This window comes from Haemaphysalis longicornis, unplaced genomic scaffold, assembly GCF_048455015.1.
Source record: "Haemaphysalis longicornis isolate Haplotype H1 unplaced genomic scaffold, Haemaphysalis longicornis Haplotype H1 scaffold_4, whole genome shotgun sequence".
NCBI classification, from domain to species: Eukaryota; Metazoa; Arthropoda; class Arachnida; order Ixodida; family Ixodidae; genus Haemaphysalis; species Haemaphysalis longicornis.
In genome coordinates this window covers 131412601-131484689 of record NW_027526361.1, presented here as the reverse complement: position 1 = coordinate 131484689, position 72089 = coordinate 131412601, and the positions used below count along the sequence as shown (strand labels likewise).

The 72089-nt window shown below is 47.0% G+C and overlaps 1 pseudogene; it reads right to left on the bottom strand.

The window, feature by feature from the left end:
• Window positions 1–42412: 42412 nt before the first annotated feature.
• On the bottom strand, window positions 42413–71772 carry LOC144180006 (uncharacterized; annotated as a pseudogene).
• Window positions 71773–72089: the final 317 nt, after the last annotated feature.

The window sequence follows — 72089 nt, the reverse complement described above, 5'->3', positions numbered from 1 at the left end:
TCAGCAAACAAGGAATCGTTGGCTGCCGGACAAAAGCTGATAGGGCTACGGAACGAGCGGTCTTTCGGTTGAAACAAAAACTTACTCAGCCTTAAGTGTCCCTTTGGGGCAAAAGCCTGATACGTTTCGCTGAAGGGGACCTTGAATGATCCCGGCAGGATGTAGATGGTGGCCATTCTAAGCAAAACGCTTGCACACACGCCGACACTTTTACTTTTACTCCACTGGTCTCGAAAGTGGTGCATATTGATAACGTACTCAGAAATGTGATGCGACGTATAAGCTTGAGGTCTAAGTCATGTTTTGAACGGCGTGCGACTTTTGTGGTGACGTCCTGATAATGGCACACACACACCGGGACGTTCCTATCAAGAGCGGCCCGGCACTGGCACAGTAATCGGGATCTACAATGACCCCAGACTTCACACGAAGACCGAAGAGTAAAAAATTCCTGACCCACTACTCCTGCCCTCCCGCGTTATAACACTCGGCCTGTGGATTTCTTTCTACCTATAAAGGTGGTACAGCAACAGCGTTTTCCAACGCCTTGAGCTACAGGACGCCTCGCGCTTAATGGGCACGCGGAGCTTCGGGAGATTTAGTTTGCGGACATAAAAAATAACGCAACCCTTGCGGTATAAAGTTCGCCTAAAACAGTTTGCTTCCGATTTTTTTCTCTTCGTTTTTTTAACTCACCAAATCAATATCAAGAGCACGAAACCAGTTTTGTTTCTTGCGTAGAACAAAGTGTGAGCAGCCTACAACGATCCACCATGCAGTACCCCGTTATAAATGGCCCGTGCGTACGTGGTCGTGCCAGCGTGTTTACAAGACTCGGATACAAGGTGTGCGCCCCCCGCCACGGTTAAACCAGCGTCGCACGTGTTTGCTCCCTTTGGGTTTCGCACGCGTGAACCCGGTCAGTTTGCTCGAGAGATAAATGAACTGTGCCTGAACCCGTCACGGACTGATTCTTCCGTTCTCTGCCGACGTGCCTAAACTTGCCTTCGCCCGTGGCGCCACTCACACCGTTACCGGCGCCGACCTTCCACCGGCTCGGTGACGGCTTAAATGCTCCAGCATTGAATGGCAACGTTAAAGAAAATTGCTCCGGCGCCCCCGTCTCGGAGGGCTAGATCAAAAACACCGCCATGGGGCTGGTCACACCCGAAACTGAAGTGTAGATGAAATTGTTTGGAAGCTTACCAGAAACCCCGCGGCTGCACTAATGCAAGCACAGGAAGATTTCTAGCGATTCTTCAAGTAGACAGACTGTTTTCCATTTGGTGTGGGAAACTAATCGACAAAAAACAAATAGAATTGAGCTTTACCAACTGAACTGGCGATGACGTTGTTTTCACGTTTCTGCACATACCGTTGGCTGTCTTTGCGCAGGTATGAACATATTTCTCGCGGTTCTTAAAACATACGTTGTAATAACCGCTCCTGATTTAGTGTAGGAAACAAATTGACAAAAGTTGCTCGTGTATCTGCACACTTTGCTGCAAATGTCGCCGAAACACGATATTCGTCGGCAGCCCCTATGACGTAAATGCACCTGTTCTCTACCCATCCACCTCTCACGTTCTTCCCCTCCCGCCTCACTCATCCGACGATAAACTTGGTGGAGGTTTGCTCAGGTCAATTTAATTGTTCAGGTCAATTGCTCAGGTCAATTTAAGTTGTTGCCCGCCATGTATTGGAATCTTTCTTTATGTTGAACTGGGGATGCCGCCATGAGGTGTTGGCGCGGGCACGAGGTGTTTTTGTATTTTTGGGTAAGAATATTGTTTTCAAAGCGTATTTCTTGCTTGGTATCGCGAATATGAAGGGAACATTTATTTTAAGTTAAAAGAACACTACCAAGTACCAGTTATGCATTGATGTTTTGCATTGAATATGCCTAATGTTTTCTTTTTGTTCAACAACGTTCACAATTACGAGGTATGGTGATGGTTTTAGTAATTTCGAAAGGTTTTGCCTGCATAAACATCTCGTTCCAGAATTCTTTTATCTTTTGGCTGGGTGGCGGAATCGATTGACGACAGACAGACTGACATGCATAGAGACCTTTCCCGTACCACCAAGGTATAACGGGTCTGACAGACAGACAGACAGACAGACAGACAGACAGACAGACAGACAGACAGACAGACAGACAGACAGACAGACAGACAGACAGACAGACAGACAGACAGACAGACAGACAGACAGACAGACAGGCAGACAGACAGACAAACCAGAATTTTCGGGTTTAAGTAGCTCGAGAATGGCCATCGTCTTTGTAAAGCGAACAAAAATTTTGCGCGTGAATAAAAAGAAAACGCTGCAGAGATGCCAGTACTTCGTTAAATTACGCATGTAGAGTCGTCCACTTTCGCTCTTTGCGATCAGTTACTTCGTGAGTGTATATAAGCTTCCTGCGTTACAGATAAAATAAACAATTACAGATAAAATCAACAATCATCAATCATAACGAAAATTGATTACATAAGCAAAACAGCTGCCCTTAGTCTAAACTTTGTTGCGACTAGATTTCGTCGGTAACCCTGCTAGAGCCTCTAGTCAAACTGACTTAGAAATTATGAGCTTCAGGAAGGTAGGTGTCGCAAATATTTAGGATTTGGTGAATGTTTTGTTCTCTGCTTGCCGTGTTTCTTCTCAATTTCCGTTCTGCGCTATCCTTGTGCTTCTGCGCGCACTTTGATGGAAACGTGGTTCACATTTTCAAATGGTGCAGCAAAACCTGAAAAAGCAAAACATGTGCCATTGGTATTGCCATATATACTTTTTTGTTATGCTCTTTCGCTGGATAGCCGTACCTATTCAGCAATGTCACTTTGTAACTGCATTATTTGATAATTCAGCAGTTTCGGCTTGTTTTACGCGTTTTCGGGTGACCGTGGGGGCTGCATCTTTCCTTGAGGTTTTCAAAAGCATAATTCATCACAAAGTTGCTTTTTTGTACAGTGCTGAACTTTTGACACAATATTCGAGTTCTCTTGTGGGCAATTTCTGGTCTGTCGTCTTTCAAAGCTTGCTTGCAAGATACACCTTATATCATGATGCAGTGTCTTAAATTGTAAGCAAACGAGGCCTTAGTTTCCTCGAAGAATTTTATGCAGCTTCACCAAAAGCGCCCAATTATTATTTCCACAACCCATTAAAGTATATTCTTCCTCAGGCTCGTTTACGCTTTCGTTTTTGCTCCATCAAAATTATTTATTTTCCAATTTTTATTTAGCAGCGTAGAATAATAAATTGTGTTTTTATGATACCTAGTTCACGTTTTATGAATTAAAATTTCATCATCATCATATTATCTACATTTACCGATATTTCGTAGTTCATTTCAATCTGCCACGTTCCCAGGTGCTTGGAGGGCTAGACGCACAGTTCCTCTCTGTATAAGTAGCAAAGGTGTTTACATGCACCTTTTACATAGTAAAGCTACTTTTCTTACTTTCACTGGTTACACAAGTGCAAGCAGGGCAGCATATATTCATTTTGTTACTATAATATAGCTACAGTAGCATTAACCCTACTACCGCCTATTTCGTTCTTCATGAAGCCCGTTATCGTATTGAGACCATTTTACTCTATACGTTATTACACGTTTCAACAAATACTTCTTCCCTAAGTGCATGGTTTACGTCTGGCTGTTCCACAAAATCTAATCTTGTTGCATGTATGCAAAGGGCCTCCTAAGCAGTTTGTTGTCGGATGCAGCTCGATACTGCGTACTCCGACATCAGCAAGGCCTTTTTATGCGTCACATCTTGCTAATTAGGAAACTGCCTCTGCTGAACATTGACATGTTTGCCTTGACATTCTAATAAGTTACTTGCATAGTCCGACCTTCTTCGTGTATGTTAACGGCCAGCAATGCTACCGTTACTTTGCATCAAGCGGCGTACCGCAAGGATCTGTTCTCGGCCCTGTCCTGTTTTATTATTGATTGCTGATCATTGCTGATATTGATCATATTGATTTTGATGACTGCATAAATTTTAAGGAAGTTTTACGTGCTAGCTATAGTAGGCACGTGCAACAGGACGTATATACAAAGAGCAACTGGTACAAACAACAAACTGGCAGTGCACCCGAAAAAGAACAATTATCATCCACGCACAACTCTGACCGATTGCTTTATCAATACTCAGTTCAATAGATTACTTTGCCTCATGGGCGACCACTGACATCGTGTGCTCTTTGCTGACAAGTTTTGATGGCGCCGCGTGTAATATCTATTCGGAACTGGAGTGCAGTTTGCAATATTCTAGAGATTCCTCGGGGTCATTCCCGAAACTGTAATTTTCTCTCTGTATTTTCTTTGTATTCTGGAATTTTCGCTGTTTATAATGACACATGAAAATCCAACAGCGCGGCTATGATAAGGTGAAAGAAGTGGTTGCCGATCTTTGGACATCACTCAACTCGCAAGCCTCCCCTTCCAGACTCATGTCTGCTGTGGCGTGCGGCCGTGAATGAAGGCTGGGAGCGATAATCGTGACCTTACATTTCTTTCTAACCGAATTAACGAACACGTTGCTGTGCTGAACTTCTTCCTAAGATTCTGTTAACAGTTGGACCAAAGGCGAAAAAAATATCCCGTTGTTTTGACACTTTCAACTCCTATAACTGCTGCTGCACCCTGATCAGGCTGCAGAACTTCTGTAACTAACTATTCTGCAAATGTTCATCTCTTCAACAGTTCACTCCAACTGGTAAGTTCACACACGTTCAGTGTATTTCACTCAATCCCGTCCCATCAAACCGTATACGGTATATGTCGGTTATTGGGCTGTTGGGCGGTGTTTTTATTTTTCAGTAGTAGCTGCTGGCCTGCTGTACTATTTGCAGCGTATATCGTCTTGCTGTTTACATAGTATAGCTATTTTTCTTTCTTTCACTGGTTGCGCAAGTGCAAGCAGTGCAGCATATATTCATTTTGTTACTATAATATAGCTACAGTAGCATTCTACTCTGGTCGGCACGACACTGCACTCGTCTGCCCCTGTTAAGGTAAAAAAATGTCTTCAGTTTGTGCGTTTTAAGGGCTTTCGTGGTCAGTTTTGTTACGCCGTCCATCTTAAGGATTGTAGTTCTAACGTTAGGTGCTCGTGTCAGTGATAAGACAGGCGAAATTGTTGGTCTGCTATATTGTGAAAGTTTTCTTCATGTTGAATTGTCGCTGTTAAAATTAATCATTTCTTAGTGTGTCAGTAGAACGGTCTACGGAGTGTCTCTGGGGCAGGTTAATTGTTTTATTAACTATTTAAGTTCTTGTTATTACTTATTACTACTATTACAATCGATATCAAAAACATTTGTATTCATACACGGGAGTAGGCACAAAATTTCTGGCGTATCCCATGTACTCCTGCATACGCACATTCACCGAAGACAGCCGGCTAAGCCTCGCGCACACAACGGGAGCAGTGGACCTGCATACGCTCGCGAGCTCACACCCGGGGGTCCCCCGGCCACAAAATGCGGTCAGGGGCAACGATCTGGGTTCACGCGGAGCTTCCGCCGCCGCTAAAGGGCTCCCCACCGTCTCGTCCTGCAGCGCCGATAAGACGGCGGCGCTGTGGCGGCACCCACCCGCGCACACGCACACCACGTACGTGCATCAAAATCGAATTGTCCGAGAGGGACTAGCCACATCCGATGACAGAGCCTTCGCGGCCGACCGGTTCCTCGGCTTTGATTTAGTAGATGACAGATAAGAGATAACAGCGGTAATGGCTGTATACACCTTGTTAACGACTCCAATTCGACGCCCGCCCTGGTGGGCCGTCCACGAAGTGGTGCGGCGAGCGAAGCGGCGGTGGCAGCCAACATGCAAAAATGACGGCGGTCTCAGCGCACGCAGCGGCGGTGGCGGAGCCCCCCGACCGCGCGGGATAACGATGCCCCACCACGGGAGTGCACCACCGTTCCGGAGGATGCTGCTGTCGAGGATGTGTCTTTCCGTGTTCGCACCACGTTAAAGAGAACGCGGAGGGTCGCCCAATATTGGCTCCAACAAGGGCCGTTTCGCCCAATGTCGGCCGTCACGCTTACAAGTTCGATTTCACGCCTCCCCGTGGTCGCCGTTCACGACAGCTGCAGTTGTCGTAGACTGCGATAAACACTGTCATTGATGGAACGAGTGGGAGTCTGAGTTCCTACTACTAATGCGACGCTAGTCGTTGCCCGCAGTGCGCGTAAGAAGCGATTCCTATTCGCCGTCTCGTGCATAGTCAGCCGCGTGGAGGCATCTGCACCTTCGCGAAACAGCCGCAGCTCTTGCGCCTCTCGTGAGTCCATCAATGGCAGCTGGAAAAGTTCATGACAAGGGAGCGCAACGGCGGTTGGCGACGACAAAGTGTGCTATACTTATTGTTGTGGATCCGGGTTCGGCAGTCCATTTTGGAAGCGTGACTGGTGTTTGAAAACGTTAATCAGGAGATCAAGGCCTGCCGATAAAGGAAAACACTTTATACACGTATTTACATGATGAATATTCATGTTTGGATTGCGAGTATCGACTCAAATCGCACAGCGAGAAACAGTTGGCAACGCACAGCACCGCCTTTTTGTTCACAGCAAAAGTCCCTAGAGTTCCCCTGCGGAATTCAACTCCAATAGTCTGGTCCAATCACTAACCCACAGTTCAAAACACGTATGTCCCGCCCACGCTCGAAACCGCCCCGGATGCTCGTCCAGGTAACCTCGAGGACGACGAGGTGTTGGCGCCGCCCCGACGTGAAGCCCTTTTGTCCGAGCACTGGGCACACCTGAGTGCTTGAGTCACATAGCTCGCCGATTACTGATTTCAAGTTCTGTGCTGGGGGGTTGCCTCTTTTGTCACACCGCTGTCATATATCATTCCAATAGTTGCAGGTGCGGGTCTGACGCAGAGTAGACGAACTGTTTTCAATAACGCGTCTTATCTCTTCGATAAAGAGTCGTTCGCGGCACAAAAACGCGCTAATTAGGAATAACGTGCCTTGTCAGCTTAGGTATTGCGGGTCATCAACCCGATCATGACATTATCCACCGTCAGCCACATCATCTTTGGCGTTGTTTGTTTGCTTGCGTTCGGAAAGATGACTAAATCTACCACAAGTCGAGGAGGATTTTTGACACCAAAAATTCGGGAACACTTCCCGTGCACGTGATGCGTTGACAGATGACTTAAACTGGTGGAAGGTGCACGCCGTTTTTTGCGTGTCTTTAAGCAATCTTCGGCAGCAGAGACAACCCCTAAAGTACCTCTGTAAAACTTCCTTCTAAAAACGTGCCCATCTGCGTAGCCCACACAAAACAAGATGTAGATAAAACAGTTGTTTTTGTTCTCTCAAGACCACCCGAGTGGGATACATTTTCGCCACCTCAGGCTAACTGTAATGTAGTTAATTAGTGTCAGAGAGTTCTACGCTCTGTAATTTATACGTTGGTTATCCTTGATGGTAGCATTAAGCTCTAAACCACTGCTCTCTGCGATGCACAACGTATTTCTCTGCGCCTCGTACCGCCGTAACACTCACGCACATATGTTACGCTACGCACCTGAGTATGTGTTCAATGTTATTCCGGCTGGCGGAAACCAGCCGTGAAGCAGCAGGAGCGGTGAAGAACGCGCTTGCCTGATTGTGATAATAACCGCCGTAGAAGGTTCGGGGGAACAGCTAAAAAGGTGGCTGGTAAAATTAGAGAGGAGAAGGGCGGGAGAGGGTATCACATGTAACCTAACCCCCCGGGCACATGCATACACGAAGATACGCACACATGCACGAACACTCATGACTCCGGTGTGTGCGTTTCGGCGCTGTTCGTAAGCCGTTTCCCGTACCGTGCACTCTCCTCTCCGGGGCATTTTCGGAGAAACCGGACGTCGGAGCAGCCGGCCATTAGCCGTCAATTTCAAGTCAGGAGCTCGCGGGAGAACTAACGGCGACCGCGTGCTGCAGTAGCAACCGTTGAAACTTGTCACGACTACAATCGAACCGGAATGAGTTGTTGGTAGCAGTGTTGGAAACCGCACAAACGGTGAGCAGGTGTCTGGCGCTACACGCTCTTACCTAGCTACCAGCGGCGCCGCTCTAGAGGTCGTTTCGCTTACCTCCCTGATCGCTCCCCGCTCTCTCTCTCTCTCTCTCTCTCTCTCTCTCTCTCTCTCTCTCTCTCTCTCTCTCTCTCTCTCAAGATATCTCCATTTCGCTCTATTCCCCGCGTGAGCAGAAAGAAACAACGCATCCCTTCTCTGGTGTCCGGAGTATGCTTACCCTCAGCACCATCATTGAATAACCGGTAGTGGCGATTTATATTTTAATCAAGGGGTCGTCAAAAAACTAAACTGAATGAGAGAACAATTAGAACATACAAGTTGCATTGTATCAAATCTTCAAAATCAGCAACATGTTTAGCGGGCGCTTCCAATAGTGTTGGAAGAGCTCGGTGGCTTCTGACACAATTACCTGCAAAAGCCCGGAGCGCGCGTCCTGACTAAGGCATCAACATTTGCCAAAATTTCTGTAATTTTATTGTGGCATAAGCGCTTGTGTGGCTGTGGAGCCACCCCGAAACAAGGCGAAGTTCGCCAGTTTTCAGGCGCTTAATTCTTCCTTCTCGTTCGGTTTGAAGATGGAAGCTATAGGGCGACGCGTTACGCTCGCCGGATGTCTCCTTCTGCAAAGCAACACGATTGACATCCCCTGGCATCTCTCTGTTGCATGTTCCAAGTTGTGGGGTGTTCCAGCCCTCCCTTGAATGCAGCTCTTGTTGGTGCCACCACCGTGGTCGCTACAGGGAAGCAGCGAAGAGCCATTTAGAAAATTCTATTTTTTTTTCTTTGGTTTTGTTCTTGCGTTGAACTCGCTTGGTTCTTTAGTGATGGGAGCGGGTGATTCCTGAGCGTTGTTGTATCCAATACGATGAATTAGCGGACGGACTCATAAAAGTGACATAGAAATACGGAACTCCGCTGCCGCGACTTGAGGTGGTACAAATTCCACGCCAAGTTTATATTCGCCGCCCTTCGAACCTCCTTGGCTGCTTTGCTAAGTATTGGCTTGCACAGCAATAATGAAGCCTACGTACCGCTATAGGCATGCATGCTCCGCTTATATTTGCTATTACATTGAACAATGGTTTATGGTAAGTGAAGTACAAAACGTATCCGTTTTGAAGACTGAACAGATTCAGGTGGATGTCGAGGCATATTCTTACAAATAAGCTGTGAGTGAACCTTCTGAAGATGGCATCTGCACAAGTCTCAGCGTTTCCTAGCCTTGCAGGCGCTGCAGGCTAAAATGTCAGCGAGGTTGACTGAAGTGCCCTGGCCGATTTCCTGCGGCCGATTGCTTTATCCATCAAGATCTGCAAGGGGGAGAAGCCGAAGCAATGCGCGTCTGAACTGATAGGCTAGAAGGTACAGCTGTAAAATGTGGTTCTTCGTCGAGCAACCTGTCGTTACCTGGTTATGCTAGCATCAGTAAATGGCCATTCTTAAGTTTTTATGTTTTACCAGAGTCTTCTGGATTTAATATTGGTGTGCTTAGCCTGAATTTGTTCTTTTGATGCCTTCAAATGTGTCAATCATGCCTTAAAGCTTCATAAAAAGCACCTACGGCTGCCTGTGCTGACGCCACTTTCCTCCTTTATTTTGTTTCAATTGTAGTAGCTGCAACATCATCACCTCTCTGCACCCACTATAATCAGCATAAGCCTCGTGCGCTTGTATTATAATCAGCTTCTCGTACATCTGGAGCCGGGCGAGCCACGCGCACCAAAACCAGCGTATCATTTCGCATAGTCGTCGCATGATATCTCCGCACCCTTTTTCCTCAGTACTCGGAATGAATTTAGGATCCTACAGCCCCGTCTGTGGCCCGTTCCGACGCCGTAATTTAAAAAAAAAATCAAAGCCCCTTTCTGAAGAGAAAGATGGTCAAAACGCAATTCCTCTAATTCAACCTAAGTCAAAGTCCCAAATTCTAACTACTCCGACCGAGTCGAAATGCCGCAATCGGATAGACGTCGGTTTGGCAACGGGCATGACCCAGATTCGATTCAAACGGTTTATTTCTAGAGGCACTTCTTACTTCACCATCATCATCATCGGCGGCGGCGGCGGCGGCGGCGGCGGCGTCGTCATGTGCTTTTTGTCGAAATCCATTGCGTAAAGTTGGCTCTCCTGCAGGGCGTTCTGGGGTTGAGAACTACGGCGCACGTGAGTCATAGAAAGGCTCTTTTTACAAGGACACTGTAACGAACCTCAGGGTTGGTGCAACCGTCATCAGAGGTACTCGCATGAGAAGGGTTATCTGGCAAGCGATTTAGGTTGAGGAGAAATAAAAGGAGAACTATTCGCGAACTGCACCAGAGCTCCAAAGAAACGCCAGAGCCGACAGAACCACTGCCGGCGCAGTTTTACTACGGAGCATTTTTTCCCGGTTTCAAATACCTGCTGGTCCGGCTGGCCGACCGAACAACCCACCGAGGGACAGGCCGGCGGGCGTCCAACTCAAGTTCGCTCAAATGCATTGTAACGGCGTAAGTATTGTCTATTTTTATTTCTGTGATAAATGTGCGTCTGCATCAGAGTTCCCAATCGTAAAATAACACGTTCACCCAAGAGAATGTCTGCAGAAGCCCTGTGGCCTGAGAACCATATCCAGCAAAAACTACTAGCTGGAGGAGCCATGGAACGCAGGTATATGTGTCATATTTCTGTCAGTTAGTGAGAAGACAGCATTAGTAAAGAATATTGCAGCTCAAACAAAGAGACAACCGTAATACTTGAAAGGGAGCACGGTCTGATTACATGAAGTACTTGGGTGAAGAACGAGGCACGGGCGCACGCATCGAGCTGCCCAGAGGGCGGCAAGTGGCTCCCTTCAGAACTGTGCGGGAACCCTGGCGGGAGCGAATGCAGGGAAGCAGACGCTCAGAATATTTGGGAGAATCGCGAACCTTTCTACTGTCAAATTTGTGGCTACGATGGCGATTATGGTGGTGGTGGCGGTGGTTACGATAATAACGATAATTATCACGCCAGATGCACAACATGCGATTTTTCCCGGTTCATTACAGCCACAATCGCATCAGAGTAAAGAAACTGTTTCACCCCTCATGACTTTGAAGGTAGTGCCAGACAGGACAGCATTGTAAGCATGGAGAAGTCGGTGCTAGGAGGGAAAGGTTGGGTTGAAATACAAAATGTGGATCGCGATTTCTATAACCGCATTCGGTGACCTAATCAGTGACGAAATCGCGCAATCGAGATAGGTCTGTATCAGGCATACGCCATGATCCAAACGGTAAAGAGGGGAGGAAGGGCTGCACGGTCTCGCCTCAAAACTCTCCAGATTTCGAATGATGCCTTCCTGTAGCGAACTGGCACAAAGCCGCCTTAATGCGCTTTCTCAGGAAAACAAGAGAAGTCTGTGTTGAACTTTACTCTGTTAGTTGTACTGCGAGCAAATATTTTGCGTTGATTACCAGATGAAACTTAATTGAGTCACGCTAGTTAAAAATGGAGTTGACAGCACTTCCAAGTGATTTTAAAGCTAAGTTTTCAGCCTCTCACTGATTTCGTATGTAGTTTACCCGAAACGCACCCGTAGTTTACCCGAAACTCGACTGCAGGAAAGCCAACTTTCTGACGACGATGATGATTGAGCGTGAAGTGAAAGAAAAAAAAAAACGTTACAAGTAGTAGGAATAGCACCTGGAACCTTCGCGTTATGAAGCCGTCGTCTATCCGATTCCGCCGGGCCGGAGCGGTCGAAGCACTCTGTATTTCGAGAGTGGTACATAAACGGGCGAAATTCGACAGCAACATCATTCACCCCTCCGTCCGACGATGACGGTGGTCGAACGCGAAGCTTTCTTAGTGCGAAATCAAGTGGTAAAACGCCGTAGCTATTAAAAACCGCTGCCATCAAAACTCCGAACTGAGTGCGAGCCAAAGTCCAAACCGCCTGCGAGTCAAAGTCCGAACTCGTACGACAGCCAAGGAATCCCTCACGAGAAAGCTTCGCATTTAATCATTATCATCGTTAGGCGGAAGTGAGCATGATTTTTCTGCAAAGTATGAACGCTGCCACTTTGCTTACGTGCATCTGTCTGCAACGCCGATATCGCACCGCCGAAGGGGCAGCAAAAACGAGTGAGGCTCCGCCTCCACCAAATCTCAAAGAAGAGCTTTGGGCCCAGTGCAGTTGGGGCGCGGACCAAGCCCTTGGCGGCCGCCTTTGAAGTTGATAACCAGCCCCCTCCGGGTTTCGGTTTATAGGCCTTGTTGGGAAGTTGCTATCCCACCGCTGCCACCACTGTTGGGAAATGACTATCCCACCGTTGTCTCCGAGGGTGGGAATGACGATCCCAGGGCGGTCGCCAAGGTTGTGACTCGCATCCAGCTCGTCACCGATGGTGGGAATCAGCCATCCCGCCGCTGTCACCGCTGTTGGGACTGGCCATCCGAGCGCAGTCAGAGGTGTAGCGACGTTGCCTTGCTCCGTCCGCTATCGACGCGGCGCAGAGCAGAGCGAAGAAGTTCTCGAGCCGTCGAAAACTTAAAGTAACATTTATATACAGTATGTACAGGGTAAGCAAAAGTTACATCATTCGCACAAAGGCGACAGCACCCTTTCACTCGGTGCTTCCGAAGAGACTGGTGCCGGAGAGAAGCCGCCGAGGAAAGCCGACGATGAGAGCCTCCGCGCTTCTTTTATAGCCCGGGAAGTTCGTTGTGGCCCCAAGAAGTTCGAAATGCTCCAATCAGGGCTCTCGCTGCCTGAAGTTTGAATTCCGACGAATTGTAGCGAAGCGGTGAGTCAGCTGCGCCGCCAATGGGGAAAAGGAGAGCGATGCCGCCGCCGTCTCCGTGACCTCGCCTCCGGGCGTAGCGACATGCCCTTGTTTGGGTCGTTCTCCGCTGAGGGATTCAGCCGCGCCGCAGCGTTTCGAGATGCAGGAGTCGGCCGCGCTGCAGCGTTTCGAGATGCAGGATTCGGCCGCGCCGCAGCGACAAAGGGAGAGGCGTGACTCAGCCTCGCTGTCGGCGCGTCGCCTCGTGCAACGCCTTTGGGCCAGGCGCTCTGGCACAACAGCACCCCCGCCGCCAGACAATGCGCCGTGAAGACGAGCTGCCTCCACGTGGCTCGGATGCTGGGCGCGCTCGTTCGCCAGGCTCATCCAGGTACACCTCCAGTGCCCCAGGAAAAGGGCGACTCCACCAGGTCCCTCTCCATGAACGGGTACCGCCTGCCAGGTCCGGATCGCAGGTACCTCGCCGTGCTGCCCAGGTGTCTCGACCAGCTTCGTCCGGCTCTTCCGGTCTGTCCTCAGCACCGGTTGCTCATCGTTCTGGAGCTTGCAAAGAACCGACCGACAACAGGCAACACCCAGCGCAAGCAAGCACCCTCTGTCCTCTGTCAGAACACCAGACTCTAAAACGTGACAAACTCTCCTAGCTAAGTGTCTATCCCCAATTTGGACCCTCTACACCAAGAGGCCCATGCGGGACGTAAAACTCTTAAAAGAAGAACTCACACTAAGTGTCGAACGTAACACACGACATTAAATGATAACTAAGGTTGATTACTTGAAATCACGCAGTGCGGAAATAATCAACTGAGGCAGCAAATGAGGGCAATAATTTTGCTCCCATCTACCTGCTACGCTAAAATCTGCTCACGAAGAGACAAAACGAAAGACACGGGGAGGACGAACGCAGCCTTACTTAGAACGCACGGCTTAGTGCGTCTGAGTTAGCGGTTCCGGCTACATAGCATGCAAACTTCTGCACTGCTCACACGACGCAGCCACATTCCTTTACGGAAGTACTGTAAGCCTCTTCCCGACAAGTTAGCTTGCGACTTACAAACTGGTCGTTCCCGGCCGTTCGCCTCCTCTTGGCATAGTACAACTTCCATGCCACGATCGCTCGATCGCACTGAATAACGAACCTTTCGAAAAGTCGGGGACCGTTAGAACTGGCTCCTCGCTCAAGGCTCGTCTCAGCGCTTAAACGCGTCCTCCTACTTTGTGTCCCATTCCACCCCAACTGGCTCAGTCTTTCTCAGAACGTCAGTAACGGACTAGCCAGTGCTGAGTAATCTCTCACATACGCTTAGCCATATCCAGTCAAACCCGAAAAAGTCGTTATCTCAGACTTAGTCGTTGGTCGGCGATAGCTTACGACTGCGGCTACTTCGATTTCGGACGGTCTGCGTCGGCCGCGCTACCACCGCCACATGCGCTAGATACGTCACTTCGGCGTATCCTATATGACACTGACTGTTTGACTAGTAGGCCTGCTTCTTTGAGCCTGCTCAGCACGACTCGTAAGTGATCTACATGCTCCTCACCATGTGCTAGAAAAGCTGGCGACATCGTCGAGGTAATGGAGCGCGTACTACGACAGGCCACGAAACATCGATCCATTAGTTTCGACTCAAGAGGCCACACGGCGCGCGTTTGAGGCCGAAGCTGAACATGACGGGACGGATTGTCCGAACGGGGAAACAAAGAACGCAGCGTTACAACTAGCTCTTCCCCACAGGCTAGTTCCGTTATTCGAAACGCGTTCTCTTTCCGCGGTCATATACAAGCCTCGCAAAGCTGACGCCCGTAATCTCGCGCGGAGCTGACTTCAAGGCCAACATAGCGGCCGGCACGCATGCCTCGCAACCGCGTTTCCGCTCATAGCAGAAAGCTCTGAACTTTCGCTTTCGCACTGAGCGTCTTCGCTCCACTGGCTTGAAATGCGGGTGAAAGTGCCCCACCTTGCTTTCAAGCAAGTCATCGAGAACTAGGGACAACGGAGAGTTCGCCTCGCAACGCGCGGCCACCTGGGTTTCCCCGCCGATGGGGATGGCGCAACCCGCTTCGGCCGACGGCGGCTCGATTAAGCTACTGCCAGAGCTTTCGGTCCGCTCGCCGCTCGGCCTTCGTTGCTCGCTCGTCTCTCGTGTCCTGCTCGCAGGCTTAGCCACAACATCGCCCGCGTTAGAGCTCACACCCGAAGGAACACCTTCTGTTTCCGGGGGCTCTAGCGGCTTCGTCTGGCTAGCCTCGCCGTCCAAACTTTCACGAGAAACCTCGCTAGCTCGCGCACTGTGCGCGATCCTGTTGGAAGCCGTCTCTGAGGCCTCCTCTGATTCTGAGCGTTCTGCCGAAATCGTTGAACCCGAGACCGTCACATGAACGCGATCAGCGGACCCGTACGGCCCTCTGTCGGTCGTCTCAGCAAGTGCTTTATCTCGCTTAGGCACCCCTTTGCTCTCCGTGACGGCGGTACGGTCTCTGTCAACGTCACTCGCGACGAGCTCACCGGATTTCTCTGTCGGCAGCGCTTCGACCTTGAGCTCGTCTTCGCGTAACGGCTGATCGGAAAACGGTGACAACGTACTCTCCGTGTCGCCCGGCTCCGTTTCTCCACCGAAGGGTTTCACGCAAACCGCCTCAGCCGCTGGCGGTTCGACTAACCTACCGCGACAGTTTTCCGTCGGCTCGCAGTTCGGGCTAAGCTGCTCGGCGTCCTTTCGCGTCTCGCTCGCTAGGGAAGAGTCAACATTCTCCGAGAGCTTCCCCGCTTGCGAACTCGTAAGTGCCTTGCACTGGCCACTGCTCGCGGACTCTGCGCGCGTTTCGAAATCTTTATTTCGAAGCGGCTTCTCTGCCTCCGCGCCGTTCTCGCTCTCTTGGCTCGCTTCTCTGTCCAAGAATACGAGTGCGGTCGCTTTGCGTTTGCCCTGGCACGCTCCGTCTTCCGGCCCGGACCTCTCAACAACGAACGGCGGCCGTTGGTCCTGACTTCTCGGACCGCTCGCCTGTACCGTTGGACAAGTCACGCTAGGCGCCGGCGAACCCTGCCGGAACTCCGACTCTAGCCTCCTCAACTCGAGCTGCCTTTCGGCTTCCCGTTTCTGCCTTTCAGCTTCCTCCCTCCGTTCCTGCCTTTCCGCTTCCTCGCGCTCGCGGCGCTCTTCTTCTTCGGCCTCCTCGCGCTCCCGGCGCTCTTTGATATCAGCCCTGGCCTCATTGACTTCCTCAGCCGTTACGTTCTCCTTCCGCATGATCTCAAGGATCGCATGCTTCCGTTTCGCACGGCCTAAGTCAAGGCCCAGCTCCTCGCAAATTTCGATGAGTTCCTTCACTTTAAGGTCCTCCATCGTTTGCACAGGCCTCTTGCTGCTTACCCGCTTTAGAATTCCCTTGCCGTTCCTGTACTATCGAACTACTAGTAAGGCACGCGCAAGTAATTCTCTACGCTCCTTTGTTTACCTCTCGGCACTAGCTTTGGTTTCGAAACACTTTCTCTAGGCTTGAAACACTCAAAGCTATACACAGTGCTTCACCCAGCCCTTCTCTAAACTACCATAACCTGTGCTAGAGAAGTCTGGTGAACTGAGAGAAAACGTCGAGCGCTTACCACACTAGGTAGTAGTCGTTGCCGGTAGATCCCGCAGCTGCCATCCCTGTTGGGAAGTTGCTATCCCACCGCTGCCACCACTGTTGGGAAATGACTATCCCACCGTTGTCTCCGAGGGTGGGAATGACGATCCCAGGGCGGTCGCCAAGGTTGTGACTCGCATCCAGCTCGTCACCGATGGTGGGAATCAGCCATCCCGCCGCTGTCACCGCTGTTGGGACTGGCCATCCGAGCGCAGTCAGAGGTGTAGCGACGTTGCCTTGCTCCGTCCGCTATCGACGCGGCGCAGAGCAGAGCGAAGAAGTTCTCGAGCCGTCGAAAACTTAAAGTAACATTTATATACAGTATGTACAGGGTAAGCAAAAGTTACATCATTCGCACAAAGGCGACAGCACCCTTTCACTCGGTGCTTCCGAAGAGACTGGTGCCGGAGAGAAGCCGCCGAGGAAAGCCGACGATGAGAGCCTCCGCGCTTCTTTTATAGCCCGGGAAGTTCGTTGTGGCCCCAAGAAGTTCGAAATGCTCCAATCAGGGCTCTCGCTGCCTGAAGTTTGAATTCCGACGAATTGTAGCGAAGCGGTGAGTCAGCTGCGCCGCCAATGGGGAAAAGGAGAGCGATGCCGCCGCCGTCTCCGTGACCTCGCCTCCGGGCGTAGCGACATGCCCTTGTTTGGGTCGTTCTCCGCTGAGGGATTCAGCCGCGCCGCAGCGTTTCGAGATGCAGGAGTCGGCCGCGCTGCAGCGTTTCGAGATGCAGGATTCGGCCGCGCCGCAGCGACAAAGGGAGAGGCGTGACTCAGCCTCGCTGTCGGCGCGTCGCCTCGTGCAACGCCTTTGGGCCAGGCGCTCTGGCACAACAGCCTCTGCTTTCTCGCACAGAGCACCGAAGGGTTTTACGACCCTGATAACGTTCGGCTGCTTTGGCGGCTGAGTCGCCCGCTGTTGTCACGTCTGCCCGGAGCCCCGCATGGAAGCCGGGCTGCTTACTGGCATCTTTCGCTGCTCTATCAACGACAGGTGTTGATGTCATCGGTGGGCTTCCTCGATTATCAGTCCCGGCTCGTCCGCGGACTGCCCGAGACGCGATCCGGTGCTCGGTTTTCCCATGTATTCCTATGGAACTTCCAGTCCGAGGGCAGTCCTCGGACTGCCCGCGAACCGTCTACGACTGGTAAATCGAGGAGGCCCCGTGATTCATGGAAGGCGATGGGAGCTGAGCATCCGGTATACGAGCGTCACTCACTGCACATGGAGAGAGAGAGAGAGAGAGATAGAGAGAGAGAGAGAGAGAGAGAGAGAGAGAGAGAGAGAGAGGGAGAGAGAGATAGGGAGGGAGGGAGGGAGGGAGGGAGGGAGGGAGGGAGAAAGAGAACAAACTTTGTTGTCCAGGTCCTAATTGCAGTCTTCAATATACCGGGTCCAGGCAGTGCTGAAGGATGTTCGTGCGCATCCGGTGCGCATGCTTCTTTTTTTCTTTTTTTTTTTGAACAAGCGCACAGCGCGAGACACACCCTTTTCGGTGATAATCTTGAGAAAAGTAATAAATCGTGTTCTATAACGAGTCTAGTTTCCAGTGGATTTTACAGTGAAAATGCATACACAAGAAATCGAAAGGGAAGCTAGTTTGTACGAGTTAGTAGTTCGGCCTCAGCGTCAACAACGAGAAACGCGGTAGTAGTGACACCTCGTCTGGATGAGCAACTGTCACGGCGATTTTTAACAGTGGAGCTGTTTAAGCTTGAGCTCTGGCCATGCAGAACGTTAACAGAAAACTGCGCTCGGTGAAGGGGAGAGGAGGAAAGTTCTAGGCTAAGAAGAGTGCGAAACAGTGGGAGGAGGCAAGGAGCTAGCCCACGAGCAGCTATTGTGAGTGAGCGCCCCAAGAAAAATTAAAGCAGTTACACTAAAGTTGAAAGTTGTCGGAAGTGCAGGGCAGTGATCCGCCAGACGGACTGTGGCTCCGTTCTCCGCTCTTTGCTACCAACCCACATGCTCTTCTCCTCCCTGTCTCACTCTCCTCTTGATGCATTGAACAGAGGTTTGTCCAAGGCGATTCAATTTTCCCGCCGTGCCAGTGCTCGCCCACCTTTTCTTGGAACAGCTCGCATCATTTACTTCATCTGTTGTTTCTTGTTGAGCTAGGGAAAGCACGAGCGGGAGCTCTGTTCTTTTTGTGCTTGCTTTCATCTCGCACGTGCTGGAGCCTTTCTGCGCCATTTTGAACACGTAGTATTTTTCATCGCGCCGCACTGTGTGTGAAGCAAACATCGACCACCTTGTTCTGCACAGCTCCGCTTTTGATATTTATAGGCTAAACCATAATGTTTTTCAAAATTCAGATATAGAAGCACTACATAGGGACATTCTCGAACATCCTCAACACCTGGTGACCTTAGCCTAGTTTGGCCTTGCCAGTTGCCTGGCGAGCGTGATTTAGTGGGCGTCTACCTCCCTCTTTATTCCCACTCTTTCCCCTCCAGCGACCTTCGGTCCTCCCCTTTCCAAGAAAAGAATTTATCATCATCATCATCTTCATCGTCGTCGTCATCGCGCCGGACATATTTATTTTGCTTACTAACGTAAAAGCCAACCCAATGAGCATTCCTGACTAAATGGACGCGGGGACGTCCAGTTAATTACGTACATTCTGCTTCAAATGTACCTGCAGTTTTCTCCGCGGTAAATAATGGGGACGTGTATGACAAGTGCCAGCGTTACAAGAGTTTCGAACGGTTCTGCGTATATAAACCTCTTGTTTAAGTATGCTCGCAACTTTTGGCCGGAAGGCTGAAATCAAGGAACAGAGGGTATCTTTTCGAATCCTCTATTTGTGTGCATGACGCCGCATGACTGCGGTGGCTAGACAGCGGTACCGTGGACGATATAAAATGACAAGCCGGGCTCGTAAAGGGCTCTGCACTTAAAAATGCTTCCCATGATTCGAACCGAACCTGGATCGCACGCGTTATGAAACCGGCTGTGATGTGAGGTTACGGAAGAACGATTTTTCACCATTCTTTCGGTGGATCGGCTGTCTCCCTTGACAGGTACCTCATAGCAATCACATCACTGCTCTCCGAACCAAGCCACAAGGCAATGACAAATAAAAAGTGGGTTCTTCCAAAGTCATCACGGCATGATTCAATCAGTCAGTATTTCAAAAGAGGCTGTTGCATAGAGAAAAAAAAACACATTTTGCCGGTAGACACGCGTGTAATATATCTAACGTACACTGCGCCCTGGCATTTCACTAAATGACCAAAACGTAACAAAACAAATACAAAAAGCATTATGCAAAAAAACAAATTCAAGCATGCCCTCTATTCGCAACTTCAAGTTCGCGGCGTATTCTGGTAACAATGTGCAAAAGAAGCAAGATGCCGGTGGCGCATGCAGGTTTGTGGTGCAACTTTCCCTTTATCCAGGCTGATTGTTCTTCGTTACAACCCCTAATCTCGACGTTTCACAGCGGCAGTGTTCATAGTTGCTAACGATAATGCACTCTGCCTCGATAAAAGTCTAAGTGGCCTATAGCGACCGCAAGAACCGCACCGGCGACAGTGCCGAAATCGTCGCTTGGTGGCAGCAGACTGCGTCAGTGCAGGTGAAGAATCGAATGGTGGATCGAAATGACAGGATTCACTGGTGAAGCTGAAATTGGTGAATCGACTGCTCTTGACCCAGAGGGATAGAAATACACTGCTTCCGTTAAATTAATGCGTTGTTTGGAAGTCTATTATGACTAAAAAACATTGGCCGCGTATCTGCTCCTTTCGTTGCAAATGTCGTCAAAAGACGATAGTCTTTATCGGCTATTGCGAAGTAAATGCCTCCCTTCGCTTTGCCGCTCACCTCTCATGTTGTTCCTCTTGTGTCGCGCTCCTCCCAAGGTAAAGACGCCAAAGGTTTGCTTAAATCATTTTACATTTCCCGCGTTCCACTGCTCCAAACCGGGTGTCTCGATGAGAACGCTGCTGTACGGCGGAGACGCGCGTTAATCGAGACGCCCTACTTCAACGTTTATAGAACCGCGTTTCCCTACTCCACGTGCGTTGCAAGCAGAACGTGGAACCTATCTAGTGGAACCTTGCGTAACTGTTGCCGGTTGATTTCTTAAAATGGCGCAAGAAGCTATAGTGCGCGGGCGACAGTAGGCGACGGCGAAGTGAATTCTTTTTCTGCAGTTGATGAAGTATTTAATTTCGCAAAAGCAAGCATGTTTTATTTTTTTTATAAAGGAACACTGCAAATATCACTTCTGTATTGATTTGCTGTCTCATATTTGCGTAATGTCTTGTTCTTCTTCAACAATGTTGACAAGTATGAACCTTACACCGGACATAGACGGGTAGATTTAGCTGTGACTATATAAGACTAATGGGCAGGCATTGTTTTGCTTTGGCCGGGTGGCTGAATCGAGTCACAGACAGACAGACGGACAGACATACAGACATACAGACAGACCAAAATTTCTGGGTTTAAGGAGCCCAAGAAAGACTATCGTCTTTAAAACGGGCTATGAAGAAGCTCCGTAGCGGGTGAAGGAACGACGATTCAGTGAGAATACACACTGCTTAAAATGAACTATACCTACACTCTGCGACGACTCTTGCACATTTTTTGCAAACTTACACCGCTACATACTCGAATAACAGATTTACAGCTATTCTCACGCATGTGGAATGCTAGCGTAGGTATGGCATCAGCATGCTCTCCAGTATTCACGTATCAGTGCGCAATTGTCTCCGAATAGCACCCTTGAGTACATTGCACAAGCATAGCAAAAACAGCGGACGTACTTCGGCATTGCCTATCACCTATCCGGAAGTGGGAGGGACAAAAAGTGTTTTGACAGTGCGCACTGATAACGTTGTGCATAAAAAAAAGAAAATTCTCCAGATATTTTCGCGTTAAGGCCACAGTTACATGGAGGGTGTTGTAGGATGTGCTTGCGGGAACAGTACCGCCCTGATAAGGCCGCATACCTTACGCTGTCTTTTCTTCCTTCCCAGCAACTATTGTACTCGCGCTTTATTTTAACATCCGCCCTGCGACACCTGATTACTTTATCGTCTTAAGTGCAGAGCACTTTAGGTGCTCGCCTTGTCGTCGTATACCTCGCTCGCTGGACACAAGTAGAGCCACACGGCGTTCCGTCTTAGCGGCTGTCGCCGCGGCGTAACCCAGGCGCTTCGAAAGCCAAGCGCTTTATATAGCCATAAGCGTTCGAAACTCGTGAACCGCTGGCGCTTGTCATACATCTCCCCGTTGTTTAGCGCAAATAAAACTGCAGGTACATTTGAGGCAAAATATACGTAATTAACCGGCACCGCCCGCGTTGATTTAGTTTGGAACGCTCGTTGGGTTGGTTTTCACGATAGTGAGCGAACACACGTGCCAGTGCAACGCCGGCAAGTGCGGGAAGAAAAGCAAGCACAAAAAGAACAGAACTCCCGCTGGCGCATTTTAAGGCAGGCGGCGCGCGAGCACTGCGAATGCGGGAAATTTGAATTGCTTTGGCTGGTAGCAGTGAGCGGATAACGGCGCTACACCCCATTATGGCGAATAGCTGCTCTGCACTTCCGACAGCTTTCACATTGAGTGGAACGGCTTTAATTTTTTGTTTAAACCTGGCCGCTCACTTGGTGGACCACAGGGTGAAAACCCTATCTGAGACGGTACTTTTTCTGGCGCAATAAGTTGCTTCACCCATTCGGTCGGGCCCTCTGGCGTAAATAGCCCCATCCTGCGTGCATTACTTCAAAACGCCAAGCAACTGTCATCCCCTGGGAGCCATACGGCGTCGTCCGGTTGGTGCGCTGCAAAAGACCGCTCATTTTCAGCGAGTGAATCCAGCGTAGTTATTCGTATTCCACACGCGCACGGGGCAAAGCTTGCTTCCTAGCCGCTTCGTCTAACGTCCTTTCTGCGAAAAGATTAGGCGGAACGGGGATACAGGCTTCGCTCGCCTCATGGTCGCAAGAGATCCCCCTGCAACGTGGTAGCAACAGGGGCAGCAATTTTCGCCTGAGTGGCAGGTTTCCGGCTCCTATCACAGTGCTGCCCGACTTGCGCGAAAATCCCTCCCGCTTATAGGGTGCAGCGTCGTAGAGGCGGCGTGCAATTTAGACGACCGACTAGAGGGATAGTAGGACAGCCCGTTAGCTAGACGCAATTAGGTCAAACGTTGTTGACCGCAATAAAAAGTAGGCGGGAAACGCAACACATGTTTCGCAATGATGACTATATGTGCAGGCTTTTCGAGGGTGTAAAAGTTTATACTGTCAATGGGCGTCAAGAACAACGATACGTACACCATCCCGAACGAAACTAGGTGGGACAATGGGACAATGTTTCAGCTATTCAAGCCATCCGAGCTAGCAAAACCGCCTAATTATCTGCGACTATCTGTATCTGTATTGAAGGCGAAAATATGGGTGTGAGGCGTGCCTTACGAGCATAAACCAAAATGTTCTGCGCCCAGGCAACGAAGGAAATTCGGTTGCCGCATAAAATCGCGCCCCGTTGAGTTTTGTAGCCGGTTGTGCATTCCCGTTTGCTCACAGAGGCGACTTGCCGAACAACACGGTATTGAACTGTCTTCACGCTGAAAAGCGTAAAGTTCAGCGAGTGATAATCACGTAACGTGCTGGATTACAAGAGCAGTGGAGGACGGAGTCACGTGAAAAGGCGCGCAACGCACCAGAGAGCAGACAGATACCTTGAAGCTTGCAGAAAGGCTGTGCGAAGCGCCGTAGTGGATGCGTAGCTTACGATCTATGCTAAGCGGTATCCCGAGAGCCTTAAGTTCCGCTTACAGTGGCTCAATTGACCTTGGCTTGAACGTATCGCTTCCCCGAGAGCAATATTTTGTTGTACGCGCCATGTTAGAGATGATATAACGTTGAGACAGCCGGGGCATGCAGGTTTTAGGAATACATACGCGACTTCAGTCTTTATACAATCTGCCTCAACACTCCACTGCGCTTTCTCACGGCCCGAAACATCACCGGGCGCTTATCTCGCCGAACTGCATGTCGAGATTACACGGTGCACATAACTACGGAGTGACAGAATGCCCAGAAGCGGGAACAAGGAACTACGTAAAGGAATAAAAAATTAAAGCCGGAAGCCGCGCGCTCGTTCGTAGACGCCTCGCGTACACGCACCATAGGGGTATTTCATTCACCTTGCCTGCATTCATGCAACCGCTCGGTACGGCGACCGAGGGAGTGTCGGCGCAACTCTTTTGCTCCTAGCTACTACCGTCGGAGCCAGCACGCACCGCTGCCCATACCGCGGCACAAGCCCCTTCCTATACTCCTCCTCGTTTGGAGTGCTTGGTCTCGTATAGCAGCTACATGGCATGCAGACTTCAGCAAACCTTTTGCTCTCCGCCTCATATTGCCTCACCAACGCGATGGTCTTTCTATTTCTGTAGCTTTATCTCGTCGGCCATCGTATTTAATCAGCATCGCCACGCGCCGAAAGAGCCTCGTTTCCGGTCTGGAGCATGATTTACTGCACCTGGTGGGGAGGCTTACAACTGCGAGTCCATGCGCGCCCTGCCCTCTGCCTCAGTCTTCGCCTTTCCGGAAAAAGCCTGCGGCATACATTCCACCTTCCTTCCCGCCACGCGAGCGTATTGTCCCCACTGCTATGTTGCGGGAACATTTATTATTATCATTGCTATTATTTATTCATTTATTTAGAAGGGGTGACTCAAGGTCTAGTCAGGGCTAAGGAAGGAGCTGAAGGAGGTGAGGGTGTCTACATTCTTTTGGGAGCATCGGGCCCAAAGGAGGCGATCCCCGCTCCGGCAAGCTCTGGATCGGCGGACGATAAGCTCTCCTTTCCGTTGCAAGCCCCCCCGAGCACTCCATCAGCACGTGGTGCATTGTGGGCCTCGTCCGTGCGTGAAGTGGGGAGCAGGTCATTGTGGTGGTCTCCGTGTGGTTTGGGGGGGGGGGGGGGGGGGGAAGGGGTTCCCTCAGGTTTCTTGCGAGGCGAAGAACGTATTCCAGCCACTTTGCTAGCACTTCTTCCGTAATAGTTGCCCGGCTCTTGTCTTACGCACCAGGACTTGCGCATCTGAAGTACCGCTACTTCCACGTTATTCCAGGCCTTTCAAAATGTGCCATTTCTACTCAATGTACGCAATTACTGCAAAGCTATTTTGTGTTCTGGAGAGTTTTTCTAGCATCAGATTGTTGTCGATGCTTTTCTTTGTGTTTAATTCCACGTTTAGAAAATGGCTCTAACTGGTTTTAACCGACGTGGAAAGCGCTATTTGTACCAGTTCGTGCGACACCGTGTATACAGGTCGGCATCCTTTAATTGCCGAATGACGAAAGGTGATAGGTCGCCGTTCAGCTCAACAGTCGGAGATTAAGAAGGACGAAGACGGCATCGGATGCTCTGTGTTAAGTTTACGCACATTAGCTTAGTCGCATAAATAAAATACAGGAGAATTAAGTTCCCACGCTACAGACGTGTTGTCGCATTTCCTTGAATGCACAGCCGGCTCTGTGACCTTAAACGCTCACTAGTATTCGTAGATTTATACAGTCTGTTTGGTATCCAGGGGTCGAAATCAAGTACACATTACGTGCATGACGTCCTATGCGTCAACGAGGGGGAGAAAAACGAACGGAAAGGCCGGTAGGTCGACCAGGTGCAGAGCCCGGTTTGCCGTCCTGCGCTAGGGGAGTGGAGTTCAGGGGATAAAGGGAAGACGAGAGATAGGAGCGGGAAGCGCCCACTCTAATCCCGTTTTAAGCACTCCTTCGCGTTAACTCCAATCGATCAGAAAGCGCCGAAGGGTTTTTGCCGCCTTCTGCGAAGTCGATAGTAAAACATTACACTAACGTTGATGACATGAATCATTATTTCGAAGGTATTACGGCCTGAGTAATAATAAGCGGTGTTGCTCATAGTCAGCGCGACTGTGCGTAAGTCCGGTTGGTAGGCTAATGCTGTGCGTGCAGAACTGCCAAAGAAAAAAAAAGAAAATCCGATTGAGCACCAACAAGTAAACATATCCCAGAAGACAACATGTTCGTGGTGGTTAGCGATTCTTCTGCTCCACAACACATTTGTATCTGATGTCTACTGTAGTTTCTCAGTGTCCTTGCCGTTGTACCTATAGCCGCGCCATAATTTTTTTTTTTAGTTTCAAGACTGAGCGAATCAGTCTTTACACTGCTAACGAAAAATGCTTGGCGTGCCTCTCTGACACAGGTTATGGGTGGACGATTCATTCTTCCTACAGATACGACTTCGAAAGGCACATTGAGATAACCGTTCTTTGAACGTGACTTTTATATTAATCTTCGATTTCCACAAGAAATTGTTCCTTAAAGTTCTGTTGTGTTGTTCATTAACTGAAAACAGTACACCTGAAAGGTTGGCTCGCGATAAGCCGTCTTTTCAACGGAATCAGCTAGAAAAGGTGTCACAAACCCACACGCACAACACAAAAAGGTAAAAAGAATGAAACAAAGAAGTCCGATTTAGAACTCTCCCGGAAAATTACGTACTTGAAGTAGCTTTAAAGACAGTTGAAGCTACAACGCTCTAAAATACCCAACTTACCACCTGCCCTCAGAAAAAGTTATTTATTTATTTACTTATTTTTATTTTTATTTATTTATTTATTTATTTATTTATTTATTTATTTGTCATGGCAGGGTGGTACAAATAAATGAAAACCAATGGTGAGTGGCAAACGACAAACAAAAGAAAACAAAGTACAAACATATATAGCACTGATTATTGCAGTTAATCTCCAAAAGCAGACAATGTACTTTGCGTAAACAACGTCGTTATTTAGCTTATTCCATTCCACGATTGCCCGAGGAAAAAAAATATTTCAATCAATTTGCGCGTTGCTGTACTGGTGCTTCAGTCAGATTGTGTCTGTCTTGTCGCGTGACCAGACGAAAAGTGAAAAATATGTGATGTGTCAACCGCATAGTGACATCGCATTCTTACATTCTTCTTCTCAGTTCTCACTCCTTACTCAGTTCATTCCGCAGTACTCACATTCAAACAAGTAAACAAGCAGCAGTGCGATGTCCTCTCGAATGGTCGAATTCACAAAACAACATCACCAATACTTAGAATGCGGCGATTTATACTAAGAAATTGATTTACATAAATTTAAATACCCAGAAGAAATCGCAGAAACTTTTTTTTTTTCTTATTTCACCGAGAAACGCCAGCGCATTCGCGAGCGCGAGAACTTCATCTTGTTTCGATTGAAATAGGGAGCGGATATACATAGGTACATCGTACTGTATGTGCGTTGCTAGTGGGGCTGTTGTAGCTTCGCGCATATGTGTATTTCTTTAGTTAAATAAAATTCGGACATTTTCGCAGTTGACATGCGAAGACTGAGAAAACAGCGGAGCTGGTGGTCTTCACAAGCTTCAACTTGGCTTTTCTTAGGGCCGCCCCTTTCTTAAGAGAAAGATGGTTAAAATGCGAAGCCTTTTCAATGCAAACTGAGTCAAGCCAAAGTCCACCATCCACCCCTATAAAGTCCAGAATTCGAACTGCCAATCCAGAAGCCAAAGTCCGCTTCAACTCAAGCTAGCGTCAAGCCAGCGTCCGCTTTACGAACCCAAAGGAAAGGCTGAGCGCCCCGAATGCGGTGACAGCGCAATCGGATAGACGCCGGTGTGATGAGGTATCTGTCAACAGAGACATCCAATCCGCCAAAAGAATCGTGAAAAATCTTTACGCAACAGTTGTTACTAAAGCGACCTGCAAGTCTCATGGGAGAGTCGATGTTGTGTCCGTTCGTATATGCGTATATGTTTTGTTTGTTTGTTTGTTTGTCGAACCAGAAGAATGCAACGAACAGCCCCTAACACATTTATCCATGCGCCCTCTGTGAGCCACCCGGGCTCCTCTCTCCTGTCGTCGAGGTTTGTACAACGGTAAACTAACTCGCTCGAATTTTTTCTTCCGAGGTCTTTAAAGAGCACTTTAGTCATGTTTACTGTCCTCATAGCAGGCGTCACTCGTCTTGTTCCTGAAACAAAGCAGGGCATCAAGAAGTGATCTAGCTAGGCCTACGGAAACTGATTCGTAATAGGCCGCCAGGCGCCACAAAAATGATGGCATTCGAACAGCAATACTACAAGCCCATTACCATAAGCTTGCTCCGCCAAGGGCCAACACTTCTTTTAGTAAGGCAATAAAATACGTTTTGGTTGATGAGCAAGTGTCCTTCAGGCTCAGTGCTCCTACACAGGCCTTTCGCATTTCATAAATTAGCCCTTATTGCTACCTTGAATCAATGTCAACTTGCCGGCCAAATGTTCTGATTGTGGTACTGACAATGGCTGCCGGTCCGGTTTGATTTTCCGAAAGCTATCGGTAATCGATCGCTTGCCATAGTAACTCTGCCTATACTTGGCCAGTGCACTGCCCACGTGAAGAGAGTCGCCATGATGAGGAGAACAGTGTGTGAAGACGCTAATGAGCCCCAGCCCTTGAACGAGCAGCCGCATACTTGTCGTTGTCGGTCGCCCTCTCTCCAAACGGCAGGCAAGTTTAGCAGGTGCGCGACCTTTGAGAAAGGAAGTGCAAGACTTCCTCCGAGTCGTCGCATTTCCGACGTTTGTTTTGTCGGGTTAAATATGCACTCGTGTGAACTTAATCACCCTTTTATTTCGGTGCCTGCTGACTCAATCCGGCCCTCTTGCCCCCAACTTTGCGGTGACGGGCGGCGCGGTTGTTGGCTTCACGCGTGGGCGGACAGCCAGGCCGCCAACCCAGAGTCTTTTCGCGCCTCTGTTGCCGTCGTCACGCCTGCTCTTGTAGTTTTCTTTCTCCGCGCTACCAACTCATGCCGTGAGGGCAACTCGTCCGGGGGGCCGCACGTTCACTTCTAATGGTTTTAACGAGTGTTTCTTTTTCGTTGTTCCGATTTTGGGTTTGCCGATTCACATGTCACTTCCGCTCTTTCCTTGGCCCAGCCTCACCGCACATTGCAGTCTCAAGGCCTGAAAACAAAACAAAAAAAAAAGAACAGCTTCATACTTGCAACCACAAACACCAACGTTCCATTGCCGAGTCATTCCTTCCTTTTCTCCGTCTGTGCGATTCTGCCTACCTCCACTGTTTTAATTTCCACGTATTTGATCTAGACAGCGTTTCAGAATAGAAAATTGCTGTACGACGGTGAAGAGGAATTATTTATTAGTTGAATTACAGACTATATTGATTGATTGATTGATTGATTGATTGATTGATTGATTGATTGATTGATTGATTGATTGATTGATTGATTGATTGATTGATTGATTGATTGATTGATTGGTTGGTTGATTAGTTGATTGATTGATTGATTAATTGTTTGATTAATTTATTTATTGAGATATTGATTGATTGGTTGACCGATCGATTGATCGGTTGATCGATTGTTTGATTGATTGATTGATTGATTGATTGATTGATTGATTGATTGATTGATTGATTGATTGATTGATTGATTGATTGATTGATCTATTTGGGGGGTAATTGGTGATATGGGCCCGAACTATTCGGGTGAAACTCAGGTCTAATGTCAAATGCGAGAGTTCTGTACACGTATTTTGTTATCAAGGCCAGGAGAGGCTATAAGGGTGCCAGACCAAAGAGGCTGGGGCCGTTAGGAAAGAAGTGCTGAGTAAGATCTGTCGCCCACCTCGGCAGTTGAGCAGATAAAGATAAAATTCATCAAGTAGTCTTAAGAATTTGATGACTGCGGCATACGCGGCATATGGCCTGAGTCGCCTGACTGACCAAAGAGGAAAATCGCAGACATTCTTGTGAGCAACATATTGTTACTTGGCAGCAGGGCAAACGGGGTGAACAATGGCTGAAGGATGTAGAGCGATCTATTTACATTATGTAGAATGCGGCCTTGAGAGCGACAGCGCAAGGTACGCGCGAGCCACTGCTTCGCCGTCGTCTGCATTGCTTCATGGCGCGTGGGCATTGTCAAAGTATGTCCCGTGACATCACGAATGCCTAGTTTAGCGACGTAAGGACTAGATTACAGCTGTCTCGTGAGAATTTTTTCTGCCTCAGGTAAAACCAAGCTTTCTCTGCGGGTAATTGCGATTGAGCTAGCGAGCAGTCAGTGTACAAACCGCGACGTAGGCAGGCACACACGTAAGCAAATAACACACACGATGTCGCCTTCCTTATCCGTGTCTCTGATGGGCGGTTTTTTTACATTCTAGCAGCACCCACGTCAACGAAGAGTCAATAGTAGAGGCCACTTCTGAGTAGCCAGAAGGGAAATGCAAACGCCCAACGTCTGACGACCGGATTGCGCGTGATTTTTCCAGGGAGAGCGGCCGGAAGGCGTATACGGTGTAACGTTTCAGCCGCCGTTAGCGCCGACGTCACTCGACCCCGTCAACGGCTCCCGACTGGCGGAACGGATGTATGAATGAGTTGTACGACTCAATGGACGGGATGTCTCTTACGCACGCGCATTCGCCTCATTTGTTTGCCTGCGTGTGCCTGGTTGCTCGCCGCTTTGTGCGTGTGGAAAGCGGCCATTCCCAGAGGCACTGCAAGCGACATGTGTTTGCGCGTGCGTGAGCGCACGCGCGTATAAATAGTAGGAAGGGAATGCCGCAGGGTGGTGTGCTCTCCCCGCTGCTATTCCCTCGCTGACTAGGGCGCTTGCTTGCTTTCTCTGCGCTGCGTTGTGAATGAACCCTCTCGCAGTCGCAACGTGTGGGGCCCTCCTCTCGAGACGCACTATCGCTCGCACTCTTACAGGCTGACTCACTCGACCCGGCAGCGTCTCTCATCAGAGGCCGACCCCGGAAGTTGCCTCGTCTGTGAAGTCGTCGGAGAAGGTCCCTCGCTTTGGGCGCTCGCTGTCGACTAGCACTTTGCCAAGTCGCGGCAGGTAGGCAGTGGCCTCGGTCGGAAACTGTGTACCTGCGGAATAAAAGAGTTTGCAGTAAAGATTTCGGCTCACTTGAGGCGTACCATGGTGTACTATTCTCAAGTACAGTTACCTACCATGCTCCTTCGCAAAAGGGGGCTCGGTAGAACGTCTGAAGTAATTCAAGCAGTAGAACGGCCAACGATTTATAACATTGTAAACGGTGGACAAACTTCTATTAGCTAAGTTATTTTTCCGTTGACCTGCCTAAGGCAACAGTTAATGACATCAGAGACTAGCGGAAGTAGCCGGCGATGCTCGGTTGGGCCAATATACCTGTGGATAAAACCCACATCGATTTATTTGTAACCAGTCATAATTCGTTCTTTTACTGTGAAGTTGAACATAATCAGGAATTTCTAACTGCTGTCAACACGTGGGCACTTACCTCAAGGGTTTGGCTGTAGAAAACGTCCGGGACCTATGTTTCACTAGAACTAGCCCGAAACAAATTGTACAAAGACGATGTTGGTGTGCGCGAACGACTACATACCCGTGGAAAGTTTTATCTAAGTCGGTGTCATGGATCACTATCAGTCACAGTTTTATAACAAATAACATGGGCTCCTAGGGAGGAACGTGGTTACCGAAAAATTGTCGCGCTGCCAACTGGTGGCTCGCAAACTGTGCGAGCCCGGGAAAACTCAATTGAATTGAAGAATCCTTATCATTTGAGTTTAGAAAGCACCGGAGAACGTGAGGTGTATAACGGGAAGAAAAAGAGAGGTACACTGTGCTACACCTTTAAGGAGTATTTTTACTGTCTACATCCTACCATTACATCCTAGCATCTTGTGCTTTTGCGTGGATATAAGTGCGCTATTATAGGGTGTAAGGGGTAAAAACAAAAAACTGTAGTTGACTCCTCTGTCATAGGCATCGGTAAAACACTAAAGTGAAATGTGCAATGAAATCTGTAGCTGAGCATGGTTTGCGGGTCGGCGGCTGTCTTGTGGAGGTGCTTGGCGAGTTACGTCCTGCTGGCGAGTCGCTTCGGCAAAGGTGTACTGGCGTCATTTCCGCGACGGATATGACGTCAGTGAAATCTTCGTGTATCCCGGCACAAAACACTTTCGCGGTGAAATATAAAACCCGAAAACGAACAACCCGAAGCATAACGTACTCTTTATTACTAAAGGTTGCTTCCCCACAAGAAGACCCTGTGTGCAGGGCTGCATCCTTTAGAGGCCGCTTGCTTCGTTGTACTGGCGTCACTTCCGTGACGGATATGACGTAACTCTTCGTGAATCCCGGAATAAAACACTTTCGTGTTGAAAGCACTCGTTTTAGAGGTGTTTGGATGCTTGTTTTGCTTTTTCTAAGGTGCAAGGGTGTTATTTAGAGACAATAGAAATTTTCCTTGAGAGTGTAAATAATTTTGTAGTGTAGTAATTATTTCAGAGGAATGCTAATTCGCGAATAAAAACTACCGCGATTTGTTTCTTCCGCAGGTTTGGTGGGAGTTGCGTTAGGGACGCAGATAGGGTTACAAGTAAGGAGGAAAAGAACATGAGAGGTAATTGCGGGGCAGGGACGGCTGAAGCTTCATATTAGGACAATATTTTCTGTGAAACAAGCAAATACTCGGCCAATTGATTTCATTCCCATAGGGCAGTTAAACTGACCTCAATCGGCCAATAAGGATGCACTCCCTAAATTTCAGTGTATGTGCAGAATTTCATGATGGATGTTGAGGTCACATTTTAGGCATTTGTCACTTGCTGAGGAGTGTAATTTCGAAAATGCCTCTTACGCCTTTTACATGTGTGTTAAAACAGAATGTTGAAATTAGTTTTTGGGCATTTGTGTTGGTCACATTTACAAGGAAAAGCAATTTGGATATAGCGACCGGCTTAACTATCCTTAGCTATCATCAGGAACACGTAATTTATTCCGAATCTAGAACAAAGTTATTAGCGGTTGGTACCTATACCAGCAAAAGCCAGGTCCATATCTGAACAGGTCTGCGATATAATTAGGAAGCCAAAAAATATATTTTAGCTGTTTCTAGTCTCTCAGAGTGCTTTTTTTTTTATTTTAGCTATACTGAGTCTATACACACTGATAGAAATGGGCTACTGAAACATTAAACATGTAGGACAAGCGGTCTGGATGGCAACTGGTATTAATTGTTAGGTCTGTTCAGTCGTTAGGGTCATGTAACTAAAAAAAACTCTTTCTGGACCTTTTAGCAATGTTTTAGGGCGAAATACTAAGAAATATTTGTGTGCATCTGTATGAGTAACGTTTATAAAAAAAAAACAAGTCTATACATCAGTCGTTCGAGCAGTGGGGGATCCATAAAAACACGCGGACGATATTTTTTTAATACTGATGCGTGCCTTAGGGGTTCGTAAAGTCCAAATTCTAAAAATGATTTTTGGATATTTTTACGGGCTACATATGTTAGCAAGCACGATTTCGACATCTGTTCGGGTGACCAAGGTAACCACGAATATGCGAAAACATAATTTTCCCTTCTTTTCTCCATTAGGAGTGGAATTTCGGAAATCCAGCCTCTGTTCACCCCTACGCCACGGTATAAATGTATTCCCGAATTTCAGGTGCTTAGGCCTGGCAGTTTCCACTGGGCTGTGATGAGTGATTGAGTCAGCCAGTCAGTCAGTCGGGCACTTCTCCTTATTCACATTCAAATTCAAGTTTATTGAACATCACGCGGTGTTATGAGATACGGACAAAACGCCACAAGGCTTGACTGGGCCTGCACAAACTGGACTGGGTTTCGCAAACAGTATATGTCACACAGCGTACATTATTAGCACATTTTCAGTGCACTGCATCAAATGAATATTAATAAATACAGATTCATATTGAGAAACAGAGATGCATATACCCAATCACACTGCTGAATGGGGTGAAATTTATACGTATAGATACATTTTCGAAGTGATCAAAATTATTGTCTGATGCAATATTCCATACTATAGAGTATTCTTTGATTGCGGGATCACTATTAGTTTTGGTTGCAGTACTATACCCGGCTATGTATACCCGGCTATGCATAGAAATGGAAAGAAGTTAGGACAGGGTGTCGGTTTTTTATTATGAGAAGTATATGTGAACTGTGCTTTCGCGGTCTTTCATAAATTATGCACATGCAGAAAGGTATGATATATTTTCATAGAACGCTAAATATTTCTTATGCCCGGGAAGTTATGTGTGGTTTTGTCTCGCTAATATTAACGCAAATGCCTAAAAACGTCTTTTACAATATTTTACAATTTGTTTTTCTCCCAACGAAGCAAATTAACGAAATGGGACTTCAAAAGCTTTCACAACACCTGAAATGTTTATTATGAACTTATACTTTTTGCTTTCGTTTCTGCGTTTTTGAGATTACTCCTACAAATGTGAACGTGTGAACTTTTTTATGGTGTGTTCTCACGCAATTCCTCTTTTTTGTATGTTTGTTTGACATGCACTGTAAGCCGTACTTGTTCGTGAATCTTATAACCCATTCCCCTCTATAATGCTTCGGCCCTGACGGCCCCTGTAAATAAATAAATAAATAAATAATAAATGAATAAATAATGTCTTAAAACAATATTATGCATTTTGCAAACTTCCCTCTCAAGGAATAAATGCTATAAGTCTGGTCTCAAAACGTTTCCTCAACACCCATAACATCTGTTTGCCTTGCAGGCTAAGTGTATTGATTTCTTCATCTAAACATTGCTAGTAGTTGATGTCCAAAAAATGTATTCCATACGTGATAATTTTCCTGTGACACGGTTACACTTCGTATACAATCTGGCGTAGGCGTGTATGCACTGCTCCGGAAATATCTGTTAGGTTTTCAATTTTGTCGTCTTCGTGCTTGCGTCTAAAAATTGCGCATACGAATATTTGAATACAAACTGCACGACGTATGCAATTTTTTCGTCGTAATTATACTGAATCTGCAATGAACGACTTTCCCCTTGTGAGCGCCTTGTGTGCGTCGACTTGCTTGTGCCGTTGTTCTAGTGCTCCAATTCATTGTCTTTCCACACTTACACATAGGTACAAAAACAAATTGGAAAAATAAAGTTGTGTAGTTTGAACTTCTGGTTGATCCTGACTAATTTTTTGTTTGTAAAAAAATTCTTCATTTGGGTTACAATTTAGGAATTGCATAATTGCAACAGGCTATAGCTCGTTGCTTCGCCCTGAATGTGATTACGGGCTCGCCTGCCCCTACTAAAGTGTGTTAAACTTGTAGTGAGGTCGACTATGAAAGAGGTATTAATCCCTTTTATTTCTGCCTTTTTCCTCTCACACCTCTATGCTCCTGCCGTAGTGACTGATTTATTTTTCCAACATCGCCCACCTGTAAGACAACTGTGCTGTTTACATTGGTACCTCTGATAGTTTTCGTACCAACTCATGTATCATGTACAGGTGCCGTCAAAAGCAATTCAAACATGGTCTCCCAAATTTACAGAAATTTCTTCATCCGGAAACTTCCTGGCTGTATTGGTATGCGTTTGAAGGAGTCCTCCCTAAAAGAAAAAGCTCCATGTAATCCCATAATGGCGGTCATAAAGTCAATAGGAGAAATATTTCCTGATTACAAATCCTTGTTCCAATTACTTAGGACGGCACCTGCACACTCTTTCGAAATAAAAATTTAATAAACTGATATCCTGCAAAATGAGTACGAAGTTAGCTCTTGCTACGATAAGTCAACGTTCCAGGCCCATTTGCATATGTACAGATGCAAAAGCTTATCATCCCGTAAATCGATATCACGAAAAAGGTTGCCGGGTACAGCTGCAGCGCCTGAGTCATCGGTGGATGAATGAGCTTCTAGTGTAAGTACGTCCTCGGCCGGCATACATTACGGCGCAAATAGACGAATGACTCAGTACGCATGGCTCTCTGAGTCAGTGCTTCTATAGCTGCACTCTCGTGATGGCTCTGCGAGTCGCTTCCGGCATCGCTGCAGTCCCTAACTTGGCTAAGCGAAACAATTTCGCGGCCCCGTTACTCGCAATTAGCATAGATTAGGTCGCGGGTGGAGGCCATCTGTACTTGTTACCTCACCACGCAGCACCACCGAAAAGGCGAACGAGCACGAGGGGAGAAGGGAAGTGAATGAGCGTGTGGCGTAACGGAAGCTGCAGGAATGCTGTCGGGGCACCACTCCACGACGTGTCCTCAGGGTCGCCACATTGTGGCATCCGTTACATCTCACCCGCGCCTTCTCAATGCGCCAATGGCGGATCCTAATGCGCCTGAACGCGCAAGTGGTAATACGCAGTATGATTTCGATGGATATAAGTCTTTCTCGTGGTAACTTTAGCTTATAGACGCTTGAAAACAGCTTAAAAGGAAGGAAGCTTTATTGAAAAGTAAAATAGAGTGGTTAGGGGGCGGGATCCCAAGTACAAGACTCCGTTGGTGTGACCCGACGTCTTTGCCCTTCCCACGAGCCTAAGCTACTCACTCAGGCAAGCGCTGGCAAGATCACTCTTTAGTGGCTTGTATGTATATAATTTAGAAATGGGTCAAGGTCTGGGCTTGGTTGGGATTCCGATACCTTACGGTTGGGTGTAGTTGCGTTGTCGCCATGCCGGCACAGGAGGTCGCGTATTGTGGGGTGGGTGGCGTGCACTCCCGTGGGCGCTGGAATGGTGTTCGTTTGCAGTTGTCGGAGGGTGACTTCCTGTTCTTTCGTTAACAGGCCATATTGCGGTGGTATGGTTCGTAGTGTGAACATGTAGTGTGTCCAGATTATCTTGAATGATCTTTTCGGAAAGCTTTGGACCGAGATCCGTACTGCTAGCCTACATTTTTTCGAGTTATGTGCATTCGACCCACCGCTTTCAAGACTGTAATTATGTACATGGCTTGGGTCTCGGCAATAAATAGTGTGAGCATCGCCTCTATCTCTTTGAGAATGGTTGTCTGACGAAGTGTAACTCCTGAGATGAGTGCACGGAAGGTTGCGACCACCGCTGCTTTGGCTTTCGCGCGCGCGTATTCTGCAGCCTCCGTGATGACACTTATACTTGGTGCCCCTACAGCCTTTCTAGTGTTTGTAGCCTGTTCTTCAAACTTCTTGTGCGTCCGGCTCATGTTTCTCGGCAGTGGTGGAACCTTTACCTTTCATCTCACATTGCAGGGGTATGTTTACGGCAGTATCCGTTACTGCTAGTGATACGTATCCCAGTTTCCTGAGTACGTGGCGTCCGGTGGCCGTAGTGCTTAGCCGCTCTTTTTGAGCGTTCAGGTGAGCCTATGTAAGCTCTTCAAGGATTTTGTGTGCTGCCAGCGCCACGCGCCTGCGGAAATCTTAGGGTTTCTTATTGCGTATAATGGTGCCCATCCACCAGCTTTCCGGCGACAGCGGGCGGCATACGTAAATCTTGAGACGATGAAGTCTTGAACCAGAGGCGGCCCGCCCTGCTCTTTTATGGCGTGGTTTCTGATGGCAATGCAGGGGAGAAGCTTGGCGATCTTGAGGTTTAGCGAGTCCAGTTTTCGGATTAGTTGGGTACAATTGCAATCTTCCTGACATGGCATGCCAAGTATTTTGAATTCGTAGGAGAGATCTCGGTGCTACCCAACGGGGTGCGTGTGTCAGTGGTTTTAACCCGGCGGCTCTTTCGATCATGACGAAAGGTCTCATTGATTACTCCGTTTCACACCCCGTGTTGCTATATAGTCTACTAACATAAAAAAAATCCGAGGCAATCTCCACTAACGTGAAACGTGGGGAGGGGCGAACCATGCAGTGTATAAGTGTATAAGCAGAAGAAATGGGTGTGGGCATGCAGGGCATGCAATGCGAAGGCAAGATAACCATTCGTCATTAAGGGTAATCGAGTGGATGCCTTCAGAAGGAGGCAAGCGTGGCAGGGGGCGGTAGAAAGTTAGATGGGCAGATGATATCAAGAAGTTTGCGGGAATAAATTGGTCGCAGTTAGCACAGGACCGAGATAATTGGATATCTGTGGGAGATGCCTTTGCACTGCAGTGGGCGCAGATAGGCTGTTGATGACGATGACAATGGTGATGATGATTTAATATTATGACATTATGGCTGGCTCGTGGTCGACGGCACGCGCCAGAGGACGGTCTACTCCTAACGAAAAGTGTGAAAATCTACAATTTATTACACGAAGTAGTTACAATAAATGGCCTAGATCAGAGAAAACATGTCCGGCAGGGCATCCATCTAGCGTGTGCTTGCCTCTTCGCAAAACGCCACACACCTGAGTTTTATTACAAAAGTCCCGCCTCCAAAAGTGACGTCCCTGCAGAAAGTGAGAAGTGCCTATTAATAAACCCAAACCAGGCCCCTGATTGGCCACATTGACAACCAATCGTAGGTGTGTAAACTCATAATAACGTGATCGACTCCCTCACATTCGGGCGGTAACTCCGAGGTGTTCATAAAAGCACGCCACGAGCAAACACACACACACACACACACACACACAAAAACAGAAGTCGCAGCACTCAACAATGAAAGCTCGGCAAGCTCGTGTTAAAGCATCGTCCAGAGAATTCACGCCTTAAAATTGCGCTGCGTACCACTCTTTGAGTAGTACAACTTCTCCAGTGACCACGGCGTGTTTACCCGTCCATAGAGCCCTCGAACGACCTCACAGCTCCCATGTCTCTCGAGAGTCGCGAATATCTCGATATCCCCATCGCGGTAATCACCGGCGCTAACAGACAACGGACGCACTCCGCCAGCTTCACAAAAAGGAACGAGAGAAAAAATCCGTCTAAAACGAGAACGGCTCCTCGCCTCCGAGTCATTCCTGTCTCGCCGGGAAAAACAAAAAGGCGCGTAGTCGTAAGCTTTACGACAGTAAACACGGGAGCGTGTGCCGCACAGTACATGCAGAGTGGTCTTGTGATAGGTCGATGAACTTTCTCAGTTCGTACATTTGGCGGATCCACTCCCTGAAAACGATTGATTGTACTTTTGTCTGCTGTGGTAGCTACTTCATATAGTATGTGGAAACGATTCCAGAGAATTTATGTGCAGCCAAAAGCTTTTCATCAAGCACGATACCCACCGAGCATTATCAAACGTTTCATTTTCGCTGCCTGATTAGGCGATAAGAACGCTTTATCCTCCCGTCTTTATATTTCCAGATGCCGTGGCATAAGTAAAGCAGCAGACAGACGCGCGATAAAGCGCTTTCAGGGAGTGCGCCCGCTAGCCGTTCCAACAGCATGTGATAGCGCACCAGCCTCTCACCAAAGCGCTCTACATGTACTGAGCGGCACGCGCGCGCATGTTTACTGTAATAAAGCTTTTGACTGTACGTAACGCTCCTATGGAATTTCATCGCGCCCCTCGTTCATTAATTCAGCCTGGCCGGCATGAAAACGGAGAAATAACAAAGCTACCAAGCTAAACGCTACGATATCAAGCTGCCGCTCGGTTTTCATTAATTGTGGTGCCCGATATTAATACCAGAGATTCCGCATACTTCGTAGTTAATTAGCTGAATCAAATTGCAAAATACTGGAGTTAAAGTCTCGGAGACAAACGTGGGACTGTCCGTTCCCCTCCCGTGGAAGCCCATCTATTAACAGCGGACCGGAACACAAACAAACAAACAAACAAACAAACAAACAAAAGATTTTATTTCCTCAGAAGTACGAGGAGGCAGGCTGGGACTAAAGGCTACAAAGCCTGTCAGAGGCCCCAGCCCCCTTTGGTACAGTACAATGATGAGGCAGAATCAAACAAGGTAAAAATTCTAATGTGAGTTACAAAAATACAAACAACATGTAGAGCACAAGATATTACAGAGCAATATGGGAGAGGTACAGTAACGTACATTAGAGTACAAAAGAGTAAAGTAAAACAAAATACAAGTGGACAATCAGAGTAGAACTATGATTGAGTTTTAAAGATAGACACAACTACGAAGCCTGCGCATTAAAGAGGTCGAGACGACATCCACAGCTCTAGCCATTGAAGCAGATATTCTGATTTAAGAGGTATTCTTTCGCCTGTGTTTTAAATATGTTTGTACTGCATTTGAAGTCAATGTGGTCTCCAAATTTGTTGAGTACGTCGGTGCGTTGAAACAGAGAAGACTGCCTGCCGTAGTTTGTTCGCAGTTTCGGTGTAGGTATTTTGGCACACCTAAGAGGGTATATACTGCTATTTCTGTTATGTTTGCCATGGAGATTTTCTTTGTGTATAGCTTGTAAAAGCTTCATATAATAAATTTGGTCAGCCTTAAGCATACTATACAGAACAAATAGTGGACCGGTTCTCAAGTCGGCATAGTGCACGTGAAAATTGGGAAATAGACGGAGAACTCTTTTCTGTAAGACGATCAGCCGTTTGTAATCTGTTTTGTTTGTTGTTGCCCAGGCTAATATCCCGTAGCAAAGCCTAGAACAGACAAGAGTGTTATAAAGCTGTGTTTTCAACCAAAGCGGTATTAAGCCTCTCAATCTGTAGAGAACGCCAATATTTTTTGAAATTTTATTGCCTAAGTGTTCTATATGAGGATGCCAAGATAATTCTTCATGAAACCACACTCCTAGGAACTTCTGTTCTTTGACTTGGTTGATCATATTGCCCCGATATTCAATATGAATGCCTTGATCTATCTTCTTATTAATTGGTCTAAAAATGATATAGGTAGTCTTCGATGCGTTTAGCTGTAAGTTATTTTCGTGTAACCACTTTGACAACATTTCTAAATATCTATTTACGTCATACTGGAGTTCTCTTATACTGCTACCGGAGAAAAATATGTTCGTGTTATCTGCATACATGGCTATCTGGGGTGTACAAGGTATGCTTTGAATATCATTCTAATATATTAAGAATAACAACGGTCCCAGCTTTGACCCTTGCAGAACACCGTGTTCTATTGCCAATAACTCCGATGAAATACCGTTAAATTCAACAAATTGCTCCCTATTACTTAAATAGCTCCTTAATAGATCAACCGCTATTCCGCGTATTCCTAATTTTTTTAGTTTTATCAGTAATATTTCATGATTGATAGAGTCAAATGCTTTTTGCAGGTCCACGAATAACCCGAGTGTAAATTTCTTTCCCTCTATATTTTCTATATACTGTCCTTAATACTAAGCAGAGCTTCCTGCGTTGACTTGTTTTTTTGAAAGCCGTACTGATACGGTGAAATGATCTTGTGTGTGTTGAAAAAGTTTGTTAGTCTATTATGTATTACATCTTCAAATATTTTTGAAAAGACAGTCAACACAGAGATTGGCCTGTAATTGGACAACTGGTCATCGCCACCTCCTTTGTGAATTGGGCTAACTCGTGGTACTTTCAATTTTTGAGGAAAAACTCCAGTAGATAATGTCAAATTAATAATAAAAGCTAAAACTTCACTAATTTCAGAAGCGATGTGTTTAACAGGAAGTGGAGCAATACCATCGATGCCAGATGCGACGTTGTTTTTAAGTTTAAGAATAAAAGTTTGCACCTCACTCGCGTTTGTCGGACTTAAAAAGATAGAGTTTGGAAGGTGTGACTGTTCCAGTATAGCGCTACGTTTATCTTCATCGACCTCCGAAATGTAAGCCCTTGCTTTGATGAAATGCCTATTCATTGCGATTGCCATTTCGGCTGATTCTACCCGCCTACCGTTCAAGCGAGCAACATGCGACTGCGGGCTCTTCTTGCGGCCCGTTATCACATTCACTGTTTCCCATATCTTTTTTGGATCGTTACGTATATCCTCGAAGAGGCGTTCATAGTATCTGAGCTTGGCCGTTTTCAGGTCGCTCTGCAGTTTGTTTCTATATTTTTTGAATTCTAGAAGCAGGTTAGGGTCACGGGTTCGCACAAAAGAGTGATACATTGAGTTCTTCTTTTTAATTCGTTTAAGAAGTTGTTGATCTATCCAGGGCTTTCGCACCTTTCGAGAATTTCTTTGTTGTGCCACTGGTTGAAATGCTAAGTCGTAGCACGCCAGTATGTACCTCAAAAATAGGCCATAAGCTTTGTTGGAGTCGTTTTGAGCGAAAACTTCCTTCCAGTCGAAAACTCTGACAAGGTCTCTAAGAAACTGCTGCCGTCCCGAACTAGTTATTCTACGCCGATAATTTCTGTCACAAGTATTGCCGCTTGCAGTAACCTTTGTGTTGGCAAAGCAAAACACTGGTAAATGGTAACTAAGATCAGCGGAAAGCACGCCAGCCTGAATCTCATCGATGTTGATATTAGAAAAACAGATATCTAGCAGGGTAGCACTACCAGAAGATACCCTAGTCGGCAGTTCTACGAGATTTGTGAATGCATGGCATGCCAGTACGTTTTTTTATTTCCAGAGACCACTTATCCGCTGAACTCATGTCTACATTGATATCCCCCATAATAATACAAGAGTTGTTATTACTGCTACCAAACCGAAGGAGTCGTTCAAGAAAAAGGCTAAAGCTTTGCCTGTCACCATTTGGTGGTCTATAGACCACAGACACTGTGGTCTTTCCCAAACGAATTGTTAAGCACTCAACATCGTTATTACTCCTAGAAAAGTCGTCAATGACCGTATACGGTATGGATTCTTTAAGGTAAATTGCAACTCCACCCCCCCCCTCCTGTCCTGTCTGAAAAGGTGTTTAGATCGGTATCCATTAAAGAATGGAATCGCATCATGTTTCGTCAACCAGGTTCAGGTTTAATTGTTTCAAAGAAGATATTAATGTCATCTAGCTTGTTTCTCATGCTCCTGGCATTTATGTGCATCAACGCTAGTTTACGACAACCGGTAAACGCTTTGGAAAAACTGTCAATGTCATAATAAGATTTACCGCTTTCCATAAGTGTCATAATGAGAGGGAATTTGTCCTTTCCTCTAATACTGCAGTCAGTACTTTCCTGTCCAGACCCCAAATGCCACTTTCCGGACATATTTCGCGTTTTTGTGCTTTTCTTCGCTCTGTCCTTTTCCATCGTTCAAAATTCGAAGCTATAGTCACTGCAGCAATAGCACGTACATACATGCAAAGATGGAAGCTTTTCTATGGCAGTTCGAAAATACCCTACTATGAGCCTACTCCCACATTGACAAGAAGATGCGTTCAGCCTCCTCCGCGACGCGTCGAAGGTAAGTCGGGAAGTCGCGGGAGGAGAATGCATGGCGCGTGTCAATGTCCCCGCCGCTGTCGTAGTTGTGCTTCTTGCACACCCAGCAGGAGGGAGGCCTGGTGCAGCCTTCGTAGTGGTGGTCGTCGTCGCACCTGGAGCACTTTGAGTCTGATGAGCTGCAGTATTTCTCCAGGCAATAACAACCTCGCTGTGAACAACGTAATTGTAAAAACTAGGCGAAACAAGGTGTAGTGGTAGAGTCGTCCCATAGCGGCTAATTGTCATATCATTTTGCGGATAGTTCCGGTAAGACAAGAGTTACAGCCGTTTTCTGTAACCGCACTTCCTCCTCAAATGGTCGAGTATTGACAGCAAAAGGGAATTCGGTATCGTTAAAAACTTCACTATGAACTAATTATGACGAGTAAATAAAATTCGGAGTCGTGTTAGAGGCCAATTTCCGTATGCTTATTTTTTTTTTCAGGATACCGGCATTCTGTTGAGATCTACAGAGCGTTCGCCAGAAACTGGTGACGAAATATTTTCGTCTTGACGCGATGCGTACAGACATCGACCACGTGGCGGAGGGTAGTTGTAATACAGCTTCGTTCTAACAACAGCTGACAAAAAAGTAAAGCAGAAAAACTGTAGAAGAGAAGCGGAGGCGCCGATTACAAGTTAAGGGAGCCAAACGATAAGGAATTTCAACAGAGTAGGAAAAAGGAGAGGGGGGAGGGAAATTGGGAACAAGACAAGAAAGAAGTTTAAGTTAGAAGTGATTTCTCGGATGCGTCCTTGGCTGCGGCCTTAGGTTCTACTGGGACGGGGCAGCCCTGGTTGGAGCTGATTTCTATAGGCTCGCACGCCGACTCGTAAGGGGTCTCGTTACCGATCCGGCCAGCATGGCCTGGAACCCAGTCCATTCACAGATCCATATTAGGGATGTCCAGCATGCGACGGCCGATCTAAGGCGAAATGAAAAGCGCGAAAGTCAATCAAATAAGTTTTAACAAACTACCTAAGACAGAAGTATACCGGAACGAAAAAACAAGATAGTCTGTTGAAAGTAACAATGAATGAATGAATGAATGAATGAATGAATGAATGAATGAATGAATGAATGAATGAATGAATGAATAAATAAAAATACGGCAATGAAATATGAACAGCAAAAAGAAAAAGTCTGGAAAAAGTCCGGAAAAAAAATTGGCCGCGTATCTGCTTCTTTCGTTGCAAACGTCGTCAAAAGACGATAGTCTTTGTAGACATTTGCCAACGAAATGCCCCCCCCCCCCCTCCTCCCCTTTGCTTTCCCGCTCACCTTTCATGCTGTTTCTGTACCATCGCGCTCATCCCAAGGTAAACACACTAAATATTTGCGCAAGGCGATTTTAATTTACCGCGTTCCAGTGCTACAGGCCGGGTTCCTCGATACCAGCGCTGCAATACTGCGGAGACGCGCGTGAATGGAGGCGGCCGACAACAAAGTTTATAGAACCGCGTGGCCGTGCTCCGCGTGCGTTCCAAGCAGAACGTAGAACCTAGCTAGTGGAACCTTTCGTTGCTGTTGCCGCGTGATTTTTCATATGCCGCGAGGAGGCGGCGGTTTTCTGCAGTAGCTGTAGAATATCATTTGCTATCGAAAAACCAAGCATCCATGAATTTTTTAATAAAGGAACACTGTAGGAACACATATCCCTTGTGTACTAATTTCCTGCCTTATATTTGCGTAATGTCTTGTTCTTGTTCAACAAAGTTGACAAGTATGAACAGATAAACCGGGCTTAGACGTTTACATTTGGCTATAAGACTATTGCGCAGTAAGAAGTTTACTTTGGCCGGGTGGCTGAATCGAGTTACAGACAGACAGACGGACAGACAGACAGACAGACAGACAGACATACATACAGACAGACCAAAATTTCTGGGTTTAAGTAGCCCAAGAAAGACTATCGTCTTTAGAAGTAACACGACCGGTGATGACGGGACACGACAGGTACGCGAGTGCAGTGCAGAGCGGACCTGGTGAGTTGGCGGCGTTCGCTCTTGGCGCCGCCCGGTGAAGCGTGGACCGGCCAATGAAAGTTTCTGCGGCGGCGGCGGCGGCGCCTCGGACACGCTGCCCTTTGAGCAAAGCGGCCGCACGCGCTAGAACTTGGCCCGGTGGCCCAGATACGCGGCCGCGTCTGACGGCCAACAGCGGGTCGACCCGCATTCCTGCCGGTGGCGAACGCGCAGCCGGCACGGCCACTGGAAGTCCCGGGCGGGAGACTCACTCGATCAGGGCCTGAGAGTCTGCAACGAGCATTGGGAATCGAGGCGAAGAAAAAGTCTCTCCGCGAGGCGCGTTTACGGAAGTCGTCGCAGGATGACGTAAAGCAGCCACATGTACCGTCCCGTGGTACTTTTTCATATTTCGCGGGGTTTCTTTATCAGTCAGAATAAATGAGTAGGCAATTAGTCGCTGAAAATACTGGAGTTAGATGCCTCTCGTGGGCACCTACAAAGGCGTCATTGACACTTGAGGATTATGAGAGTAGTACTTGAGGTGGATAATTAATTACAATTAATTAAGTCTCATCAAAGAAAAAATTACTGTCTTCTAATCCTCAGTACTGCAAACATTTTGCATTAGATTATTCTCCGAGTAACGCCAGAGCTCTCTTTTTTAATGTTGGGTCATAATAGCTGGAACACCTTATATATATATATATATATATATATATATATATATATATATATATATATATATATATATATATATATATATATATATATATATATATATATATCTATATATTTATATTGTGAGCGATGTTTTCATACCGATCGCTACAGTGGTCATCCTCCCCATTCATAGCATCTAGAAACACTCCCATCATCAGCATCATCTTCATTCACGCGCCACCGGCTGCAACCCTGATATCCCGTGCCTCGTGCGACCGTCATCTTCGTCGGAGTCTCTGCGGGTTGTTCCTTTCGCGAAGCCGGAATAAACGGTCTGCGCTTCCCCGTGACTTTGCCTTTCAAGTGGTGGAGTTGCCTTTTGACCCCGTCCTCCGCCGCTCCCAGTTACACCCCTGGAGCTCCGTTCCGGCCGACGCATCCTGCTACCAGCTCCGCCGATGCAGCGAGAAGCCAGATCGGAGTCCGCCGCTCAAACGGCGTCGACGTGGTTGCTAACAAGGCCCCAGCGTGACCCTCCTTTCTTCGCTGGTCTTCGCGGGGAAGATGTCGACGACTGGCTCGACGAGTTGTTCAACCGCGTCAGCCAGTTTAACCGGTGGGATGACGTTTGCAAGCTGCGCATTGTCCCCTTCTCTCTAAACGAGGTGGCGAAGACGTGGTTCTACAACAACAAAGGACGCTTCGCTGATTGGACCACCTTTACGGATGAGATACGCCAGGCCTTCGGCACCCCGTCTCTCCGCTCAGATTGTGCCAGAAAGAAGCTGAACTCTCGCGTGCAACATCCCGAAGAAACATACGTTTCTTACATCGAGGACGTTCTTGCCCTATGCCGCAGGGTGGACGAAAGCATGCCCGAGGCTGACAAGGTGCGCCACATCTTGAAGGGAATTGCTCCTTTCGCATTTAGCGCCTTTGCTCTTCAGAACCCCACAAGCGTTAATGATGTGCGAACAACCTGCCTACGTCTCGACCAGTTGCAGTCTCTTCGCTTGCAACCTCAGCCTTCGTCAACTTGCATGGATGGGGACATGGACTTACGTACCCTGATACGTAGTATCATCCGTGAGGAGCTAGAAAACCGTACCTCACCGTGCCCCCCACGTGACAACTGTCGCCCGAACGCGTTTTACCTGCGAAACCTCATCAAGGAGGAGCTTGCGTCCATGACGGCGGTACCATCTGTTAACCCCGCCCCTTCTACCATCCACGCCATGTCATACTGCGATGCCGCTTCGAAACCACCCATGCGAGTGGAAGCTCCCCCGCTACCACCTTCTCACGGACATCTGACAGCAATTTCAACCGGTCCGTATCCTCAGCCATACTACTCGCACGTCCGTCCCGACCGTCAGCTTTTCCCGCGGGACCGCCCCGTCTGCTACTACTGTGGTATTCGGGGCCACATTTCTCGCTTTTGCCGGCGACGCCAACAGGACGAGCGAAGAGGTTACGCGCATGATGAACGGGATGACACCCGCTTTGTCTACGGGGCTCGTCGTAATGGGTACGTTTCGCCTCCTCGCCATCCTTCGCCTCCTCGAGACTCGACCGATATTTCTTATAATCGCGCGGCACGACGTCGATCACCCTCGCCGTATCGCCGCTCACTGTCGCCTCTTCGACCTGCTTCCCGTCCCACTGACCAGGCTTCGGAAAACTAGCGCCTGCAGTTTTTGGAGGGGAAACTGCATTGCTCCGAGAAACCAGAACTCCTCCGGACCGTCCGTCGAACATTTTATCCGTAGGAAGGGGTGTGTATTGATGCGCTTGTGGATACGGGAGCCAGTGTTTCGGTTATTAGCGCACAGTTGAGTTCCCGCCTGAGAAAAGTTAGAACTCCGTATACCGGTCCGTCTTTACGAGGAGCAAATGGTGATAAGATTCGCCCCTCTGGATACTGTACAGTACGTGTTATGATTGACGGGCTTCTACATCACATTCAGTGTGCGGTGCTGACTCTATGTGCTTATGAAATCATTCTGGGTTGGGACTTTTTATCAGCATCGTCCGCGGTAATTTCCTGCCGACAACCGGCTATTCACCTCACCGAGACAGCCATTGCCAGTGTGTCAGATGCGCCAATACAGCGTTTGGTAGCTACCGAAGATTGTGTTCTGCCTCCCGGTGAAGAAACTGTATTTTTTGTGGCCTGCGACAATATCGCCGACGGAGATGTCTTTGTCACACCAGCTGGCAGCTTCGCTTGTAAAGGAGCCATAATACCCCCATGTCTCGTTCGCTTTTCGCGGGGATCAGCTCTAATCGCCGCATTGAATGTTGCCTCTGAGCCGATTCTCCTTCCACAAGGCATTACCGTTGCCACTATTTCCCAGGACGACGTTACCTCTCCAGCACTTTGCCCTCTTGCGTCAGTGCAGTGTGCCTGTAATCCAGAGCTTACGGTTTCGTGCCTTACTTCTACCATCAGCCCTGAGCTCAGCTTGGAAAAGAGGGAAGCGCTCCTCGCTCTGCTTACGGAACACAAGGCCTTATTCGACTGCCACTCTTCCACTCTTGGACGGACATCAGCGGCAACTCATTGTATAGAAACAGATGGTTCGTGTATAATTCGCCGTCGTCCCTACCGCGTTTCGGCCTCAGAACGCAAAATTATTCAAGACAATGTTGACGATATGCTTCAGCGAGACATTATTCGCCCTTCTGGAAGCTCCTGGTCATCACCGGTTGTTTTGGTCCGCAAGAAAGACGGCTCCGTGCGCTTTTGTGTGGACTATCGGGCGCTTAACAAAATTACTAGAAAAGACGTTTAGCCCATGCCCCGTATTGATGACGCTCTTGACACTTTGCACGGCGCCGAATACTTCTCGAGCCTTGATCTTCGATCGGGATATTGGCAAATCCCTATGAATGAATCAGACAAAGAAAAAACAGCTTTCGCCACACCCGATGGCCTTTACGAGTTTAACGTCATGCCATTCGGACTGTGCAATGCTCCAGCCACCTTTGAGCGCATGATTGACACCGTCCTGCGTGGATTAAAATGGAAGATCTGTCTTTGTTACCTTGACGACATCGTTATCTTCTCGTCCACGTTCGATGAGCATCTTAAACGTGTTGACGAAGTATTAACCTGCCTCCGCAACGCTGGTCTTCAGCTCAACACCAAAAAGTGTCGATTTGCCAGTACCTCCATCAAAGTCCTGGGCCACGTTGTAAGTAAGGTGTGAGCGATGTTTTCATACCGATCGCTACAGTGGTCATCCTCCACATTCATAGCATCTAGAAACACTCCCATTATCAGCATCATCTTCATTCACGCGCCACCGGCTGCCACCCTGATATCCCGTGCCTCGTGCGACCGTCATCTTCGTCGGAGTCTCTGCGGGTTGTTCCTTTCGCGAAGCCGGAATAAACGGTCTGCGCTTCCCCGTGACTTTGCCTTTCAAGATATATATATATATATATATATATATATATATATATATATATATATATATATATATATATATATATATATATATATCTATTATATATATATTGAGAGGACAATGTTCAGCGTAGAGGCCGATGTTCGGGCGACCGTTTAATCGGAGGCTCGAGCAAGGAGCGCGCGAGTACACACACCATGATGATGAGTATTTACAGAGATGAGGACGAAGTGCTAGAGCACGTTCGCTAATGATGATGATAATGTACAGATGAAGAGGAAGCATTAATGGCAGTCCGAAGATCCCACGATGGGCAGATGATTGATTGATTGATAATCTTTATTTGCGAGCCTGAGGCGCAGATGTTAGGGCACCCGCCTGGTGGAGGGCATCCTTAGTCCAGGATACCCTGGCTGCGGCTGGCTGTCCGGGCCCTCGTCACCAGGTCTTGCTGGATCCTGAGGTCCGGGCTAGTCAGGCAAGCCATCCACTGCTCATAGGATGGGGTGGGGTTGGGAGGGAGGTACGGGGTTCTTTGGCACTCCCAGACCTGATGATATAGGGTGCCAGAAGAAGGACAGAAATTACAGGTAGCACACACATTACACACACACACAGGTGTGTGTGTGTGTGTGCGTGCGTGCGTGTGTGTGTGTGTGTGTGTGTGTGTGCGTGCGTGTGTGTGTGTGTGTGTGTGTGTGTGCGTGCGTGCGTGCGTGCGTGCGTGCGTGCGTGCGTGCGTGCGTGCGTGCGTGCGTGCGTGCGTGTGTGTGTGTGTGTGTGTGTGTGTGTGTGTGTGTGTGTGTGTGTGTGTGTGTGTGTGTGTGTGTGTGTGTGTGTGTGTGTGTGTGTGTGTGTGTGTGTGTGTGTGTGTGTGTGTGTGCGTGTGTGCGTGTGTGCGTGTGTGCGTGTGTGTGTGTGTGTGTGTGTGTGTGTGTGGGGGCGTGGTGGGTGCATAGGATGTGAGGGAATCAAATGACACGGTTCCCGATGTCATGGCTCTTCATAGTTTCTGTTGGCTTTAATGTAGGCAGGGCTGGGACAGCTCATCGTCGTCGTGAATATAATCGGAACCATCAACAGCTCAGTGCTGGAGCCAATTCATCTCCCGGACTTCTGCGCATGGCCTGCACATAGCAAGCGCATGGACTCTGCGGATGCCCTGTTTTATCGTCGCCCTTGGGCTAGCGAATTTTTGTGCGCACTAATAAAGACGGATGTGTCTCCTGATGCATGCCACGGGTGGCACGCGTCAAATCGCCTTATTCCTGATCGAGAATTGTCTCAACTAAGGTCAAAAGGTGTGAACTTAGCCCCCGTGTTGGTCCACCAGCTAAGTGCTCACAAATATATCGGATAATGACAAAATTTTCCCGTTAGGTAGCACGGCGCAAAAGTTTTTGCTTTCCTGTTACTTTCTTCCTTTTTCGTCCATAGTGGTGCCATTCCGAAGTTTTCGACACAGCTTCCCCAAGTGTCTGACTGCTTGACTGACTATGTTACGAAAGGAAGAGATTCTGCAGCGAAGGGAAGAGGAGAAAGAGAGGTGGCTTGGTGAAAAGAAGCCTGGAAGGAAAGCAAAGGCATTGAGTAGCCTTCACGACTGATACGTGTTAACAAATTTCATACGAAGACTTGCTCACGCCGTACTCCTCCCGCACACGTAAGCAGGGCACGGTACCGCTCAGCTTCCGGCTGTGCACTAGGCATTTCCGCACATGCGGGCGACGGACATTTGGTGTCGTCACAGTTGAAAGCCCTTCACCGACTAACGATTCGGTAATTTGAGAGGTCCCGACATTCGTGCTCGTGCGCCGTCGAGCGTCGGAGAAGAAACCCGCAGATGCGTGTGTTTGTTGCGATCGAACAACCCCAACTCTCCGCTGGCACGCGCAGCAGTGGAGCCGACGACACGTGACCGAAAATTGCTTGCGTGGTTTCGTGCGCAGTACGCACCCGGCTGCGTCAGAGCGCGTAGCTCAATAGATAGTTGGAGCGTGGATTGCGCGGGATTGTGCAACTTCCGGTGTGTTGCGGAGACGCGCAACACGTGCGTGCATGCCTGGTGCGCGCGTCCGACAACGAACGGAAGTAATACGACTATATGCTAGGAGCTATGTCCACTAATCCTTCCGAGGCATCGAATTCGACCTTTACGCAGACTGGAAAAATGGGCAGAGTAGGGGATGGTCGAAATGCCTTAAGTAGAAATGCATTGCCTTAACGGTGGTGCGACATGCGTTCGAACGCGGCGAAGGCATGCATTCCCGCAGGTGGACTTAACAGCAATGCCCTACAAGTAGCTGTAAAAGGGTTGAGAGTTGGGCGAGTTGGTAATGATGCATCTCGAAAAAACAAACTGCGCGCAAATTAACGGGGACAAGAACACATGAAAACGGCACAAGCGGCACTTGTGCCGTCTTCATGTGTTCTTGTCCCCGTTAATTTGCGTGCAGTTTGTTTTTTCGAGATCCTACAAGGAGCGTTAGCCTTTGGGAGCATCCCGTATCTCTAAAAGCATGGCATGGATGTACAAAATACACAAACGTGTACACATATTTGCCAACGCACACTTCCTTTGTATGTACAGTCATGGCCAAATGAACCTGAACACATGAACCTGAACAGGAACATGAAATGAACCTGAACAAAAAAATGAGCCTGAACACCCAAATAGCCCGAATTCTTTCCATGCAAGTCAAATTTGTATTTATAATGAGACACCTGTGCAACATATTCTATTTACAGTTGTGGGCAAGCGTCTGTTGCGTATGATAGCACATTAGGCATTTGACATCCGAAAAACGTTTTCCAGGCGCACAGTAGAGGGGTTAGTTCTAGATGCAATCATCTCCACGTTAGATTACATGAAATCTCGTTGCTGTTATTAACATTTGTATTTCGACAAAATGTGCTACACTCGAAATGATTACTGTTACAGCGGTCGCATCAAGTCCGTACGAAAACTGGCAACTCGCTTGGACTCGTAACTCGCTTAAACTCGAAAACTGGTAACTCGCTTGGACTGGTAACTCGCTTGAACTCGCTGCCAAGCTAACACTACACCTGAGACGATATTTCAGTGCGGAAGTCTTTGATATAGCTTAGGGGGAAGAGGGGTTCAGCGAAGGGCCCTGAAAAAAACCAGGGTCAGTCTGGTAGGAAGCGAGGCATGTAAATCTTTAAAATTGGATGCCCCAGACAACAAACTCTCGAAGTACTGAGGGGTCAATGTGCAAGACACTGATTTTTTTACGCGAGGACTTAATATGAATACGAACTTTGCTTTAGCAAAGTTTAGAACTGCACACCAATGTAGCCTCAGTGATTGTCGACTAGCTTTACATACAAGTACTAGTTATAATATAGTGAATAAACTATGCAGAGTTTCGCTCGAAAATAATTTGCGATATCCAATTATTGATGTAGTTAAAACACTGATGGTGCAAAACAGCGCGAATGATGACGTATACTGTAGAGGCAGAACGCGGTACGACCGCATTTGGCTGAGCTGGTTGGGCGAGTGTTGGGAGAGTTGCCCTTCAGTCCACTCTACAAGTTGCGCTATTTTGCCAGCATAATTGACATTCACCAACTCACCCACCTGTAAATATTTCTACACAGTTATTTTTAATCACATTAGCCAACTTGGAGGTAATGGGGTGCTCCGCAGCATTTGGCGGTGCGAATGTAATAATGGCCACGGGTTGGTCCATCGGAGGCTGTGAGCTCCGGAATATTTCTGAGACGGAATAACACCATACTTTCCCATCTGTCACTGAAGTGCTGCACTGATATGACTTACAAAAAAATATCATTACAGGAAAACATAGACATTTTTATTGTATTCTTGTGAAAATCAACTTAATTCGTTCAAGACAGAAAAAAACACAACTACAAATTCAGTCGCAAATAAAATAACAGTACCCATAGCAAGGTAGTTTGTGAGCTCACGAACACGATATGTATATAAATCTTCTGGGTACTAAGATTTATATAGCAACGGGTGCTAGACCTCAAGCGCTTTGACCGTGTTAGTGTTCATGATTTGGTATCATTGAAAACATTCGGTTACAACTGATATTTTGTGAAGTCTACACTAAGCTGAAATGCCAATACAAAACTTTAAAGGTTTTACTTCGCTTTTAACAAAGCTATTGAGAATTTCTTGGTTATGTAAGAATGGCAGAAGATCACATCGTGTCCCTGTTTAGGAAAATAGTCTTTCTTTTTTGCCGGAATGCGTTGAAAAGATTTTCTGCTCTCATTAGTTCGATTTTGGTAAGTTGCATAGCACAAAAATATATTTTTTTATTTATGTCTTGTTTTTTTGTTTGTTCTTGTTTTTCTGTTCACTAGTTTATGTAGTGTTCTCTTTACTTTGTATTCATCTGCATTAGTCCGGTTCACGGCATGGTCGTTCCGGGTCGTTAGTAACTAATAACTTGAACTAACTCCGTCACTCGACCAAGGCGAATATAATGAACGCGAGGTAATCAACATCAACATCAACAGCCTGCTTACGTCCACTGTAAGATGAAGGCCTCTCCCATTGACCTCCAACCGCTCCTCTCTTGCACTGCCCGAATCCATATTGCACCCCTAAATTTTCTAAGTTCGTCCCTCGAACAAGTTATTGGAGTTCCCCTTCCTATACTCCTGTCTTTGTGTATCCACTGTGTTACCCCAGTGGTCTATCGGCTGTCATTTTGTCCAACTACCTGGCCAGCCCAAGTCCATTTCTTTTTCTTCATTTCAACTATGACATCCTCTACTCCAGTTTGTTCCCTGATACAGCCAACCTAAGTTTGCTTTCGAGTTGCTTAGTCAGTCGACGAGCTTCCGCTGCATACGTCATCACCGGAAGGACGCATTGATTGCATATTTTTTTTTCTTTTCAATGATAGAGGCAGCTTACTTTTCATTATTTGGGAGTGTTGGCCGAACGCACCCCATCCCATACCTATTCGGCGCGGGATTTCCTTCTCGTGCTTAGGGTTCGCACTGACAACGTATGACTTAGTTATATTGCTATTCCTGTTCTAGTGTTGCATCTCCTAAGCCGAAAAGAGCGCTCTAGGCTTGTTTCCTATTCGGCATGGTCCGAATAGTACTCCTTGTTTTCCGGTGCTTTTTTTTCTGTTGACAAGAATTTTACAGCCCAGTGTGGGAAATAAAACTTTGTGAGATGCGTGGTTTCAGCTGTCAACGTTATCCCCCACTGTCTAGCAGCGAAACATATAGGAAAATTCGCAACAGGTATTATAGACTGCTTTTCATTATTGTTGTTATAGCGATGTTCTCCCCGTGTCTTGCTTCGGTTCACGATATGTGGTGTGGCCGGTAGAAATTTCTCCTTGTAGCGCTCATGTATTCCGCTTACACCTAACGGCACTGGGCCCCGTTATTGCTCGCACGCGTTTACGATGGCAATGCGCTCTGTCCGGTGTTTCCGGGATTCGTCATCGGTCGGAGCAATGTGCGGGGGAAATCCCGCCCACAGTGACCCGCTCTTCACCATTGTGGACTTGTCGCTCCGCGTGACGCCAGCCGCTTGGGTTCCCTACCACGCCCTCTGCGCGTGTCGCCGAGCCGCATCGATTGCCGTTTCCGACGAACACTTGATGGCTGCATGGGTAAAAACGCTCACGGTCGCCCTGCCCGGCAGCAAGGCCGATTATACCGCCGAATCGTGGCGTAAGGAAAGACAGAGGCACACATGAAAAACATTTAACAAATAAAGTGTACTAATAGTTCAGGAAGCGGACATGCTTTCTTTTTGAAGAAAAGAAGTCCTCTTCCTTTTCCGGGCTATTTTTGGTAAATGTGTTCAATCAGACTCGAGACAGAAAGTTCTTACGAGAAAAATTTGCGTAACAGAGCTCTAGAACTTTAGCCTTTAGTAAACGTACATAGGTCTCTACCTGTCCGAGACATCATCCATCAGCCGAATTTACTTCCGCCAAGAAATTGCTTCAACAGCTTCACCCTATCCGCGGCTCCCTGATTTGCTCTTACGGGCCAATGGCAACATGGCCGCTTTGCCGCGGGTAAGTGAAATCGCGTGGCATAGTCGCTGCGGCTTTCTCTACATCCGTGTGTTTAGTCATGATGATGATGATGGTGGTGGTGGTGGTGGTGGTGGTTTGATGTTAATGGCCCAAGGCCAACTAGTGACTATAACTTAAGGTGAATCCACTAAGTATTTATTCGCGCTGGCAGCACCATACCTGCTCGCCGCGACCGCCTAACGTCGACAGCAACGCGGTGGCGAGGCAGCAACAAATCCCTGAGGTTTGTTTTCGTGACGATCAGCCTGTCGTTGTGTCCGTATATGACTGTATGCCTTTTAAGATATATTACAGTCGTTTGTGTGTGGCAGCTTGCGACATGAATAAAGGTGTGACGAGTAAGCAAGCGCATAGTTCTGTACCTCCATGGGGAGCCGATGCGGTGAGGGCGGGTGCTCGGTTCCACTACGACTAAGGCAGCAGTGTCCCGCATATTCGCTGTACTCGCCATTCCGTGTGGCACCCGTCTTTACACGTTATTATCATAATTCTTCCAGCAGCGTGTGAGAAATGAACGCGTTGTGCGCGCCTTCGATTGCGGCCGCGTTTATGCATACAAACCATGCAGGAGAATAAACGCGTGAACGAAGTCACGCGTATGAAATATGGTGTGTCAGCGCTAGCTCGTTCGTTCGTTCGTCCGTTCCGGTGACTGTTAGTTTGAAACGACACTTCCTACATTAGTCTTAGGCTCGTGGCCTGCCACGAGCTCGATACAGTAAACGTACATAGGCTTTTCGATGACACGCACTTAGAAATCCAAAAATCAAAATCGAAGTGTAGTAATTAACGCTACTTTTAATTGTTCAGAAGTTTGGCACTGGCCCCGGCATTTGCGTGCAATATGGCACTACCGCGATCATTTTTAAATATGTTGTACTCGCTATACCCCATGAAGGACTTTTAAATGTTATACACATGACTAAAAAAAGCAAGAAACATGGCGTGAAAGTTACATCACGCAACTTTATTCGGTCACAGTACATCGGAATCAAGGCCCTATTGAGAGGCGCAATTCGGTCTTTTAGCCGAAAGTGAGATAACAGTGAACTGACTGCAATGAATTGGTGACTACTAATTTTATACTGCGTCGACAAATTCAGCAACTAGTGCGTCTTTTGTCCTTCGTCTCCAATAACTTTAAACTTAAGTGTGCGCTAATTTTGCACGGATTGACATGATCGTGGTCTGATCTGGTTGAGACTTTTAGGTCAGTCTGGGTGCTCAAAAAGTTGCCCAATTTATTTATTAGGGCAACGCCACTTAGGGGCTCGGGCTGTCGCCGCCTCTTGTCGTCGTCGTCGCTTCATGCAGTCACGGTACCAAAACACCGGCACACCCCCGCACGGGGTACCTTGAGTATTCATAGTTACGGTATTGGCGACACCGTGGACCCCAAGCCCCCCCCCCCCCAATCACGCTGTGACCAACCGTGGTAACGCGTTTTGATGGTGAAAGGTAGAAACCACAAACATTGGCCGTCGGAGCCATTTTCAAGCTCCGTCAGAGCTCCCTGCCTGTTTACGAGGCTGGGAGCTACGGGACCTCTCTAGCTAGTACGGTTAGGCTCGAGAGGAAAGTACTCCCGTCTCCTGATATTATAGCGTATGGAATATTCTAAATAACCCCCCCACCGAAAAATCGAGCCCTGAAGAGGTGAAGAGGGCTTGCACCGAAGTAGTTGCTTTTCCATCGCTTTCTGCCCAGTTGTTTACAAGACCTGACAACTTCCCTTGTTTTCTGCTAATACAGTTCGCTGAGAAAGATGCACGAATCACCAGTAAATCAGTCTTTTTGGTAGCTAAGGTCATGGAGAGTGTAGTTGGCGTAAACTACAAGGCAAAGAAGCTAACGCCAGGTGACATTCTCGTTGAAGTGCATACTGAAGAACAGTCCAGTAAACTATTGAGCCAGACTGACACGATGCCAAAGTATCTGTCACTCCACACCGAAGCTCAAACAGCTCGCAAGGCGTAATATCTGGAGTTGGCCTTTTGGAAGAAACTGATTGTGACATCTTGGCATGCGTCACCAGGAGTTACTGCAGTCAGGAGATAATGATGAGACGTGATGGAAATGAAATACCTACGTAGTATGTGATACTAACTTTTGATCAGATCACTTTTCCCCAGTCAGTCACTGCAGGACTCTTGTATTGCGAAGTCCGAGCATACATCCCCAACCCACGCCGATGCTTCAAGTGCCAACGGTAAGGGCACAGTACAGCCGCCTGCCGAGGACGTCTAACATTCGCCAAGTGTGCAGCACATGATCACCCGTCTGAAAATTGTACAACCGATCAACTGAAATGTGCCAACTGTGACCAACCGCAAGCAGCCTATTCGCGAACATGTGTAGAGTTTAAAGCTGAAAAACAAAATTATCAATCTCAAAGTAACCCAGAACAGCACCTACCAGGAGGGGAGGAGAAAGCGTCCCATGTTTTCACCTAGGTATGCCAACGCGGCTCGCCGGGGGGCGCAGCCGCTTTTGGTGACGGTGGCGACCCAGTACAGCAGTGCTGATTTGGTCCCATGCTCTCCCCCCGTTGTACTGCCCTCGGCAGCCCAAAATGTCGTCACATGGCATGTGACTGCAGAAACGTACGCCGACCTGGCATCTTCCAGGAGTGGATTGATCCACCATCGCACGTTGGACCATCGGACACACTCCGGCTCTGACAGGCTTTTCTTCAATATTTTAAGGACGAGAGAGGACCCGGCCGTTTCTTTGCAGAGCCGACCTGGGGACCACCCCACCTCGAAGTCGTGGACAACGGCCCCCCTCCCCCTCCACCACAAATTCCCCCATTTCTGTCGAAAGGTTTATAACCTGTACAATGCAGAAATAAAGACGTTAAAAAACAGCGGCGACAAACACTTCTTGAGATGGTGCGGCCACTCCAGTGTCTGTTGCACCCACCGCCAGTGTTCCTGTGGGGCTAGGCAACATGGACGCGGGGTGGTCCGGCTCCACCTTCCACGCTCCCCTTGCCGCGTTCTACGCCCCCAGCGCACGTGGGTAACCAGGACACCAACCATCTCGGAGCACGCCCGGAAGATCCTGACCCGTCAGCTGATCATGGGGCACCCGTTAAGGAAATGGACAATAACGCCGCCCCTGTCGGCGCCATAGCTGTCGACGAAGCGCCACCCTTCAGTTGAGCGTGCAATAGTAACAGGTCCACCACGTAATAACAAAATGGAAGCCCACAAACACACAATCTTTCATCAAACGAAATCGATGACGCAAAACAATATACAATGGCATTTTATGGGCCTGTTGAAAAATCTTGACGACATTTTTGAAATCCTATCAGAAGTCAAACCAAATCTAATGTGTCTTCAAGAAAGACAACTGAACGCAAAACAAACACACTTTCTGACACAGTATACAGTTTTTAGAAAGGATAGAGAGGCTGCACTCACTCTTCTGGAGGTGTTGCCCTAGTTGTCCAAACGTCGATAGCTTTTCATCAAACGTCGATAGCTTTTCACGGCTGCGTCCGTGATCTTTGAAGTAGTGGCCATGAGGGCGATTATCTTTGGTAAGCTAATAACAGTTTTTTTCTTTATGTATACCCCCAGATTACCATACTAATGCCAATAAATTTGAAACTCTAGTTTACCAACCCTGTTCTTTTATATACCCCCAGGTTACCATACCAATGTTAATTAATTTGAAACTCTAGGTGACCAACCCCCGCACCCTTTCATACTGTTGGGTGATTTTAATGTTCGCCATCAACTCTGGGGTTCCGCATGGGCCAATGCACGAGGAAGACTGTTAGAAAAATTTTTGCTTTCCTCGGGCAACTGCCTATTTAATAACGAACACACTACTTATTATAACACAACGCACAACACTTACTTTGCGATCGATCTAGCAAAAGGCTCCCCTACTCGCTTTGCATTAGTAGAGTGTAGCGTAACTCTAAATCCCAACGCTGTTGACCATTTTCCTGTTGCATTAACCGCAATATATAGACCCACAATTCCGATACACACACGATTCTGTGAAGAGGAAGCCAACTGGAAAAAATTCGGGGAAACGTCCCACGGTCGAATGTATCAATAGAAAAGTTAGATATTGGTGAGGCGACAGATATAGCTACTGTAAACATACTAGAGCCAGCACATTCTCAATTCCCCAAACCTGTGGTAAAAGAAAAACAAACGGAGGCATTTGTGGAACGAGGACTGCAAGGTAGCTCGCAAACAACAAAATAAAGCCTGGGCAGCCCTCAGACGGTATCCAACGACTGAAAATCTGGTTGCCTTCAAGCGCGCAAAAGCAAAGGGCCGCCGAATTAGACGAGAGGCAAAAACTGACAGCTGGAAAACATCTTTTTCTTTCATGAAATCATACACTGATACACACAGTTTGGAAAAGAATTTGTACACTACAAGGAAGAAACACACACACTCTACCACTTGTTTACACAACTGGAGACATGCGTGAAGATCAAGCTAACGCTCTTGGGCAACACTTTGAGAGTGTCTCCGGTTCTGCTCACCACATTGCACAATCCTTGGAACAGAAAAACTTGATGGAACAGCAGGCTCTGTGGAAAAAGAAAGCAGATAGCATGGGCTAAAACTGCCCGTTCACCAAACATGAGTTTACTGTTGCACTTTCGACCTGTAGAAAAACTGCTCCAGGGTCCGACAAAATCAATGTCAAAATGTTAAAACATGACCTTCAAGACACTCAGGAAGAAATACCTTTTTATCCAATATTGCAGGCAGGACTTCTTCCTAAATCTTGAAAAGAATTCCCTCAAATTTTAATACTAAAAGAAGGGAAGGACACCTGTTTACCAGCCCGATTCAGGCCAATTGCATTAACAAGCTGTTTATGCAAGCTTTTAGTGAAAATTATAAACAGACGACTTTTTCGGAGAATAACGGAATTTTAGACAAGTGTCAGGTGGGTTTCCGTTCGGGAAGGTGTAAACTGACGCCCTTGTGGCCTGTGGGGCTCACGCATGTGATACCGTCGTGCATACACAACACTCTATGGCAATATTTTTCGAAGTAGATGAAGCCTACGATACTACCTGACGTTACGGCATTCTACTCTACCTTTGTTCACGGAGTCTGTGGCAATATGCTAAATGTCATAGAATACTATCTGACCCACAGGACATTGCATGTGAGAATTGGCCTCGTCTTTTCACGCGCGTTCCCCTACGAAAATGGCGTACCTCTTGGAGGGGTTTTTGAGTTGTTCACTTTTCATCGTCAAAATGAATTTGAAAAAATTTGGCACCGTTCTCTCTTTTACTATGTATATGTGGATGATGTACAGATAAGTTTTAAACATTTTAATATGGCCTTTTGTGAGATAAAAATTCAACTTGGAGTGAAGAGCCTCTCAAGGTGGGCAAATGAAAATGATTTTAAATTTAACCGCGACAAAAGTAGCTGCGTGCTTTTTACTAAGCTACGAGGCATGCGGGATGACCCATGTGTGACTCTTGAAGGGAAGCCCATCCCGCTAGCAAAAGAGCGCAAATTTTTGGGAGTGCTGCTGGATGAAAAATTATCCTTTATTCCTCACAAAACAATTACGAATAAAATGCACGTAAGCACTAAATATTCTAACGATTCTGTCACGTCAGTCATATGGAACAGACAGAGTATGCTTATTGGAAATTTTCAACAGCCTCGTAAGATCGAGGCTTGATTATGGTAGCCTAGTGTATCAGTCAGCCCCAAAAGCTGCTCTGAAACTACTGGACCCTGTCTAATATTTAGGCCTGCGGTTGGCGACGGGTGCTTTTCGTACGAGCCCCATACAAAGTTTGTATGTAGAATCTGACATGTGGTCATTGAAAAACCAGCGTCCTTACACACCATGGTTATATGCTGTAAAAACAACCTCAGTCATAAAGCACCCATCAAAGATCAAAATTCATGACACATCCACTGCATCTTTGTTCATTAAGCGGACGTCACTTCCGCAACCTTATGCAATAACAGTAAATACTGTAGCCTCTAACTTGGACATTTCCTTCAAAGACACGTACAAAACCTTTTTAGCTGATCTTATACCCCGTGGAAGCTATCGCCCGTAGCATGCTACATGTCGTTTGCAAGCAAAAAGAAAAACAAATCACCTAGTGTCTTGACTTGCCAGCACTTTATAAGACTGCAGCAAAAATATCAGCGTGGAGAGTTCTACACAGATGCGTTCGAAACAAATTCTGAGGTGCCATGTGCCGTACTCAGACCAAACATCCGCGCTTCAAAAATCCTAAACCCCAACAGCAGCATTTTCACAGGTGAAACCCAAGCCATTGCTCTGGCAGTAAAACACCTAATACAGAACAAAACAGTTTGCCCGGTCATATACACTGATTCTCTTAGTGCGGTGATAGCCCTGTCCTTAGTGAAGCACCATAAGAACGCATTCTTCAACTCATTCATAAACGCTATCATGTCAGCATACTCTATGGGGCTACAATTAGTCAGCTGGGTCCCTGGTCCTCGTAGGATAGCGGGAAATGAGGCTGCTGATAAGGAGGCAGCTGCTCCTGCTCTTCGTATAAATCTGGACATTATGTCCGTGCCTTACTGTGGCCTGAAATCGCTCATTAAAACAAAACTCCAGGACATCTGGCAGAAACACTGGGACACGCAAAGCGAAAATAAACTTCATTAAAAAAACACAAATAGGTAGACACATAACAGAAAAACTACACAGGTCTGTAGAAGTTTCTCTTTGTCGATTAAGGATAGGGCACACACGTGGCACACGGGGATACATTTTGAATGGAACACCACTACCAACATGTGATAAATGTAAAGATCTTTCTGTACTCCATAGCCTAGTTGAATGTAAGCCACTCGAAACACTAATAGACACTTCGTTAATATATACACACAACACATAACACCATACCAGGAGCACTTTCTCTCGGATAAAAGAATAATCAATTTAAAAAGTTTTAGACTACTTGGCTGAGGTTGATTTTTTTCAGGAAAATTTCTTATAACTCAGTTCCGGGAGCGACTCTGGCGCCTCATGCAAACTAACACATTGCCATGTCGCGCCAGGCTGAATTTAATTTACCCTACTGTGTACCCCTCACCCAATTGCCCTGCATGTGGTGCACACGAGACTATCACACATCATATGTGGAATTGCCCCAAACACCATTTTCCCTTAATACCCCCTGGCGAGCACTGGGAGGAGGCGCTGGGCAGCTCAGACCGGCAGGTTCAGAAGAACCTAACGGAACGAGCGGCCGAGGTCACCGGCAAGATGCAGCTGTCGGTCACCACACCTCAGTAACCCAGAATGTACAAAATAAAGTTTTCTCTCTCTCTCTCTTATCACTCATAACTACAGCTTGTCCATCAGTAATGAGGACAGTGCTGTGGTCCCTTTCCGTGACACTCAGGGGTTTCATTTTTTTTTTGGTAGTCAAAACCTTTCCGCGGTGCACCCTGATTTTAAGCCCAGATTCTTTTTTGCGCTCTCAGCTATGTTTCATGAATTTTTTGCGGATTATTCATTGTCCCTATACACCAATTTCACATAACCATCTTTTGACGAAAGCATGCGTGCCTATAACTCACCTGTGACACAAAACACTCTTTTTTTGTGCTCTTTGGGTATGGTGAACCATATTCTAGTTCACTGTACTTTGGCCTACAAGGCCTTGCGCCATTAAACACAGTCATCATCATCATCGCGAAAACAACGAAACGGTTATTTTTTAACGCCTCGCGCTAGAACGTAACGCGTAATAAAAGAACACACCGGGGCACTCGTTTTTCAACGCCTCCCGCTAGAACGCTTCGTGCTTCAAAGACGCGAGACTTCTACAGCAAAGCTGTATACCTGTTTGTAGGCTTGTGTGTTTGTATGTTTCAGTATGTACCTCGTCGTTTCTCTTTTTCTTGTTTGTCTTTTTTCTCAGCAAAAATATGATTTTCATGCAGCGTTCTCATGTTTTTCGAATACAATGTCATTTCTTTGTTTAGTTGTTAGCGTGCAAATATATATTTTTTACTTTGCATATTCTTGTTATCGCAATAGAATTGCGATACTTTGGTGTGTTTTGTGTTTATTACTCTAGAAGCTGTACAGCATGCATATTTGCCGTCTGCTGCTGACATTTGAATTGGGTTGACGGGCTTGTCAAGCTGCTTATGTGCAGCTTTTATCGTCAGCCTTGCGATGTAACAACGATAAATTGAAATAAAAGATACCTCGCCTCACCTCAACCTTTGCCGCCCAACGATTTCATCTCTGTGGGTAAAAACGGCAAGGCGCCAAGAATACACTTATACACTGCATTCTTCACCCCACCCCAGGTTTCACGTTACTGGAGGCGGCCCCAGTTTCTTGTGAGGGCCGCTGTCACGGAGCTTAAACATCTACAGCACAGAAAAAGTTGACATCCCCTTGAATGCAGCCGTACGGCTACAAGGGAAAGCTATACAGCTTTATCGAAAACTTCCCACTTCACGTAAATCTCGTCGGGGCCCAGGACGAATTTTTCTTTAACTGCGAAGTTTTTAAGCAAGCTGTATAGCTTTCCTTTGTAGCCGTACGGCTGCACTCAAGTGAATGTCAAAATTTTTTCAGTGCGACCTTGGTTTAGCCCACTGAATGCCCGTTTCTACACGTTGCGCTATTTTAGCAGCGTCCTCCAGTTTTTACCGTTCCTTCCAGTCCAGCCAAGCGCCTCCACAATGTCCACAGCATCTCTCCGCCGCAAGGCTCCCCAAAGTCAAGAAGCGTGTGCTCCTTGCCCATGCCGACATTCCTTTCCTCCTTTTCTCGTTCATTTCTGCGATGTGGAGCGCTCAGCGCCTGGCCGTGTTGCGCACAGATGATGATCGCTAATGACTTCGCTTCTGTCCTCGTCTCGTGCCTCAAAGCCTCGCTTTTCCCTCACGCCGCGCCGCTCACGTCCCCTTCTCCGCCGACTGTCTCGTGCGCCTCAGATGCGGGCCTCGACCCAGATACGTCACGGTGCGCGCCCGCATGACGCAACGGAGCGGCAAGCCTTTCAGCTCACCGCATGGGTTATACACCAAGGCGGCTGCGTCCGTGATTCTGGCCGGCTCAGACGGCGGGCCAAGGTCAACCACGCTCACCTGTCGCCCCGGTGCCCGATCGTCTACCAAGGCGCGTGACTATCGAGCCACGCTGGAAAACCGCGCGAGTGTAAGAAGCTGAAAGAATTAGACCAGCGAGAGCAAGGGACCAGGGATTGTTCAGGCGATGGAGGCCACAGCCGCGTGTTAGCAAAAGAGACATTCGGGACTTTATCATTGAATACAAGAAGGTAGGTAAACTTGGGACATGAGTCAGGTAGTGTTGGGAACGAAACGATGGAGTTCGATTCCTTTGTGGGCATATGAAGTCTGTTGTGGAGGTGACTAGGAGGCGAAAAATAGAGGTAATAAACAAACCGCCCTCTGTCGTTCCAGAACTTTCCATTATTTTCATTCCAGCTAATCCCATACGTTTGTGTTATCCGTCCCCCCAGGCACATTTTGATTTCGTGCTCTAGTATGTCGACAATGACGCAACACCGCGCGTTTGTGTGCCAAGGGCGCACGCGAGAAGGAAACGCTGTGGTGAAGGAAAAAAAAAAGAACGATCGACATGGTTTTCATTATGTTTCAGGCTACGACAGAGCGGTGTTTATAATTCTCCGCCCTTGCAAAAAGCCTTTTCGAGTTTTGTCAGCAAGGTTCTCAGTTTCTTCTTTCGACAGGGGGTAACTTACTGACGCCAGAAAATGACGAACACCCCCAAAATAAAATTTCAGGTCCACTCATCACATCGTCTTGCAAAGTAAATCTGTAGATAATCAGCAGTTATTCGCAATTTATAAGGTAAAAGATTAGTAGCAGCCGTAAGGCAAACTTGAAGCCAAAGCGTAATGCCACACATCGGAGCTGGGGCACATCGATTTACTTGGGTTAGCGAGGGTTACAGAGAAACTTCGAAATATACACTATATTAGATCACACCAGAGCTAGAGCTGCTATACCTTGAACTTAGGGGCATACAAAAAACGGGAAACTTCGCAATCAGAAGTTGAAAATGTCAACTCAGAAGAATCGCACACCCCTATCGCAGATCTCCATACAACGAATCACTGATGAGGTACACGAACGCATGTGCGCCGCTGCAGCAACGGTTTGTCTTCAGATAGTATATAGGAGGTTTAAAAACTGTTGTTTTTAAAGTCGTTAGTATTTTTGGGGCTACTTAAACGAGAAAACTTTGGTGTTTGTCGTCTGTCTGCCTCTCCCTTGAATCAGCCGCACCGCCAAAAGTTAAAACTAAAGCTTGAAGGAGACAGCTTATACAGGCAGACCACCAAATCTGGATACACACTTCATACCTGCCAACCTTGGTCAGCAAAAAAATTAAATACCTGGCACATCTCAGGCAAACCATCAATAGATGAATGGTATTTGTAGCGGCATTTCAATTAAAAATACGTGGGTGATTGATTTTTGTGATATGAAATAAAAGATACGCGCTGAAAATAATTTTTTGGTCCCCAAAACACGAATAGAGCCCGCGATGCGGCTGGACCTCATTAACGGCGTTCCAGGTTCTACTGTAACAAAAGGTTCCATTAGGTGGCGGGCGAGCAGTGCAGCGCGCGAAACTTGAATTGACTTTAGCAAACCTCCTACGTGTTTATCGTGTGAGGAGAGATACGGGATGGCGAAGAGCCTGAGAGGTGAGCGGGAAAGGGATGAAAGTAATTTTCGTGGCAGGGTTTCATAATACTTCGTCTTTCGACGACATTTGCAGCGAAGTGAACATATACGCGGCTGTTTTTTTCTCTAAATTGTTAGGCTATTCTACACAAAAAAAAAATCCCAGGCCTTCTCCACTAACGTGAAACCTGGGGAGAAGCGAAGCATGCAGTGTATAAGTGTATTCTTGGTGCCTTGGAGTTTTGCACGTGGAGATGAAACCGTTGTGGGGTGGAGGTATACAGTTTTGCTGTAAGTCTCGTGGCTTTGAAGCACGAAGCGTTCTAGCGTGAGGCGTTGAAAACGGCTGTCCCAATGTGTTGTTTTAGTACGCGTTTTTGCCCGCGGAGATGAAACATTCTAGCGCGAGATGTTGGAAAACAAGTGTGCCAGTGTTTTAGTACCGTGACTACATGATATCATGATGACATGAGAAGATGATGACATGAGATGCCGACAGCCCGAGCCCCTAAGGGGCTTCGCTAAAAGGAAGCCGGCTAGTTATCGCTGTCATTCCTTGGCTTTTCCGAAAAACCAACACCTTACTCTCTAAGGTGCTCCGGTGGGCAGAGTGAGTAACGAACCCAACCCATGAAAGTGAGGCATTGAACCTTTCCTTATCATACCTTCAATACCGTTGCAATTTCTCCCCAAAATAGGCCCTCCCTAAATTTCACAAAAAAGGTGGCCACCTAATTTATGCAAATGGTACATTCACCAAAGAAGATTACGGGAGGAGATTTCAGCAGTCACAGAGAAAATTACTTCCGTCTACAAGCTTAAGTGGCCTAGTGGCTAGGGTGTTGCGTTGCCGAGGATCAGGTCGCGGGCTGGACTTTAAGCCGGAGAGAGCGTTCCTATAATGCAGATGAAAACGAAACAGTCCACGTTATGACGTTTCGTTGCACGTTGAAGTCCTTTCAAGTGGTCTAAATTATTTTTTTTTTCATTACCGAGCACTTTGTGAACAAGACTGATCGTAGTTGCATAAAACCCTTACAACTGTTCACTTTTCAGAATCAGACAGATGGAATCATAATTATGTAGATGTGGTCGCAGTATAATTTGCTTCATATTCTATGGATAGCTTATATTCATAGAATATAAGCTATTGATGTTCCCACAGAATACCAAAAAATGATATTTCCGTTTTTATAAATACACAAGCAGCAATCAGGTCCAAACTCCGCTCCTGCTCTTTTTTTCGTGAACGGAGTTCAATTGCTGCATATACATGCCTGAAAACCTTCTGAAATTGGAAAATTCTGTTGTGGCAACGCTTTGGAATAATTTAAACCGGCAAAATGGATCTCCAAGTCTCTATGAATTTATGACGACTAGGCACGTGTTTGTGCGAGTTTTCCTCAGCACTTCATTCTTTAATCGAACGCCCATTGTTCCTTTGTGTGGGCATCGTGCAAATATATAGAAAACAGCTGTTTGGATGCCCCGGCACTTTCGTGCGCACTACGAGTTGCGCTCTTTATAGAGTGCAACAAAACAAAATGACTTTCATTGAGCAGTACTACCGGCAAGTTAAAAAAATTTATAAGGGAGTCACTGGCCCGCCATTTTGAAAAACCTCTTCCACTAAAAAATCCGCGTCGAAGGGAGCTCCAATATTCCTGTGACTCAAAAAGTCTTGAGGACGGAACGCGAGGATCTGTTGCGGGCAATGACGAACGTTTCTTTTTCGTTTTTTTCCTATTCTATTATGTCACATTTAATTAACGCTCGCTGACCGGTTAGATACCGTGTATAACAAGATAGATGCATTTCTTAATCCACAAATTAACGTTTACAAAAAACTATAACAACATGCACGCCTTAAGTAATGACTGTTTTGAGCGAACAGTGAAGGCTTCGTTTTGATATCCATCTTTTTTGTAGCCTGAGCTACACTGGCCGACGTTGAGCAGTTTCGCGTGGCTCTTGGAGAGCCGTGCTGCGCATGCGCGAGGAGCAGTGCCGTCACACGGCGCACAGAACGTTGCTCGCTACCCGGCGTCTCTCCCACACCCCGCGCGACCAGCGTCTTCGCCGAACTCCGCTCCGCACGTGGAGGGTCCGGTCCACTGGATGATCATGCGAGGGGTGGCTGGGTGTGAAACCGATGTATCGTGCGTCGCAGCAACACCGGCGTGCGCCTGTGAAACCAGCATACCTCTGGGGTGATTGGTGACGCTGCGCCGGAGCCGCATGATAAATATACGTTTTATGTATTTTTTATTGATTTAATACTGTAAGGCTTTCTCAGGCTCATACAGGGTGGACGTGCAAATATACACACACGCATACAAATCAAGCAACAAGCAATATCGCACATACAGAAACAGAATCACACGATGCTGGTGAAAACAAAACTGAACGATGAAAGCTATTGCACAAAATCCTGGCCAGGTCACAAAGCATCATCGTGGCATCCGCAGGTGGTACAGTGATCAGTGTGTTCGGAAGCGCTCACAAACAAACAAAAGGAGAAACTTTTACTCTTCATAAAACAGACTTTTTACATTTCGAACAAATGTATCTGCGGAGGAAAGGTGAACGCATTCACGTGGCAGTTTATTCCACTCTTCCACTGCTGACGGGAGGAATGAATATTTAAAAGTGTCACAGCGTGACATGAATAGTCTGATGCACTTATTATGGTTGGTACGAAGGGAGTGGTGGTTAGGCGGCTTTATATAGTTGTCTTGGTCTATGTTTAAACCGTTGTGATATAAAAGAAAAAGAACCTTTAAGGACCAGACACGGCGACGGGCTGCAAGGGTCGGTAAGCACGCCTGCCTGCGCAGCTCAGTGACACTGTCATGCCTTGAATACTTCGAATAGATAAAGCGAAGGGCCTTGTGTTGTACGTTTTCTAATTTGTTGGAAAGATAATTTTGATGGGGGTTCCAAACAATGCTGGCGTACTCGAGCATCGGCCTTATGAGAGATTTATAAGCTGTCAGTTTTACATTAGAAGGCCCCAATGCAAGTTTTCGACGCAAGAACCCTAGCTGGCGATATGATTTTGTGTATGTGCTGCTTATATGTACATCCCACTTCAGTTTACTTGTAAAAGTGACACCCAGCATTTAACAGCGTCGTTTCTTGCAATGTTTGCCCCAACCAAATTGTAATTAAAATACTGGATTGTTTTTCTGCGAGTTATGCTAAGGCAAGCTGTTTTCGACACGTTAATTTTCATTCCCCACTCAAGGCACCAACATGCAATATTAGCTAGTGTGGTGTTAAGTCTAAGCTGGTCATCAGTAGTGCCGATAGTAGTGTAGATCACGCAGTGATCAGCGAATAGTCTCATTTTAACATTAGTCTCAAGGCACATATAGATATCATTGACATATATTAGGAACAAGATGGGTCCTAAAACGGAACCTTGCTGTACTCCGGAAAAAACTTCCAATGAATCAGAGGCTGTGCTGTTTACAGTTACATACTGGCTAGGATTTGATAGATACATTTTAGTCATTCTATTATGTTACTGTTAATATTAATAGATACAAGTTTGTCAATCAATTTACTGAGAGGCACCTTATCAAAAGCTTTGGCGAAGTCTATAAATATAGTGTCGGTTTGCAGTTGTGAGTTAATAGTAGCGGTGAAATCATGCGTGATTTCCAAGAGTTGAGTAACAGTAGACAGGTTTTTACGGAACCCGTGTTGGTTTGGGTGCAATAAGTTATCTTCTAAATAGGTCATTATTGCCTTGCTGATTACACATTCCAATAATTTACAGCAACAACTAGTTACGGAGATAGGCCTGAAGGTTTCTATGGACAGCTTACTCCCGCTTTTATGAATTGGAATTACTTTTGCACACAGCCAGTCTGCAGGTAAAGAAGTTGTTAGCAGGGATGCTTTAAAAATTGCTTCAAGAAAGGAACATAACTGCTCTGCGTAGCGCCGAAGGAAAACATTTGAAATATTATCAGGACCCACTGATTTCTTAACATCGATCTGCAACAGCAGGTTCAGAATACCTTCCGGAGTGACAACGACATCGGGAATTGAAAAAGGATGCACGGGTGCAACAGGGCTGCTTGGTTCTCATGCGCGCGTAAATACTGACTGAAAATATCTATTGAAAGCATTGGAAACAGTCTGCGCGTTATTTTACAATAGTACCCTCAATTTCTACTTCGGTTGTTGGGTTTTCAGGCCATGCCAAGTAACGCCAAAATTTTTATGGCTGATGCATCATGAAGGGAGATAACGTATGTGAAAAAAAGCTTGTCTTGCACTTCTTATTTCCGCCTTAAGCTGAGATGCAAGTTTCTTTAAAATGGCTTGGTTCCTCTTATTCTTGTGCATTCTCTGTACCCTTTTTTTAAGGTGAATAACACGGCGACTGGTCCATGGTGTTTTTATTCGTGTGCGTTTTAGTTTCGTTGAGATAATATGTTGTTCACGGTACGTAAATATTTTTTTCAGTTGAATCCACATACCATTAACATCCTCACACTCCTCTATACAAGTCTCCGGTGCTGTGTCGAGGTAATCAATAACACAAGCATCATTAGCTCTGGTGTAGACTTTCACGGCTATCCGTGAATTTGTGCCAACGGGTTTGGGATTTAAGCATTCAAGGTTAAAGTTATGGTTAAAATTTTGCGGTCAGATATTCCACCTTCTACAGTGGCTTTACCGGACAGGTTATCAGAAACAAAAGCTAGGTCTAGTATTGAGCAAGTATTTCCTTGAATACGGGTTGGTTTCTGGACCAACTGGGACAATGAAAAATTGAACGTTAAGTTGTATAATAGCTCGCTGTTGGCGGAATTTCTAGTACTTGTAAAGTTTGTCCACTCAATAGCGAGATTGAAATCTCCAGTAAGTATTGATTTGGTACGGGCGGTAACCTCCTCAACCAGATAGTCATGTACTTGTAAAAGGTAATCATCAGACCCATTTGGCTTTCTGCAGATGTCACCGAATAGTACTGGAGCATCGCGAGCAAATATTGTGCACCAAACGCTTTCATAATTCCCGATACTCTTTTCTATAGGATACTGCAAGCCGCGTTTTATTGCAATGGTGACCCCGCCCCCGCGACCGCCACGACCTGACCGTAGTAGGCAATATGACGTAGGAACAATTTCAGAATCAAGTATGTCAGGGTGCAGCCACGTTTCAGTTATCACGACAATGTCAGGAGTGTACGAAAGTGACAGTTCTTCTAGCTTGTCAGTTTTGTTAACAATGCTACGGGCATTCAAACATACCAAGGAAAACATTGTAGTGGCTTGCGCTTTCCACGCATTGTTTTTCGCGGGACCATCGTGACATGTCCTTCTCAGGGAACTCTTGCATTTTTTGCTTCATCCCATACGTACAGTCGCGCTCACTATGACCTACACCGCTCATTAGTATTCACAGCTTTATATGACCTTTGTCTGGCACCCGGGGTTAGACCAAGTGCGCATTAGGAGAAGAACGTCCTAATTAATCAAGCCTTATCCTAACGTATATGCCCATAGTCATTGTTTTGACGATATAATCGTCTGAATACTAATGAGTGGTGTAGGTCATAGTGAGCGCGACTGTACTAGCTGTCATCTACCTTCAGTTTATCGAACACAAGAGTAACCTTGCCACCATTGTCCCGATCTTCCTTTGCTAATTGCCATAGTTTTTTTGCGCAGGTCCCGAATCAGATATCGATATTCCTGTTCCCTTCAGTTTGCCGCAATTACGAAGAACTTACATTTTTTCAGAGAAACTGTACAGCTTAAGAATTACTGGCCACTCTCGATTTTGTCTTTTCCTGCCAATTCGGTGCATACGTTCTACAGATGTAAAATCGACTTGAAGGATATCTTTAAAAATTCCCTTAACAATACACTGTTGTAAATCTGCATTTTGTTCTTTATCACCCTCTTCCAAGCCACAAATTATTATATTATTCCGGTGGCTCCTCTTTTCCAAGTCTTCCACCTTAACCCATAAGTCTCGCAGCAGCTTTTTTGTTTCTACGGTCATTACCTCATGCTCGGCGAGTTTGTCCTCGCATTGTTGTAAGCGAGCTAACCCTTTTTCTGTGGCGGTTATTGTTTCCTGTACGTTGCCTACCATTGTTCCTACTTGTTTCAAGTTTTCAGAAAGAGCAGTGAGCGTTTTATTGGTCTTCGTTTGTTCCTTTAGGATTTTGTTGAGAAGCTGGCTGTTTAAGGTGGCTTCGGAACCAGAATTTGAATCTGAGAGCGGTCCAGGGTTTAACTCTACATCACCTGATGTTAACAGCAGTAGCCTAATAACAAGCACACAATCACACAATGAAGAAAGCAGGCTCTTTGGGCTTGGCAGCACTCCTAAAGTGAGTGAATCGTCTCTAATAGAGCCGACAGAATGTTTGCAACCCACCTAGACGAAAAAGTAAAATGAATGAGCAACCGCCCGAACACAGTGCTGCCAAGCCCGCATGTGTCACATAATGCGTATACCATGTGTGTGTCATTGAAGCAGCAGTAAGCATTATAATCAAGCTCATCCTAGACAACCAGGAAAGCTAAGAATAACCAGCTGAACCTTAGCTCACGCTATGTATATCCTGGCATAGCCGATCTAAGCCACTGCTAATATGTTTTGCTATAGTTTAACACTTCAAGTTGCGGTATACATACGTTAGTTTACATACATGCAGTACACATACCTTAGGACAAGCGCTTGTTCTTGTCTTCTGTGTCCGTGTGTTTTTTATGCGCTTTAGATTAACGTCATGGAATACCAAAGGTGCAGTC